Source organism: Aquila chrysaetos (assembly GCF_900496995.4).
Source record: "Aquila chrysaetos chrysaetos chromosome W unlocalized genomic scaffold, bAquChr1.4 W_unloc_1, whole genome shotgun sequence".
NCBI classification, from domain to species: domain Eukaryota; kingdom Metazoa; phylum Chordata; class Aves; order Accipitriformes; family Accipitridae; genus Aquila; species Aquila chrysaetos.
This window is the reverse complement of record NW_024470321.1, coordinates 22,595-83,676: the sequence shown is the minus strand read 5'-3', so window position 1 is coordinate 83,676 and position 61,082 is coordinate 22,595. Positions and strand designations below refer to the sequence as shown.

Below are 61,082 nucleotides of genomic sequence, written 5' to 3'. Positions count from 1 at the left end.
ACACCAAGCCATACATATTCTTAGGGTTACACAATACAAAATATACATATGTATAAGTTGGGGCGGGGTTAGTTCAAAAGCTTGTGTCAGCAGTTCTAAAATGTTTATGTCATCTTGCGCAGGCTCAGATCTGTCTCTGGTGGTCGTTTACTTCTTCAGGGGTCTTATCTTCTTCTTCTGTTCTCTAGATGAACTTTAGTCATTTACACATGCTCTCTTCTTACTTGATGATTTCAGCAGTTTTTAACAAGTCCTAGCCAGTTCTGTGATAAGACTAACATTGCAGTTCCTGTTATCACCCCTTTGTTTGGCATGTCAGTCCTTGTCCCTGATAAGCTTAACCCTTGACAGACGCCACAGGCGCCAGGCCCCGGCAAGCAAGCCTCGAAAGAACAAACAAAGCCAACAGAATTATTAAACAATATTTAAGTGGTCAAAAGGCAAATAGTTATTTCCCTGTATCAAGGCAAAGCAAAAGCCGCGCGCACAAGCAAAGCAAAACAAGGAATTCATTCACTACTTCCCATCGGCAGGCAGGTGTTCAGCCATCTCCAGGAAAGCAGGGCTCCATCACGCATAACGGTTACTTGGGAAGACAAATACCATCACTCCAAACATGGGCTTCCCACAGGGTCACAGCCTCCTTCGGGAACCCACCTGCTCTGGCGTGGGGTCCTCCACAGGCTGCAGGTGGATATATGCTCCATCATTAACTTCCATGGGCTGCAGGGGGACAGCCTGCCTCACCATGGTCTTCACCACGGGCTGCAGGGGAATCTCTGCTCCAGCGCCTGGAGCACCTCCTCCCCCTCCTTCTTCACTGACCTTGGTGTCTGCAGAGGTGGTTCTCTCATGTTCTCACTCCTCTGCGGCTGCAGTTTCTGTGCCCCAGCAACTTTTTTTTTTTCCCCTTCTTAAATATGTTATCCCAGAGGTGCTACCACTGTCACTGATTGGCTCAGCCTTGGCCAGCGGCGGGTCTGTCTTGGAGCCGGCTGGCATTGGCTCTGTCGGACATAGGGGAAGCTTCTAGCAGCTTCTCACAGAAGCCACCCCTGTAGCCCCCCTGCTACCAAAACTTTGCCACACAAACCCAATACAACAGACTAGGTATATAGACAGTGAGGTGGATTGAAAACTGGCTGAACTGCTGGGTTCAAGGGGTTGTGATCAGTGGCACAAAGTCTAGCTGGAGACCAGTCACTGGTGGTGTACTCTAGGGTTTGGTCCTGCCACCAGTGCTGTTGAATATCTTCATTAATGACTTGGACAGTGTGGCAGTGCTGCCTCAGAAAGTTCACAGATGACATAAAACCAGGAGGAGTGGCTGATGCACCAGATGGTTGTGGGACCTCTACAGGCTGGAGAAATGGGCCAACAGGAATCTCATTAAGTTCAACGAAGGGAAATGTGAAGTTATGCACCTGGGAAGGAATAACCTCATGCGCCAGTGTGGGCTGGGGCCAAGCATCTGGAAAGCAGCTTGGCAGAGAAGGACCTGGAAATCCTGGTGGACAAGTGGAACACGAGCCAGCCAAGTGCCCTTGCAGCAAAGGCCAACAACATCCTGGGATGCATTAGGAAGAGTGCTGCCAGCAGATGAAGGGAGGTGATCCTTCCCCTCCTCTCACCAGTTCAGCACTGGTGAGACACATCTGGAGTGCTGTGTCCACTTCTGGGCTCCACAATACAAGAAAGACATGGGCATACTGGAGAGAGTCCAGTGAAGGATCACAGAGATGATTAAGGGACTGAAGCATCTGACATATAGTACAGGCTGAGTGCTGGGATTGTTTAGCCTGGAGAAGAAAAGGCTCAGGGGGATCTTATCAGTCCCTTACCTCATGGCAGTGACTAAAGAAGATGAAGCCAGACTTCTCAGTGGTGCCCAGTGATGATCCACAAATTGAAAAACAGAAAATTCCATTTAAACATAAAACTTTTTTTACTGTGAGGGTGGTCAAACACTGGCACAGGTTGCCCAGAGATGTTGTGGAGTCTCTATCCTTGGAGATATTCAAAACCTGACTGGACACGGTCCTGGGCAGCCTGCTCTAGTTGACCCTGCTTGAGCAGGGGGTTGGACTAGCTGATCTCCAAAGGTCCCTTTCAACCTCAACTATTCTGTCATTCAGAGAGTACAGGCACCCAGCATTCAGGGATATGACTTGACCTCTCTGACTATTTCTTATTCCAAGAGTGTGTTAGTAAGTTGAGAAAGAAAGGTGACAGGGAAATCCATGTCATGAGCCAGACTTTTCTCTGTAGTCACTTTCTTTGCTCTGGATGTTTCCCTTCCCCTAAGCAAAGTGGAGCAGCCCAGAGCGCAGGACTAAAAGCTTTCCCCAAAACCAAATGCACTTGAAGTGCAACAGCAGCAGCCTACTGTATATGCACCAAGATAACAGGGAAAATATTTTTTTTGGAGTCAAATCCTGTTTATACAGGTAAAAAGTTAAAGTTGGCTTTCTGCAATTAACAGGAAAGAGATGCTCCTATAAATATACATGACAAGTCATCATTACTCCTAGAATTTCTTTCCTGGAAGAGAAGAAAGTCTCTATGAAGTGGTTTCATCAGAGAGCAAGATCAGAAGTTGTTATAGCTTAATAGCTCTCTACTGGCATCCTCGCTGGCCTGGCTGCTGCGTGGTATCCAGCAGCCCTCAGCAGCAGGAAGCAGTCTGCCACCACTGTGAGTGAGGAAATGGATCGTGCTTTCCCACGTGTTCTTATGAGTGCTGACCAACCATTCCTCACCCTCTTGTCTCTGAGACCTCTTCTAGGGCTCATATACATGGAGAAATTAGCCAGCATTGCTCCCTAGGTAAATACTTACCTAGAACACAGCAGCTATATGGGGAGTAGTTTTAGAGCAACAGTGCCAGTCTGTGTCTCCCCAAAGGCAATCTTAAATCTAGTCACATCCTTTCCAGTTGTCTAGAATCTCTGAAATTTCTGTTGTAGATGAGTCTGTATGCCTAATGTTCAACATGCACCAGGCACTGCAGTGGGTCTGTGGAGAGAGGAAACTCCTGGAACAGGGAAACTTGACAACACAGGAAAAAACACAGGCACCAATTACAAGGGCTGCAAATCTTTCTGCTGAGACTTCAGCATCCCTGGAACATGACCCACACTCTGTTTATGTCTTTGGCACAAACAGTCCAAGCAACTGTCAAGCTGACCTTCTGACCACAATTCTGCACTTAAGGCCTGTGGCTTCTCTCTTACCTCTCCCAGCTTGTGGTACACCTTAATGAAGAGGGAAAGGTAAGACTCTCCATGCAGGGTGGTACTTTGGAGAAGCTGAACAGTAGCTCCCAAATGCCATGTTGGCTGCACAGTCCCTTGAGCCTTGCAGGGGGCTGAAGGCATCATGACATTTGTTCTTCCAGATGAGGAGGCTTGGGGGGGACTGAGGAAGTTGGGAGACAAAGCACAAAGGTTCTTGTTTTCTAACACACTATGAACTTGTTCACTTTCAATCTCTGACAGAATGGGCTGCCCTTGCCTGAAGAACATTTCAAGCACTGTGTTCCTGGCATCTCTTAATTTATTAATCCATTTACCAGACCTTGAAAGCACCTTGCACTGGGAAAGACTATCCTGATTCTCCATTCAGAAGCAGACAGGATGAGTACAGCTATAGCTAGGAAGAACTAACAGAACCAGTATGAAACTATTCCCACAGTGCTGTCTTGGTTTGGCTTCCTTGTTCTGCAGCAGCAGTGCCACCAGCTGGCAAGAGCTGAGATCCCAAGTCACAAAGATCAGAAACAAAATACACCCAAGAAGGGAAGTGATGACAGTCAAGCAAACCTGCAGCAGCTGGGCTGGGAGTTGGAGGCAGGCAGCAGATTGAGTGCTGAAAGGGATAATGTGCACTGCCACCATGTTTGTAGTGTACAGTAAAGCACAGTCGATAGCAGCGTAGACCTGCTGCAGGTTCCAGGCCAAGGAATGACAATGGCCACACACGCACATGCCAAGCACAGTGAGAAAGCACTGAGAGAACCTGGACTGTTCAGTATAAGGAATGAAGACCATGGCCATGAAACAGTTAAAAAAATCCCTTCCAACAAAGAGAGATGAGCTGCCCCGCAGAAGGGAACAAACTGCTTCATCTGCACAAGGAATGGGAAAGCAAGGGGACCTGCAGGACAGATGATGGGACAAAATAGGTGAATGCTAGGATTAGCAGCTGGGGGAAGATTTGGACTCTCTATTGCTGAGACTTAAGCTGGACACACATCTAGGAGGAGCTCAATGAGTACTGACTGTCTTGGTACTTCCTGAGATCCTCAGCCATCCCCAATCCTTTTTGGTCCTGCAAGTCAGCTGACAGGTCCCACGCCATCTGAATGCTGTACTCAATGGAACATCTAATGCAGCTAGGGAGTTAGTAACCTTCATGGCCAGAGCACTTTCTATAGTTTAAAGTAACTGTCCCTTCACCCTCCTCTCACTTTCTTATGAGGCTTAGGGGTAGAAACAAAAGCATAAGCCTGGCAGGGGACCTGTTCTGTGTTGAGGAGGAGCAGCAGTAAGCATGATCATCTAGAAATAGAGCACAGCTCATAAGCAGTTCAGCTCCAGCTTCCACACTGAGGGGTTGGCACAAGCTTATCCAAAGCCATGGCTGTGACAGGAAGCAAGCCAGGAGCCACAGGTAGTACTGCTACTGATGCCTTCTAGCCCCATCCCACCACACATCTAGCCCATCATCTCCTGCATGTCTCCAGGGCCATGGAATTTTTTTTTTTTTTAATCTCTCTGCTCTCAAACAGTTTTGGTATAAGGCTCAGTAGGATGACAGTATGGTATTCACATGCCTTTTAGACTCTCCTCTTCCAGCATCCACAAGCATCAGTAATGCCTACTACAAGGGAGCAGAGATGGTGCAGCTGGATACACGATCTCCCATAGCTTGCATACAAAGCTGCAGTTTGTCCACGATCATGGAAACTAGCACCTCAGGGTGAGGCCAAGTATGAAGAAGATGGGGATGCAGGAGGTACTTTTAGGCACATGATTTTAATCTCCAACATAAAGCTTAGATCTCTTAAGGACATTCTTCCTCTTCAAAAAATAACCTTCCCAATTCTAGGCAAGGAAGAAGAGGCAGGGAAATAGGACAGCTGGACAGAGGCCTCACTCTCCTGTGCAACGGAAATATGGTGGAAGATCTAGTGCTACAAATGCAGTTTTGGTACATAAGGTCTGAAACCCTTAGTCCTATACCTAACTGTCTACCTATAGGTATCTGTGCTGTCCAACACTTCTAAGAGGTATTTCCTTAGAAAAATAAAGTGGTTAAAAGGAAACTCTTGCCTCAGAATAAATGAGGTACCAGAAGAAGAGAACAGGAAGGAGATGCTTTGAACAGCGTAACAGTCCCAACTCTTCCATTAGATACATTTCCTATGGAAGCAAGGAGTGTTACTGCAGCTGTACAAAACAGGACTGATGTTTAAGCTATGAAAAACAGGAATAAGCTGAGAACCTGCCCTTTGGGTATCAATCCACTCACTGGTGAAGGAAAAACAACAGTTCACTTTATTTCCTTTGAATCAGTCATGTCAACACAGAGGCTGTTACAGGGAGAAACCTAAGCCCACTTGCTCTCAAACTGCCCTGAACTTACTTGCAGTGGGATGATTAGCAAATAAAGGAAACCATCAGCCAAGCCAACACACTATACAAATACATTTTATTTAGAGATACCCATAGTAAGATGCACAAATACTTTTTGTTCACCAGTTTTCAGATCATACAACTTCAAGTAGTGGAAAAAACAAACTGCAGTTACTTACAATTATGTATATAACGGGGCAGTAGTAAAAGATCCATTTGTCAGACTACAGCATGGTTAACAATACTCAGGTGAGAATGTACAGATCTAGGTATTTAAAAAGTACATGGGTCATTGCTGCATACACTAACATGCTTTTTCAAAGAGCAACATCTTTCTGGCATGTGAACACAGTAACCCAGTTAATGCAAGATGGAAAATTAGGCTCTTAATTTGATCTGGAAATGTATCTATTAACAGTTTTCCTCTAAATGGCAAATTAAGAGTTATTTGTGACCAACACATGGAAAGCAATCTAAAAATCACTGTTACGTTGTCCATGTAGTCAAGCAACACACAGATGACCTAAAATGATCAGTTCCAGCCTACACCTTCACAGCTCTTCTACCACAGTCGTCTTCAGAAGAGTCCAGAGTACTTGACCATGCCACCTTCACATCTCATCTGAAGAGGGATGACCAGCAGTTTCACAAGCTCTGAGAGCAACTAATCTGCAGTTGCATAAGCATACAGCATGATGGAGTGTCCTGGTTTCAGTTGGGATAGAGATAATTGTCTTTCTAGTAGCTGGTATAGTGTTATGTCTTGGATTCAGTATGAGAAGAATGTTGATAACACACTGATGTTTTCAGTTGCTGCTAAGTAATGTTTAGTCTCAAGTCAAGGATTTTTCAGCTTCTCAAACCCAGCCAGCAAGAAGGCTGGAGGGGCACAAGAAGTTGGGAGGGGACACAGCCAGGACAGCTGACCCAAAGTGGCCAAAGGGGTATTCCATATCACGTGACATCACATCTAGTATATAACCTGGGGGGAGCTGGCCTGGGGGGCAGATTGCTGCTTGGGAACTAACTGGGCATCAGTCAGCGAGTGGTGAGCAATTGCATTGTGCATCACTTGTATATTCCAATCCTTTTATTATTACTATTGTCATTTTATTAGTGTTATCATTATCATTATTATTTTCTTCTTTTCTGTTCTACTAAAGTGTTCTTATCTCAACCCACGAGTTTTACTTTTTTTCCCCGATTCTCTTCCCCATCCCACTGGGTGGGGGGGAAGTGAGCAAGCAGCTGTGTGGTGCTTAGTTGCTGACTGGGGTTAAACCATGACATGGAGCAAACCCTCAAGGCTTCCATTGCTCAAGTGCTCCATTACCAGCTCATCTCTGAGCATAGCCAGCCTTTGGCATTACTGCTGGCCAAAGCTCATTGTAATAACTTTTGCCTTTTGAGCACAGGGTTAGAGTTTAGCTCATAGCCCTACTATAGCACAGTTTTTTCATAATCCACCAAATAATGAAAAAGACAAAAAAGTCTGTGGAGAAAGCCTTTAAATGGGATAAAGTCAGCAGAAAGTCAGTGATGCACCCTCCTGGCTTTGCCCTTAATGAAATCTTTAGTTATAACATTGAGTAGCAGCCAAAGATGCCAGTTCTCTGGTTGACTAAACCACCACTGATCAGTTTAACAAGCACACTGGGTGCAGATGCAGGGCACCTCCACTTCCTGATCTGCTGACATCCACTGTACAATACGCATGTGAGAGAATTTCACCATCTGTAGACTGCACAGGAGTGGAGTCTCCACTTCCAAGGCAGCCAGCCAGCCACTGAAGTTTATGGTAAAAGCACAGTGATCTTTCTACAGTGGGCTACAGGTTTTCTTTTTATTATGACTTGATATTTTTCAGACTAGGCAACCGGCTTTGAACTGATTGTTAAAGGTGAACTAGGAAGAAATGGGAGAAGAGGAAGGTGCTAAAGATTACAAAACAAAGTTAAACCCATCTGTTCTACTCTGAAAAGTGACTGTGATAAAAACAGGACCTTACTGAATTTGAAGAAACTCCAAAGTTAGCAAGAACTAAAAAGAGAACTCTAGATTAAGTCTGCACTGGGATACAGAGAGAACAGATACAGCTAGCACAGGAAATACACGTACATTTGAGCTCCTTGACCGCGTATTAATGTCAATACACTGATGACTAATCATGCTGATTCTAAAAACAAAGATAGCCTCATGGATCAACAGAATGCAGTACTGCAGTTAATTATGGATATGCATGCCCATTGAAGGCCACAGCAAGTGAAGAAGAGTTCCTGTTTCCATGCTCTTATGATCAAATTAACCTTACAGCTGGGAAGGGACATCTTGTATCAGTCACACCATCCTCTGCTATCTGCATAAGAGACAGAAACTCAGCCCAAATTCCAGATATCAGTTTAAGAACAAAGATATCCTTTGCTAATTCAGGAAACAAAGCCAAACATGTAATGTCTTTGTATTGGGGGGGAATCACTTTTCAGAGAGGAGAAACAATTTACAAGGTAACTCTGAACACTGAGCCCCATGTGCAGACAGGCTGGTTTTGCATACTATCTGCAATTTCCCACTGTTCCATTTACAAGCTACATCAATAATTTTGAACAGTTTTACCTTACAGTTAAAAATGTGCACTGTAACATTTAAAGAGAGCTGTTACTACTTCATTTGACAGCTTCTGTGATAGTTTGGGATCCAGTGCTGTTTCTGACACAGTTCACAACAGAAACAGCAAGCCGAGAAAGGCTCTGTTAAAATGGGTGGGATTGCAAGAGTTGTTAACAAACATCAGACCTTGGATTCAGAACAAAAGCCAGCAAGTATCAGCAAGTCCTGATTCCTCCCCCAGGCTTCGGATCTTATTAAATATATTTGGAAAAAAAATCATTAAAAACAGTTCACTGTAAGACATCCTACCCTCAGGCAACAAGTTGTGATCACCGCACATTTTAAAACACCTTGTGTAGTTTGTGCATCATATACATCATAGGCAGTGGGGAAGATCCAGCATTTGTGTACACATTAACATACAAGCAAGCACTGATAGATGTCACAGGTAAGATTAATCCCAAGACAAACCAGTGCATTGATTTGTGTCTACACCACATCCTAAAACAAATGGAACAAGTCACAAATAACAGCACAAACCTGTTGCAACTTCAACACATACATCTTGGAAAAAGACAACACATGTACCCAGCCCTAAGACACTGATGAGTTTGTGAGATAACTTTACAAAGATCAAGGTACCAGAAGAGGAAGGCACATTAACCTCTGGTTGGTCTGTTTCAGTATTATTTGGATGAGTCATAGTGATTTATATACCCTGAGACTGTGAGAGGCCTTGAAAAGAAAAGACCAGGTAGATGGGCAAATAAAAAGTACAAGTTTAATAAGATTTTAAGATTCAGCACCTGAATTTTCCCTTTTAATAAGGGAATCTAGAAAAGCAGTTCCTAAGAAAACAACATATTGATTCCTAGATTTTTGTTCTGAGGTCAAAGAATCAACATCTAGGATTATAGAGACATTGCACTATGTTGCAAAGGTGGGTTTTTTGGTTGGTGGTTTTTTTTTTTTTTTTTTTTTTTTTTTTTTTTTTACACACCCTCTCAGTTTCAGTCTAATGACCAGAATTTGTATACAATCAAGTGTTTTACTTGGTGGTTTTTTGGGGTACAGAAATGGTCAGGGAGCCCACATTTTCTCAACTCTGCCAACCCTGGCACTCTGTTTTAGATCCGTGTGCACTTTCTTAGACCATACCACTCCCAGCAGGAAGGAGAGGGAAAGGCTGTTAGAAAATGGCACTCAACTTCTAATTGGGAAGATTCCTTTCTGTCAAGAGCATTCTTCTAATTAGCCAAGTACCACATGGTTTTGATAAAGAAACCCAGCATCACAAGCAAAAAAGATACTTCCTATTTTAAATCCTTGAAAATTAACACGGAGAAAAAAGAATGACAGGGATATCTACTTGATCTCTCTGAAAATGTTTCTGATTAAGCCCTTTCACAAGTACCTCCCGAGCAATGAATAAGTATCTCCTCTATGTTTTTAAATTCCTCAGGAGTCCTGAGAGTAATACCAAACACTGTTAGGCTTTCACCTTTTCTCTTGTGCCCCCCTTGCCCATCCTCACCACACACCAAAGTGCCTGCTTGCAGAGGCAAGGGAGAGCATATGCAAGAGATCCCTTCAGACAAGATGTGGCTGTATTCTCCTTTCCACTCTCCCTTGTCTGCAACACAGACAAATTCCTGGTGTCTGTGCTTCAGAGACTTTCAGATAAGTTACTGAAGGTACTGCACCACTCAAAAATGCATTTTAAGTTGAGGTCACACCACAGGCTCTGGCTGTGGGGTGGCCAGTGGTGCACACGGGAATTTTCACTTGGCTTTAAGCTAGAAGGCGTGTGCCTGGCTAGCATAGGAGTCCAGGGCTCAGTACAGGCTGGCCAGAGGATCAGCTCTGCCTGCATCACACACAGCTCTGCAACAGTGTTCCTAGGAACAAGCTGTACCCTGGTTCAGTAATTTAGTCATAGCAACAATTGTGACAGAAGCTAATTAAGAACCTTGGAAAAGTGGGTTTATAGAAAATAAGGGTATCAGACCACCACAGAGCTCCCACCTGACTGCTGAAAGATGCTGCTGCTTTGTCGAGATGCAGCAACTGACAGTCCATCTGTTCTTGCTTTCTTGCAAACAAAACAGATGACCCCCATAAAGGGTCTAAGGCAAGCCTGCTTTATTTTACAGCTGCACCAGGTGAGGGACATTAATTCACAAGGTCAGTAAGTGCCTCTCAGCTGAGGGGCAGAAATTAAGACACCAAGCCACCACTCACATAGGTGGATCAACTTTACTCTGTTAACTCTGCAGCTGCAAGCTATATACAAAGCAAGTGCTCAGGTGAAGGAAGAGGATAAAATTCTGGAGAAGAACAACTGATACATAAGTATCTTAAGGATTAAGATACAAAAAGCTGCCAAAGACTTGAAATGGAGGCAGCAAATATATCCCCATAATGAAGTTCAGGAGTCCCCCTCGTTAAGGGAGTCACAAGAGTCACCCACAATGTGAATGTAACCTTTGTGGACAGACTAAGTCCAGTAAGATCACTGGGCGCTCTTACAGTGAATCTTAAAAATGGATTTATGTGGAAAATTAACAACTGAGACTACCAAAGAATAGTTAAAAGGTGTTTGTTCCTAATTTACTCATCTTGGACTAACACCAGCAGCACTGATGAAGGAACCAAACAAATGGACTCACTTCTTTACCACAATCCCAGAAAGTGCCCAAGGAGAGCACTAGCAATTCTCCCTGGCTGACTTGACTGTACAAGGGAGAAAGCTAGAGGAATTACCAGGAATAAGGTGTTTGGTGAAGAGGATGAGCACCACCCTCACTGCTATCTATACTCAAGCCAACACTGCAAAGTAGCTTCTGCTTCCTTAGGAATGTCCATCACATTAACATCCAATGGTTACTGAGGGGTTGCTGCCCAGTACTTACAAGCTGGGTATTACCGAACCCATAATTAAGTCACTAGTTTGATTACATGTGATTATGAATTGTCATGGTTTAACCCCAGCCAGCAACTAAGCACCATGCAGCCACTCACTCACTCCCCCCCCACCCAGTGGGATGGGGGAGAGAATCTGGGAAAAAAAAAAAGTAAAACTCGTGGGTTGAGATAAGAACAGTTTAATAGAACAGAAAAGAAGAAACTAATAATGATAATGATAACACTAATAAAATGACAACAGTAATAATGAAAGGATTGGAATATACAAGTGATGCACAATACAATTGCTCGCCACCCGCCGACTGATGCCCAGTTAGTCCCCGAGCGGTGATCCCCCCACCCCCACTCCCCCCAGTTTATATACTAGATGTGATGTCACATGATATGGAATACCCCTTTGGCCACTTTGGGTCAGCTGTCCTGGCTGTGTCCCCTCCCAACTTCTTGTGCCCCTCCAGCCTTCTTGCTGGCTGGGCATGAGAAGCTGAAAAATCCTTGACTTTAGTCTAAACACTACTTAGCAACAACTGAAAACATCAGTGTGTTATCAACATTCTTCTCATACTGAACCCAAAACATAACACTATACCAGCTACTAGGAAGACAATTAACCCTATCCCAGCTGAAACCAGGACAGAATACTGAAAATGTAATACCCAAAGATACCCAAATTAACATGCTAGTCTACTGAGAAGGGCTGAGCAGTAAAATTAACTGCTTCCTACACTCACCAGCAGCACAAAAGAACCCACATGATCGAAAAGTCAATAGCAGGAAGAAAAGTCTGAAGGTCTGTTATGATTAAAGTTCTTTTCTCCTTCAAGTGCCTAATGTGAGATAAACCAGAGTCTGTTCCCCCCCAGGAATAGACCATTACTGTGTAATCCCATCAGTCAAACATGTATGAGGGCAACTACCCAGTTCTACAGTCTGAGCCACCCTCAAAGGTCTACCCAGTTTCAAATAAAGCAAATTGAAGGTCTCAAGCATGGCTTGACAAAATGCCAGCAAGCCCATTTCTGCTCGACAGAGGTCACCTCTGCAAATACAGTATTGCTACAGTAAAGACTGGGATGATTTGGGGTGGAGGAGGCAACCCCAAACACACCATTCCGGAGGGCAGGAAAGAGCAAGGGAGGGAAATCATTAAGAAACATTGGAAAAGATAAGACAGCCTGAAAATGCGAATGCCACTGGGTCTCAGCAGAGCACAGTGAGCCGTTCAAGAAGCTACTGAAGTGCAGTCACTGGACTGAATTCCATCCATCGCAGGGATGTATCTGCCATTTGAACAACAGGGTGCCCCCAAATCACCTCCATGCAGAGCCTGGAGATTCCCTGCTGTACAGCCATTCCTGCACTTCAATGGGAAACCCCTGCTTTTCTCACCATGATCCTGGATTTCAATTCTGATATCTAAACCAGTAGGGCAACAAAATCAAGTAAGAAAACCTAGCTTTTTCTCCTATTTCTCCTATCACTTATCTTTGGACAGTTGGCATATCATCACCTTTCTCTGCCTCAATTTCTATCACTGACTGGACCAAAAGTGACATATGACTAACCACAAAATATTCTGAAACTTAACATCTGTATCGCTACAAGCATTTAAAACCACTGAAACAGGCTAGAAATTAAGTTCTCTCTGGCCCCATTTGTTTGCGTGCTTGCAGCACTGTCTAGTTTGTTTCCAGGTTTTTGGGGGGCTTTTCATACAGCAACAAGGATGGCTCCCTCCCCATGAGAAATTATCTTTGCAAGAAAGCACCCTGAAAGCAGAATACACAGAAGCATGTGAGACTTGAGGAATTTTACATCATTGTCCAGATTCTTCTGAATTGTCTGAAGCTTCCTATGCAGAAAAAAAAAGGAGGAAAAGGGCACTCACGCTACCAGGCTTTAGGACTGCACATTGAGGTACTTGTGGAGATCAGAGTCAGCAGAGAGGGACACTTTCCAGGGGTGCCAAGGTGACCTCTTCAGTAACCTAGAGACTCTGCTGACTCTGCAGAAAGATCAGCCTCCGTGTTTAGAGGCTGAAGCTCAGTCCATACAAATACCCTTTTTCCCCCTCACCCAGACCTGCAATATGCTTCAATTAATAGATCAACATCAGGGCTAGGATTTCCAGACCAGGAGTTTTCCTTTAGCACTGGTGACACTAAGTACCTAACTAGTAACTGTTGTTTCAGCAGAATTGGAGGACACTCAGACTCAAGTGTCTCATTTCTTTGGGGGGGGAAGGGCACCTCAAACCAAGCCCAAATAAAAGAAAAAACTAACCAGAACATGTTCCCTGTGACAGAGTGATCTTACACAGTAGCTGGAGGAGTAATCCTAGAAATACACATCCTGCACAGACTTCACCAAGATTTGTTTTATTCTGTATACTTCTACTTTTCAAAACCTCTAAAATAACCAAAGCAGTATGTTGCCATCACAGAACAACACAGGCACCATTATGACAACTTTAAAAAACAATGAATAACTAAATAAAATTTGAGAGCTCCTTTGCTACCCCATGGTATATAATTTGCCCCTTTTCTGAGAAAAGCCTAAATAGCCATGCGTGCAGCATCATGAACTGATTGGTTTAAGCAACTGTGGGGGGTTGACCCTGGCTGGATGCCAGGTGCCCACCAAAGCCATTCTATCACTCCCCCTCCTCAGCTGGACAGGGGAGAGAAAATATAACAAAGAGCTTGTGGGTCGAGATAAGGACAGGAGAGATCACTCACCAATTACTGTCACGGGCAAAACAGACTCAGCTTGGGGAAAATTAACTCAATTTATTGCCAATCAACCAGAGTAGGGTAATGAGAAATAAAACCAAATCTCAGAACACCTTCCCTCCACCCCTCCCTTCTTCCTGGGCACAACTTTGCTCCTGGATTCTCTACCAACCCCCCCAGCAGCACAGGGGGACGGGGATGGGGTTTACGGTCAGTTCATCACACGTTATTTTCTGCCGCTTCATCCTCCTCAGGGGGAGGACTCATCACACTCTTCCCCTGCTCCAGCATGGGGTCCCTCCCACAGGAGACAGTCCTCCACAAATTTCTCCAACATGGGTCCTTCCCACGGGCTGCAGTTCTTCACAAACTGCTCCAGCATGGGTCCTTTCCACGGTGTGCAGTCCTTCAGGAGCACACTGCTCCTGCCAGAAAACCTGCTCTGTGGGCTCCTCTCTCCACAGATCCGCAGGTCCTGCCAGGAGCCTGCTCCAGCGTGGGGTTCCCACGGGGGTCACAGCCTCCTTTGGGACCCCACCTGCTCCGGCGTGGGGTCCTCCATGGGCTGCAGGTGGATGTCTGCTCCACCGTGGACCTCCATGGGCTGCAGGGGGACAGCCTGCCTCACCATGGTCTTCACCACAGGCTGCAGGGGAATCTCTGCTCCAGCGCCTGGAGCATCTCCTCCCCCTCCTTCTTCACTGACCTTGGTGTCTGCAGGGTTGTTTCTCTTACATGTTCTCACTCCTCTCTCTGGCTGCCATTTTCCATCTGTCCCATCTTTTTTTTCCTTCTTAAAAATGTTATCACAGAGGCGTTACCACTATTGCTGATTGGCTCGGCCTTGGCCGGCAGTGGGTCTGTCTCAGAGCTGGCTGGTATTGGCTCTGTCGGACACAGGGGAAGCTTCCAGCAGCTTCTTACAGAAGCCACCCCTGTAACCCCCCCTGCTACCAAAACCTTGCCACACAAAGCCAATACAGCAACCAACCCACAAGGGAAGTAGAATTATGAAACACCACAAGAAGATCTGTTTGTGAAGCACCCGTGTCAGTGCTCAGTGTGAGTAAATTATACTTCTGGGACAGGTGCGCATCTGAGAGAGCTCTTCTCTGGCCAGGATTTCTACCCAGATGGGGGGGAACTGTATTCCTTGCAGGATTTCCATCCAAGTCTCCACTACCAACTGGAAATTAAGCCTGAGGCTCACTGCTTAGCATTACTGATGAAGATACTGAGTACAAAGACAAGAGGGACTACAAGGACACATGCGGACTAGCTCTAGGCAGTCTAGCAGGAACTGCATAAAGGACTAGAGCTACTCTGCAGTGGTGGCTGTGATCTCCAGCAGAGACAGAACAGAGCATGTCCCAGCCTTGTCTGTCTTCTCAGCTTCAACCAACTACCCATTTGGCACCAAAGCAGTGATGTACAGGCACACTCTGCTCCACCAGTGACAGGGGGCAGGGGAAAGGCATTCATCCCAGCACGACAGAGGCATCAGTAACAAGCCAAGAGTTTGGTGCCTGCCAAAAGGCTAGGAGGAGCGCCCTGGAGTTCTGCATTTTAGCTGAGTATTAGGTAAGACCATGTTTTGGGTTTGTGTGGCAGGGTTTTGGTAGCAGGGGAGGGAGCTGCAGGGGTGGCTCCTGTGAGAAGCTGCTGGAAGCTTCCCTGGCTCCAAGTCAGACCCGCCTCTGGCCAAGGCCGACCCAATCAGTGACAGTGGTAGCACCGCTGGGATAACAGATTTAAGAAGGGGAAACCTGCAGCGGTAAGGGGAGTGGAATGCAAGAGAAACACCTACGCAGACACCAAGGTCAGTGAAGGAGGAGGGGGAGGAGGTGCACCAGAGGAGGGGATGCCCCTGCGGCCCATGATGAGACAGCAGGCTGTCCCCCTGCAGCCCATGGAGGTGAACGGTGGAGCAGATGCCCATCTACAGCCCGTGGAGGACCCCACGCCGGAGCAGGTGGGTGCCCCCGAAGATGGCCGTGACTCCATGGGAAAGCCCATTGTCCTGGGTTCAGCTAGGATAGAGTTAATTTTTACAGGAACCTGGGAGGTGGGGGGGCATAGCCGGGGCAGCTGACCTGAACTAGCCAAGGAGCTATTCCATACTATGTGACATCATGCCCAGTATATAAATGGGGAGCGGGCTAGGGGGAGACCTCTCGACTGTGGGGGAAGTGGTGGAGCGTCGGGTTCTGGGTGGTGAGCAGTTGCACTGTGCATCACTCGTTTTGTATACTCTTTTATTAGTACCGTTGTTGCTGTTGTTGTAACTTCTCTTTTTTTTTTTTTGTGTTGTCCCAGTAAACTGCCCTTATCTCAGCCCTCGAGGTTCCGGTTTTTTTTCCTTTTCTCTCCTCCGTCTCCTCCCTATCCCACCGGAGGGGGGCGGGAGGAGTGAGGGAGCGCCTGCATGGTCCTTTGTTACCGGCTGGGCTGAAACCACGACAGTCCTTTTTGGCGCCCAACATGGGGCGACAAAGGGTTGAGATAACGACAGATCTGGCTAGAGCGTGTTGAAACAAATTTGTCATACGCATTCCTTATATTAGATAAATAGATGTTAGTCACAATGTTGGTTCATTTGTTTACATGGTGGCGTTTTGTAAGTTCTTATATACTCTATGTATTGCCTGTAGTTACGTTTCTCACCTCTGGAAGAGGGATCGGGATTATCATTTTGCTGTACTGGGCAATATCGACTTGTGAAATGATTACATCACTGGTCATGAGGTTAAGCTGGTATCTGTATGAGGCAGTGATATCATTTCCATACTTTGGGCACCTTCTATTGGATTTTATTGGGAATTACACCCAATCCATGGGGAAGTTGGGGGGGATACTTCCCCCCATCCATTCGCCTCCCTTCTCTCCTTCTGACTAATTACAACAGCTTTTGAGAATTTTGAATATCCTTGGGATGCACAAGCCAGCATGCTGTTAGTGCTATGCCTCCTGAATATGTTTCAGGTCTTGTTTAGGGCTACAAAAAGGCTCTTTAAGAGTACCACCCAGAGATCTGCCCCAAAGCTGGATATTCATGGGTGGCACGGCATGTGGGAGGATATGGGCAGGTATCTAGAGAACTTCTCACCTCCAGTGGCTTGGAAGTTCACTCCCAAACAACTACAGAACCCTCATGAAGTGGTAGAATATTTGAAAGGAAAATGCTGTGGCTATTCCAGAGAGGCACAACTCACTGCACTGTGCTGGGCCCTGGCCAGTATCTACCAAACACTGCTTGATATTATGCAGCACCCTCAGGGGGAAAAGACGGAAAACAGGGCAACAGGCACCGTGGCTACCCCTACCCTGGGAACAGGCAGCACGGCTATCCCAACCCCGGTGACAGATACTGCAGCTAAACCAGAGAACCAACCTGTGCCAGTATCAGTCGCCCCTGTACAGAAAAAGAAACACACAAAGAAATCAGTTCGCTTAGTGAGAGATGAAGATGAACCAGGGTCATCACGAGAACAGGAGGAAGAGGCAGAACCTGAAATAATCACCCGATCTCTATCCCTGAGTGAGTTGCGTGACATGCGAAAAGATTTTAGCCGCCACCCAGGTGAGCACATTGTTACCTGGCTGCTCTGATGCTGGGATAATGGGGCCAGTAGTTTGGAATTAGAGGGTAAGGAAGCCAAGCAGTTGGGATCTCTGTCTAGGGAAGGGGGCATCGACAAGGCGATTGGGAGAAAAACACAAGTCCTCAGCCTCTGGAGGTGACTTCTGTTAGGTGTGAAGGAAAGATACCCCTTCAAGGATGAAGTTATATGTCACCAAGGCAAGTGGACCACCATGGAGAGAGGTATCCAGTACCTGAGGGAATTAGCCGTGCTGGAGGTGATTTATAATGATCCAGAAAATGGGCAGTCACCCACAGATCTAGATGAAGTCCAATGCACACAACCCATGTGGCGGAAGTTTCTACGAAGTGCACCATGAACCTATGCCAACTCATTGGCAGTAATGTCCTGGAAAGAAGGCCATGGACAAACGGTGGATGAATTGGCTGTCCAACTCCGGCAATACGAAGGAAGTCTCTCTTCCTCCCTACGGGCCTGTGTCTCAGCTGTAGAGGAATTGTCCTGAGAGTTCCAGCAATTCAAAGTGGATATGTCTTCCTCCCCACCTGTACAGGCCCGCATCGCAGCTATTGGGAGTAAGCATTCCTCTGCCCAAGAGAGAGGAGAAAGAAAGTACACACGACGGGCTAACCTGTGGTTTTACCTGCGTGACCATGGAGAGGACATGAGGAAGTGGGATGGAAAACCTACCTCAGTCCTGGATGCACAGGTACGAGAGTTGCAAGAAAAAGCAACCAGAAAAGAGGATTCTTCTTGGAAAACTGCTGCTCCAGTTTCCCGTGAGCAGTCCCCCAGACACAGCAGAAGGGCTGATCTCATTTCTGATCCTCTTGAAGGGACTTCTGATTCACGTGTGCGAAAAGTGAGTAACAGATACTCTAACCAGGATTAGAGGGGCCCTGCCTCCAGCCAGGTGGAGGAAAGGGACAACCGGGTCTACTGGACAGTGTGGATTCGATGGCCTGGCACATCAGACCCACAGGAATATAAGGCTCTAGTAGACACTGGTGCACAATGCACCCTAATGCCATCAAGTTATAAAGGGGCAGAACCCATCTGTATTTCTGGTGTGACAGGGGGATCCCAAGAGCTAACTGTATTGGAAGCTGAAGTGAGTCTAACCGGGAATGAGTGGCATAAACACCCCATTGTGACTGGTCCGGAGGCTCCGTGCATCCTTGGCATAGACTATCTCAGGAGAGGGTATTTTAAGGACCCAAAGGGGTATCGATGGGCTTTTGGTATAGCTGCCTTGGAGATGGAGGGCACTGAACAGCTGTCTACCCTGCCTGGTCTCTCTCAAGACCCTTCGGTTGTGGGGTTGCTGAGGGTTGAAGAACAACAGGTGCCAATTGCTACCACGATGGTGCACCGGTGGCAATATTGCACCAACTGAGACTCCCTGATCCCCATCCATAAGCTGATTTGCCAATTGGAGAGCCAAGGAGTGATTAGCAAGACTCACTCACCCTTTAATAGTCCCATAAGGCAAATGCGGAAATCTAATGGGGAATGGAGACTAACAGTAGATTATCATGGGCTGAATGAAGTCATGCCACCGCTGAGCGCTGCTGTGCCAGATATGTTAGAGCTTCAGTATGAACTGGCATCAAAGGCAGCCAAGTGGTATGCCACAATTGACATTGCTAATGCATTTTTCTCCATTCCTTTGGCAGCGGAGTGCAGGCCACAGTTTGCTTTTACTTGGAGGGGCGTCCAGTACACCTGGAACCGACTGCCCCAGGGGTGGAAACACAGCCCCACTATTTGCCATGGACTGATCCAGGCTGCACTGGAAAAAGGTGAAGCTCCAGAACACCTGCAGTACATTGATGACATCATTGTATGGGGCAACACGGCAGAAGAAGTCTTTGAGAAAGGGAAGAAAATAATCCAAATCCTTCTGAAAGCCGGTTTTGCCATAAAAGAAAGTAAGGTCAAGGGACCTGCACAGGAGATCCAGTTCTTAGGAATAAAATGGCAAGACGGGCATCGTCAGATCCCTATGGACGGGATCAACAAAATAGCAGCTATGTCCCCACCGACTAATAAAAAGGAAACACAGGCCTTCTTAGGTGTTGTGGGCTTTTGGAGAATGCATATTCCAAATTACAGTCAAATTGTAAGTCCTCTCTACCAAGTTACCTGGAAGAAGAACGATTTTAAATGGGGCCCTGAGCAATGACAAGCCTTTGAACAAATTAAGCGGGAGATTGTTCATGCAGTAGCCCTTGGGCCAGTCTGGGCAGGACAAGATGTTAAAAATGTGCTCTACACTGCAGCCAGGGAGAATGGCCCTACCTGGAGCCTCTGGCAGAAAGCACCTGGGGAGACCTGAGGCCAACCCCTGGGGTTTTGGAGTCGGGGATATCGAGGATCCGAGGCTCGCTATACTCCAACTGAAAAAGAGATATTGGCAGCATATGAAGGAGTTCGAGCTGCCTCAGAAGTGGTTGGTACTGAAACACAGCTCCTCTTAGCACCCCGACTGCCAGTGCTGGGCTGGATGTTCAAAGGGAAACTCTCCTCTACACATCACGCGACTGATGCCACGTGGAGTAAGTGGATTGCACTGATCACACAATGGGCTCGCATAGGAATCCCCAGTCCCCCAGGAATTGTGGAAGTGATCGTGGACTAGCCAGAAGGCAAAGATTTTGGAATGTTGCCAGAGGAGGAGGGGACGAGTGCTGAAGAGGCCCTGCTGTATAATAAACTGCCAGAAAATGAGAGGCAATATGCCCTGTTCACTGATGGGTCCTGTCGCATTGTAGGAAAGCATCGGAGGTGGAAGGCTGCTGTATGGAGTCCTACACGACAAATTGCAGAAACTGCTGAAGGAGAAGGTGAATCGAGTCAGTTTGCAGAGGTGAAAGCCATCCAGCTAGCGTTAGACATTGCTGAAAGAGAGAAGTGGCCAGTGCTTTATCTCTATACTGACTCATGGATGGTGGCAAATGCCCTGTGGGGGTGGTTACAGCAATGGAAGCAGAGCAACTGGCAGCGCAGAGGTAAACCCATCTGGGCTGCCGCACTGTGGCAAGATATTGCTGTTCGGATAGAGAAGCTAGTGGTTGTAAAAGTACGTCATGTAGATGCTCACGTACCCAAGAGTCAGGCCACTGAAGAACATCAAAATAACCAACAGGTGGATCAGGCTGCCAAGATTGAAGTGGCTCAGGTGGACCTGGACTGGCAACATAAGGGTGAGCTATTTATGGCTCAGTGGGCCCATGATACCTCAGGCCATCAGGGAAGAGATGCAACATATAGATGGGCTCGTGATCGAGGGGTCGACTTGGCCATGGACACTATCGCACAGGTTATCCATGAATGTGAAACGTGCTGCAATTAAGCAAGCCAAGCGGCTGAAACCCCTGTCGTATGGAGGACGATGGCTGAAATATAAACAGTGGGAGGCCTGGCAGATTGACTATATCACACTCCCACGAACCCGCCAAGGCAAGCACCATGTGCTTACAATGGTGGAAGCAACCACTGGATGGCTGGAAACATACCATGTCCCATGCCACTGCCCAGAACACTATCCTGGGCCTTGAAGAGAAAGTTTTATGGCAACACAGCACCCCAGAAAGAATCAAGTCGGACAATGGGACTCACTTCCAAAACAACCTCATAGACACCTGGGCCAAAGAGCATGGCATTGAGTGGGTGTATCACATCCCTTATCACGCACCAGCCTCCGGAAAAATCGAACAATACAATGGACTGCTGAAAACTACATTGAGAGCAATGGGGGGTGGAACTTTCAAACATTGGGATACACATTTAACAAAAGCCACCTGGTTAGTTAATACTAGAGGATCTGCCAATCGGGCTGGCCCCGCCCAACCAAGACTTCCACATACTGTAGAAGGAGATAGAGTCCCTGTAGTGCGCATGAGGAGTATGTTAGGAAAGACAGTCTGGGTTAGTCCTCCCTCAAGCAGAGACAAACCCATCCAAGGGATTGTTTTTGCTCAGGGACCTGGGTACACCTGGTGGGTGATGCAGAAGGATGGGGAAGTTCGATGTGTACCTCAGGGAGATTTGGTTTTGGGAGAGAATAGCCAGTGAATTAGGCTGTATGATATTTAACTGCTAAATAACCTGCTGATGTATGTCATTGTATCTATAGTGTCTATATGCCATATCAAGGGTATTACTGTAAGAATTACCCAAATGACTGAAGGATGGACTTTGAAACTGAGCCAAGTACAACAGTGATAGAACTGGAACTGGCGCCCAGCAATTTCCTCAAGATCAACATCTTCGACCTGCAGACCAAGGGTGTGGGTTGCATCAAATGTACCAGCCAGAAGTTCCAGAGACAGCATACAACAACCCAACACCTCACACCATCTCTCTTATCCTGAAGGACTGTTACAACAGATGGAGCCCCAAAGTCACGGACTAAATAAAATTGATGGACACATTGGAGGGATAGCCCATCGACTAAGGGAATACTATTTGTGTGTGTGTGTGTCCATATACATATATATATATATATATAAGACAAGGAAAGTGGTAGTGGTTAATTGGAAAATGTAAGATCTGGGCATGATGTAGATGGTATAGAATAAGGGGTGGATAATGTCCTGGGTTCAGCTGGGATAGAGTTAATTTTTACGGCAACCTGGGAGGTGGGGGGGCATAGCCGGGGCAGCTGACCTGAACTAGCCAAGGAGCTATTCCATACTATGTGACATCATGCTCAGTATATAAATGGGGAGCGGGCTGGGGGGGGGGGGCTCTCGACTTTCGGTGGGGGAAGTGGCAGAGCATCAGGTTCCGGGTGGTGAGCAGTTGCACTGTGCATCGCTCCTTTTGTATACTCTTTCATTAGTACTGTTGTTATTGTTGTAACTTCTCTTTTTTTTTTGTGTTGTCCCAGTAAACTGCCCTTATCTCAACCCTCGAGGTTCTCGGGTTTTTCCTTTTCTCTCCTCCCATTCTTCTCCCACCGGAGGGGGGCGGGAGGAGTGAGCGAGTGGCTGCGTGGTCCTTTGTTACCGGTTGGGCTGAAACCACAACACCCATGCTGGAGCAGTCTGTGCCTGAAGGACTGCAGCCTGTGGAAGGGATCCACACTGGAACAGTTTGTGAAGAACTGGAGCCCATGGGAAGGACCCATGCTGGAGAAGTTTGTGAAGGACTGTCTCCCGTGGGAGGGACCCCACACTGGAGCAGGGGAAGAGTGAGGAATCCTCCCCCTGAGGTAGAAGGAGCAGCAGAGACAATGTGTGATGAACTAACCACAACCCCCATTTCCCATCCCTCTGTGCTGCTGGGGGGAGGAGGTAGAAAAAATTGGGAGTGGAGTTGAGCCAGGAAAGAGGGAGGGGTAGGGGGAAGGTGTTTCAAGATTTGGTTTTACTTCTCATTATCCTTGTTTTGATTTGATTGGTAGTAAATTAAATTGATTTTGTTTTTTTTCCCAAGTTGAGTCTGATGACCATAATTGGTGAGTGATCCCTCCCTGAACTTGTCTCAACCCAAGAGCTTTTCTTTATATTTTCTCCTCCCCATCCTACTGGGGGGAGGGAGTGAGCAAGTGGCCTTGTGGTGCTTTGTTGCTGGCTGGGCTTAAACCACAACAGACCATCACCCTGGAATGCACATGCTTCACAGCTGGACCTATTCTCCCCACCCAGTCCCACATGAAGTTTGAGGGAGTTTGAATGCAGAAGGCAGCAGGGGATCTGGGGAAAGACTGAGCATCTCCTATAGCAAGCAGGATGACAGCAGATGCTAGCACAATGTGAGCTAACAGCAAGTTATCTTGCTACATGGAAAGCTTCTAGCTTGCATTAGCCAAGTTCGAGATGCACTCTTTAACCTTGGAGAAAAAAACCCCAGTTTATTCCATTGGCTTATTAGAGGAGATGGCCAACCAGAACAGCTAAAATGGGAAGAGTTTCCACAACCTGGGACAAAAAAAGGTCCTGGGTTTTAGGCAGTTTATGAAGAACCTATGAGCTACCACAGCAGCATACTAAGGAACCTTGGCTCATCTGGAAAATACATAGATTTAGTTCATTTTGAATGACAAGAACACTCATGCCCCTAGCCCCCATTTCTTCTCAGTACCTCTGCAGGCCCTCAATGTAATGTCACCCTGCAATAGCCATGCTGCAGAACAGCCTACCCAAACTTCAGTTGTGCAAGCTGATACATGGGATAGGCAGAGAAGGAACAGAGATCCATTTTTGCTCCTGGCACTGCTGAAAACTACAATTCAAATACAAATGTACTTTTGAGAACTCCTGCACTTCTGCAGTTTGGGCTTGATGGGCAATACTCCTGGGGAATCTGCCCCTGGGCTCCAATGAGTACAGCTTAAAATTACCGTATTCCTCTATGTATAAACAGTGTCATTAGACTTGTACTTTTAAAAAATAAGATTAACCCAGGCCAGGGCCAGGCTCTGCAGATAAAGTAGTAGCTTATCTCTTATAAATATTTTTAATATTTTTTAATTACAAGTAGTCCTCTAGGTAATGTAATTGACAAAGTATCTGCAGACACACAGCCCCTAGACTTTCACAGAAAGCTCGGGAGCAACCACTCTATAAGAAAGGAATCCTACCTCACAGCAAAGTAGGGGAGGGGGCACGTGGCCAAGATAGCCTAAATGTGGGGGAAGAGTCATTTGGAGTAAATACAATAAAAAAGGGATTTCAAAAACCCTTCATATAAAAGGATCAAGGAGGTTAAAGCAAAAAACTGGTTCAAAAAGATGTACAAGACTGTTGGAGACCAACAGAAAACTCTACCAAAAAATAACTTGCATTTAAATCTGAAATCAATAGCATCGCAGAATTTTGTTGTTTAAAAAAGGGAAAGAAAAGTGGAAATCTGTGTAAAGATCAGCATTTATAAAGTTATCATTAGCTCCAGAGACCAGCATAATTCCCATGAAGTCCTGATGGAAGGGGGCCTCCTGCCACAAAGAGTTTCGTTCCAGACAAGTCGTAGCAGTGGGTGTAAACAGCATTTGGGAAGAAATTTATGTCAGAAAAATAATTCCTCCAGGTTTCATCATGATTCTGTTAAAGGAAAGTTTAGATTGTTATTGTTGCCAAACCAACCCAAAACCTTGTTTCACAAAAGCAGAAGGTAGCTTCCAGAGCCTAAAAAGGGATCTTTTCTGTTACTCCCTGAAGCTTCAGACAGATCAACCTGAAGATACCAGAGTTGTCCTGAAGCTTTTTCTGAGGACATGTGGGTCAAACATTGGAGGGGGGAAGGTAAAGGGTAGGGAAGATATCAAGTTTCATCAGTTTTTAAAGTTACATCATAATGATGCAAAAGATAATAGAGAGAAGTTAGACAAAGCCATTAACTGCTTTATGATAACATACAGGAAATTGAACTTGAGCGCCTGCCATGGCATTACCTCAGGAAGCCAGTTTCTAAAATCGCACACAATTAAGTTAAATCTCTCTTACTTTGAGTAACACGTTAGAGTAGCACATTTGTAAAGGAAGACAATGTATTTTGTGTTTGAGGTTCTGAAAACTAGAAGTTAGATTACATTAAAAAATGAAGATATAAAATCTAGTTTTTATGAATCAGTGCATAAGAACAGTAGTCAGTATGCCTTACACTCAAGCAGCCAACCATTCAATACCCTTTCATAAAGCTTTTGTAGAAAGCAATTCTGCAGCACTTCTTGCTTTTTGTGTTTACAATTATCAGTTACATGATGATCACTGTTTTACTGGGACGCATTTCATACAATAGCTCCCATAACTACAAAAAGAACCGGTTCTCGAGCCCTACGGCACTCCTGTGTAAAGGGTCTCCTACAGCTACAAGTTACTCACCAGCCAGCCTTTCCCAGTAGTCAACTTCAAAATTTCACTTCCTCCTAATTTCTGCTTCTGTCCATAGCAGACACGTGGGGGCTTTTCATCCAGGAACCTCTGGGCTCTGATATCGTAAAACAATAAGGAACCTTGCCCCGTTCCCACTGTGATGATGTGCTCATAGAAGCTCACTGATCGAATACCTGTCAAACAGAGAAGGGACATACAATGCAGTAAGGAAGATGGATGCTTTGGCTCTGCAGTGCTGCTGCTTGATGTTTAATATTTTCTTTAAGAGGAACTACCTACTAGTATTCTCCACAACACTTAAGTTTCCCCACTGCTATGGAGCAATGCAGATAAACCCCATTGATACTATTGAAACAGCAGCTTCAATTACATATACTACTTCCCTTCTCCTCTGAGGCTATCAGTTACACTGATGGTGCATAGTAAGAAGCTTCATTCTCAGCAGGCCCCAGCTCTGCCAGAGAAGCAAAGATCACAAGCCATTTAGGATCAAAAGCAGCTTTGTTCTGTCTGCAACGAGCCTCTAAGTGAACACACCATGAGCAAGTACATGGCAGCAAACAGAGGAAAGAACATCACGTTGGTTTCCTCCATGAGCTCACACTCTATCTAGCTACCAAGCTGCAATAAGTGACCATGTGAGAAAAATTACTGTCCCAGCTGCCACCAAGTACATTTTGCTGATCAACAGGCTAGCTGTAAGCAAGTATAACTATAATAATCACTAGTCACTTTGCTACTAAGATAGATCAGGCTCTTAAATAATTTTGAAGCTATCCCTGCTCAAATATTCTCACACAAGCACACCTTATTCTTTGTAGCTGGCACTTTAGCACCCAGCAATGAAAACAGACTAAGAATCCTACAACCAAAGCACCACCATGTTACACCAGCACATGGGAAGCTACAACAAGTTTCCAGTCCAAGCAAAACATTCTAGCACAATTCAGTTATGCCATTAGATTGAGTAAGAGTACATTTTGTTTTCACAAAATCTAAATCTGAAGCCTCAGCTAAACAAGGATCCCTTGGAAGTAGTCTTGGGGAGATTATGTAGGAACTTGCAAAGTGTCCTGTCATCTCATCTCTATTTATTGTGCAAAAGGTTTATTCTGTGTAAGCACTCTACCCCAGACAACTCTTCTACGCAGATTAAACCCCACCACATCTATGCTTTTCCTTCCTGCACAACATGACTCCAAGTTATAAACCCTAGGGCTTTTTAAGCCCTCTTTCAAGTACCACTGAATTACAGCCTAAACAAGCATTCAAACAGGAGGGGAAAAGAGCAAGTTATGCCAGCTACATCCACATGCCAACTGCTGTCACCATACCAAGTGGGACTGAACATCACAAAACTTGTAACATACTGGAATACACCCAGCGGTACACGTGACAGCAGACATGCGAGAGGTGTAGATGCAGCCAGGGAGTTTCCCCTTCCCCTTTTTACAGAGTCCTAACCAGAAACACATCCTCATCCTTCTGCCTCCACAACCTGATGTTACATCCACAGCCACCAGCATCTGTGACACACACTTTGAACAGGCAAGGCCACATTGTCATGCTCCAGATGTGAGGTGAAATCTTGGCTGCAGGCTTAATAGATGGGAAACCACTGTGCAAGTCTCATGCCTGCTGAAATAGATTTACCAGATTCATATAAGAATCTCCACTTTAATTCAGAGAACTACAAATGTATCTGAGCAAGTTGGAGACATCTCCCCCCCTCCCATTACAAGGGCCTGGCTCTGGCAAATACATGCAGAAAGCTTCAAGCCCTCTGCAATCAGCAAGAGCAGTCACTTGGATAAGAGGAGAAAGGCATAAGAGGGGACCTCCTCTTATTTTTGCTCCAAAAGTGCTCTTGACAAGCAACCCAGCAGAACACTTAACAGAAACAGGTGATGGAGTATGAAAGAAGATGGCATATACTTTTCAATGCAATTTATTAATAAAAAGCTATAAAATTCAGAATGACTGCGGATCTTTCTCTAATAAAAAAAAAAAATTAACTGAAGGAATCCATGATATACCCATGACTAAGAGGATGTTTAGAACAGGCTTTCAAGAACAGCACTTCAAATTGGCTCTTAAGGGGCTGAAGTACCTCAGATTATATCATTCCCATCAAACTAAAAGCACAACCTGTGCCTAGAACTGATCACAGTAAGCTCTCCTACATTCCCAGCCCTCTACCACCTGTGGACCTGGACTATTTGGGTCAGCAAATTGAGTCTTACTCCTGAGAGGCAGGGAGGCTCTACAAAATCCCAGAAGGAAATGAAGACGCAGTAGCGTGTCCTACACAAATAGTAGACACAGAGTCCATGCTGCGCAAGCTCTGTCCACTACATTAACATTGCTGCCTTCAGGATATAAAGTCAAGGGCACACAACATTGCACTGCATGCCAGTCAAGCAGAAAGCAGTTGCTTTTGCAGATCAAGAACTAGAGTCCGGGGCCTGCATTTCCCTGTACAGCTGTTAAGAAAAGCAACACTTACAAGATGCACTAAAAAGCATTAGCTACCATCTCATGTAGAGCAGACAGGGTTACACTAGGTAAAAAGCAGCCCCAGTTCCAGTCTAAGTGATAACCTTTCTCTGACCCGCTTTTGTATACAACACTAATGATCTGAAGTTAATGTGGACTTACCACATTCAGCAGGTGCATTTGGAAGCTGAAAGCACATTCAGGTAATGCTTCAAAGCGCTTAAAAGTCAACCCAGATTTTAGTCCGCAAATCAATAAACAGCCTACTTTCTAGAGGTGTTGCACTGCTCCAAGTCCCAGTGAGATCAATAGAAAGTTGAAACACTCGGTATCTTGGAAATTAATATTACTTAAGTGCCTCTACCACCATGCAAAAAAAAATAATCCACCTACTATGCAGAACAAAAAACAGCATTGAACAAAGGCTTTCTCCAGACATGAACTAGTGCCCCAGAGATACTACCTACACATAGATCATCCCACCAGCAGGGATAATCACATACTCAAGGCAGAAGCTTTCAGCCACCAGTCACCACTGGGCACCACACTCCAGTGACTTGGTATTTCTTCCCTATGATACTGAAGGGTGACAGTGTCAGGACCTCCACGGAGCCCTCGCTGACAGTGGGTCAGGACAAGGGCTGTTGCTGGTAAGATGTTCAGGTGACAAACACGAGCTGGTGAAGCACCTTTTCTCATATGACAGAAATTTCTCCCATATCTGAAAAAAAAGCGGACCCTGACATTTATCTAGACAGCACCGTTCAAACTCCAGTAACCACATCAATAAAACTTTCCTAATTCTTGCCTACATGCATTCTCTTTTGATAACTTGCCCAATGAAGAGATGGATGCCTAGAGCTAAATAAGGACTGCGACTTATTAGTCTGGGATTAATATGGTTTAAAATGGGCATCACAGCACAGTGCCTTCTCATGCTTGAAAACAAAGAGTCTGGGAAGAAGCTTATGGGACCATGCACCCTGCAAGCCCTCACGCTTGGCCCTGGTGTAAAGTTCAACTGGACATACTGCATCCACATCAGAAAAGGAAAACAGCACTCAAATCTGCAAACTTTTTTTTTTTTTAAAAGAGTGAGCTTTTGTATATTTAAAGCAAATAAATACACATTGAAAATTAAGAGTCTCACTTATGGCTTTAAAATTACAAAGCAAGCATTCACTCACAGCACAGACTCCCAATATGATAGCACAGAGCAGACAACATGCTTTTTTCTGTTTCCAGAGAAAAAAGCAAGAATAGACAGTATTAATAGTGGTACGAAGACTGGATTTGCTTTGAGATTAAGTAAACCAGAATAAGACACAGTAAAAAAATAAGTAGAAGTAAAATGCACACTTTTAAAAGTTCAGTAATATTTGGATAGTGTACAATTTAGTTGATCATAAAAGCACTAATGTTGTCTATCATTAGATTTCAGAGTTGCTTTTAAGTTTGGTTTGTTGGTTGCTCAAGGAATACTGTCATAAAAGCAAAACCTATATATACTATTAATGATTTAGTCTATCACGTGAAAAACCCTTCCTATTTATTAAAAGCTTATCTTACTGCAATCTTAATAGCTACTTCTGCAAGCAAACCATTTGAAGCACCCTTTGACAAGTTTCTTACCACTGCCTCGTTCTTTGGAACAGACGGATTTAACATTGTGAGAAGGCTGCCTGGGATCCAGAAAGGAGACATGTGCCTGTGATCCTACTGCATACACTGACCACTCCTGACCATAAGCCAAACACACATTCTCCCTGCAGTATGGCAACTTTGTGGAAAGTAACTGGAAACAAAGGAAAGACAAATCAACACATCACGAGAAAAGAGCAAAACATTAATAGAACAATTCTGTAAGCTATGTTCAAGGAAGTTGCAGTGAAAAAAACCCAAAATGCAGCTAAAAAAATAAGTTCATCACAACAATAGACATTTTGGTAAATTGTTTTACATCTTTCTAAGCTACTGTTATTTCTTCAGCAGATGTACAGAGACATCAGCTCTCAGCTGAAAAAGCTTACCTCATACACTAGCATAGATATGTCTGGGTTTGATCTGCAATTACACTTAAATAAGTGCAACTTCCTTTATGAACACTACTTATCAAGTATCCATCATACTCTATGGAACAGTTCACTTCAGCTCACTCAGAACCGGCAGAAAGTTAAGAGCACCTCCCACCCTCCAGAATAAGGGGAGTGGGAAGTTTCTCTCCCCAAGTTCTAATTTTTAGGGCATTTCATTTTACATAAAGCTTTTAAGTGTTTTACAAACACTGCTGCTCTTTCTTCAAGCATTTAAAGGAGATGAAGAACAGTGAACAGCCTTAACTGCTAGGCAATTTTTGAAATTTTATACCAACAAACAGAAAAGCACCTTTGATAACGTGTGCTCTGCTTTCCAAAGATGAAAATACCCATCTAGGGACACAGCTCCCAGTTCCTATTAAAAAAAAAAAAAAAAAAAAAAAAAAGTGAGTTAGTTTCTGTATTATAGATGTCCTTACAAACTCACACTCTTTACTAGGCAGGCTGCATACTCCAGATTGAACTCACCCATAATCCTGTACATGCTTATCAAGATAAATTTTCATTTTATATTGATCTCAATAGAATGCAATATAGCACAAAGGTGCCAGGTAGAATAAGAGTTAATAAAACAGTAAATAACCAAAAATAACTTTCAAAAGTATAGATCTTGTTAGACAATCAAATAATGAATTATTAGACAGTACAAGCTGGGGTTGGCAATTCTCTACAGCAGCTCCCACACTGATTCTGACCCTAAAGTAAACATTTCTTTCCAGGTACTACTCTACTGAAAAAAAGCTACATGAAGTCTCTATCACAGAGGAGTAATTAACAGCTATAGTGAAAAATAAAGCCCGCAGGAGCACTGTGCTTCTGATAGCACACCCACCTTTGCTTCAGACCTTCTCTGTTCTTTGAGGGCAGAAAGAAAAGTAGTGGGGGATGAATTGCTACTCCCACTTGTCCCAGTACAATTAATCTCTAGTAATAACAAGAGATCAGCGTGGGGGAGGTTAACATTTACTGTTTGTCAAACACCAACAAAATAACACCAAAGCAAGCACTGGTGCCTGCCCTGTGTGTCAGTCACTTCACTTGCTGAGCAATTCAGTAACAATTCAGCCATCAAAACAGCAACTGACTGAACATGAGCTGGTCTTCACAAAAGGAGAAGGAAAGCAACAAGAGCACTCAAGAGTGGGATTCAAGCTGCAAGAGGTGTTTTGGTGCTTTATCTGCTTCTTGTAAACATTCCCTGTCTGCCCCCCTTAGGGTGCAAGTCTAAAATCAAAAATCCACAAGAAAACTGTTCCTTCTGAAAACATACAATTTTTATTTTTTTTTTCTACTGGACTTCTCCAAGCACTTGGGGCAGAAGCAGACATAGCAAATAAAGATGACCGTCTCATATAAGAAAGATGCAAAAGTATCAGGGGAAAAAATATTAGGTTGCTTCTCCGGTATATTTGATTTAAATTAGTTTTTTCTTTTCTTAATACATATGGACAGTTTTAGGACTTCTCAACAGTCTTGCTTATCTTACTGACCTTGTTCTTATTGTTGAAAGCCAATGCTCGGACTTTGCAGTTGTCAGGATTGGTGTTCTCCTTGGGGATATCCTTCAGAGCCCTGTGTGTTATGTGGGCATAGACAGGAACTTGAGAGAGATTATGCCTGGTATCGCTTTTGGACAACACATCCTCTGTGACTTCCCAGAGACCCATCGAACCATCCCGGGAACCTGAAGAAATAGTCCATAACAGCATTTCACATATACATAATTCCCCTTTTTAAAAAAGGAACTGCAATAAACAATAGGGTCTGAAAGAAAGAAAGGATACTATCACTTTAACTGAACACACTGTTGGTGCCTATATATTAATTATTAACAAAATCATTATTTTACTGAGCTGTAAAGTACATAACATTGTGAACTCATTGTCAACTGGTTTGTCTACATGGTTTCCAAGCAGCTAGATCACCTCATCTGTTTTCAAACTGATTAGGATGCATCAAAAGCCACAATCCTGTACAACAATCACCATTAGAGATTCACACATAGAATAAACTCAGAGGCGACTGAATAGCCTACGTGTTCAGCCTGGTTTACCAAGGCTGAGATTGATGGAGTCTGTTAAGCCAATACAAAAACCTCCAAGAAAACTCAGTTGGGTTTACACCAATTTTGGATCATTTGATTTCTGCCAGTATGCTTATGGATATGTACACACACATTTGTGAACTGAACAGAAACAGCTATTTCAAAACACAATTTGTACTAATTTTTTTTAAACCCATGCAACCTCTTGTTTAAAGAATGTAACACAGGAACTGAGGCTGAACAAACAAGAGCTCATTTTGGTTTTCTACTGAATTTGAAGATATTAATCCAAAATATGAATCAATAAGACTAACAATACTGGATGAAGAAAGCTGAATGTCTTTGGTTCATAGATCAACACAGGCTTAATCCAAGGTCCTATACCCCTCCCTTCTGGTGTTTAGGCAACTCACTTCCATCTAAGTCAGCTCTGACAGATTTTACATGTACCTCAATTTCTTCCCTACACAATGTGACTTAATGGGTTTTTTAATGCAGATATTTGGGTTGGAAAGTTGCAAGGATCAACTTTTATATTAAATTCAAAATCAAACTCCAGGATTAACTTTTTGTGTTTTGAAAAAATATTACTGAACTAACAGTTCAAGTATTTGATTTTTATATGAGACTGTTACAATTTTCTGTCACCTGCAGTTTGACACCTCCCTGTACAGAATACTACACCCTGTCAGCACAGACAGTAAACTACTACATTTATGCAACAGCATGTTAGTATTGCTGCCTTTACCTAAGTTAAGTAATACTTTATGAAGTTACACTGATTATCCAGCTAGTTACTAAAAAGTCAGTAACTGACCTTTTCTATTACAGCCTTCTGTATTAACTGCCATAGTATGTGTGCATATATATATATACACATACACATGACTTCACTGATAGCTTGATAAAACAAACTGAGTTTTCATTAATCAGTCTTTCATAGGATTTCAGGAAACCGATACCGCTCTGCTGTATTCCAAAGTTATTAACTGATAACCAACATCCCTCTTGAAATTATTCTTCTTGTGTGGAATCCTTCCCTTTAACTCACTGTGTTTAGACACCCTCTCAAAGCAACACCTACTGGAAAGACAGTAGCATTCCTTCTAATACTAGGAAAAAAAAAAAATCAAATCTAGACCAGGGCCCTACAAATAAAACAAAGCAAAGCACTATACTAAGACCAAGAATGGTTTAAATAGGCAAAGTAGTTCCAAGTGGTTTCAAATGCCTTGATAAAGGTGCTTCCCTAAGACCTATCAAGTGCTGTACATCAGTATAAAACTCTGGGGGGGGAATTGACTTTACCAGAAACAGCCATAGTATCACTGATCCATGCAATTGAAAATATCCAGTCCTTATGTCCATCCTAAAAGAAAAACAGGAAAAAAAAAAGCAGATTTTCTGTGCCATTATATTCTGGAGTGGTCTCAAAGCAGACAAGCATTCTTCACTTTTTTTTTTTTTTTAGTACAAACTCAGAAGGACAGACCTACGTTAAAAACATACAGATAAGATTCCAGTATCAAGCTGGAGCAGTTTAAGTACCTAATAGTAATTTTAACTTTTTTTCATTTTGAAGTGTATAATTAATAGAGAGCAATTAGGTGATAGAAAAACAGGTCTCTGACCAAGGACAAATTGATCTCAATTCTAAGGACTTACACTTTCCATTTTGAAAGCAGTGTTCTTTACTTCTGTAAACTAGCTACATACTTCTATTTCCTCAAATGCACATTCCTACTATAAAAAGTAACCAAAACATTATGTTTACAATATATGACCTACAGATTAATTTTTCAAGACTATTACTTCAAGAATCTTTTCTTTAGCAGGTGAGAAACCCGTGAAGAAAAAAAGACCATAAGGCTCTAGTTCTGTTTGAAAAGCTGCAGAGTCACAGAAGCACACAAATGAATAACAAGTCATACAAATCTTCAGAGTCAAGCCTTTCTGCAGCTGGTTATCTGCTACTGCAGAAACTCTGACCTGACCTCTGCTGTTGTAGTTAACATCTATGTGAAGTCCTGAATCAAAACGAAGTGAGAGAGAAGTGCTTACAGGACACCACTATACTCATTTCAGCCTTTTTCTTTTTAAGACTGGCTATTTTAAAAAGGCCTCATGATGTTTCAGAAATATAAGCAGTACCAGAGTCTATCAAACTGCCATAAGCCACTGGGTTAGAACTAATCCTCAAAACCAAGTTCTGCCTCTAGAATAATACATACATAAGCTGCACTGGAAAAGAAGAAAATCTGAACAACTTGTATCATCTTTTCAATTTCTCAAAAGAGCCTTTTCACTAAAACTAGTTTCAGAGGTCATCACCACAATTAGACTTTAACAGTTAAGATTTTGTTATATTTTCAATGCTTAAAAGTAATCTGAAGTAGACCTGAATGAGGGTGAGGAAGAAGAAATCTGACTCAGAACCCTGAGAATCATCTCACCTGTTTATGTACTCACTCATATTTAAGATATCTTGTCGAAAAAGACAACTTAATCTGGAATGTATTCAAGCTTTCAGAAATTCACTCTCTACTACAAGACTCCCAAGTCTCAACCTTGCTCTGACCTTATGCATTCCAAAGTAGTAATTCTTGTAAGTGACAGAATAAACTTTCCCCAAATATTCCCACTTACATCTCCCACACAGACAGGATCAAGTGTAGGCAGACGATAAATTGCAAGACTGTTGGGGTTGTCTCCACCTGTGGCCAGAAGGGTCCTTGAGGGGTTGAGCTCAATGGCATGAATACCACATCCCTGCTGGTTCACCATGCTGGGTTCACGATCTTTCAGAATAGGAATCTTGGTAATTTGACCAGTCTGGACATCTACTACAAATAACTGGTGGAAAAAAAGCAGATGTAAGTCATTATCGAACAGATAAGAAAAACAAGATGGTCAAATATCCTCCCTATTTTGAGCTGACATTCTTTTAAAGTTGGAATTCGCAAATGCTGCAAGTATGGCTGAAAAATGCATAAATTCTTTCTTAAAACTAAACTAGCTTAATTACAGTTGGTTTTATTTTAAACATCCCATTTGGTTTTCACAGCAATGGAAAAAATAAGAGAAATTTGTCATGGGAGGTTTTTCCCATATAACAAAACCCTCAAATCTAAAACTTTTCCCTGTTCAATACCGTGACAAAAAAAAACCAAAAAACCCCACCTGTTTTCCAGTTCCCCTGAACAACAGTGAGAAAGGGACACACCTCAAAACAGCCAGTAAGCCCCAGGGGACTTCGCACAAGCCTCCTGCCTCCCAGATAAGATACTTACCATGAAGTTTTGGCTTTGACAAACTGACACTTTATAAATTTATATAATTGGAGTTTATTTTCTGGTGATACACAAAGAACAGTAACTAAATATAGTACTGCCAGTGCAAACATTAAAAAAGATATCTAGCTACATATCTCATCCTGCAAAAAGACTAGAAGTTGGAGCTCTGTCACTGTCCCCTTGGCAGAAAACTCAGTTATAAAGCCTTACAACTCTTCAGATATCATCATACCCAGAGTTATGTCAGTTCAAACATATATGACCATTACAAGCAAAATCAGAACAAAGGTTTAAATTGCCTGCCAAAGTGCACTTTCTTTTGTGAGGCTCTTGTGCTGGATCATTTCACAGATGTTGTTCAGAGCTGGGGTAGGTTGACCCTGGCTGGATGCCAGGTGCCCACCAAAGCTGCTCTATCACTCCCCCTCCCCAGCTGGACAGGGGGAAGAAAATATAACAAAAGGCTCGTGGGTCAAGATAAGGACAGTTTAATAAAGTGAAAGCAAAGGGCACGCATGCAAAAGCACAGGAAAACAAATGATATAATTCTTTACTTCCCATCGGCAGGCGACATCTAGCAACTTCCTGGGAAGCAGGGCTTCAGTACACATAGTGGTTGCTCCGGAAGACAAAAATGCCCCCCTTCCGTCTCCCTTTACTTAGCTTTTATAGCTGAGCTGATGTCATATGGTATGGAATATCTGTTTGGGTAGTTTAGGTCAGCTGTCCTGGTTATGTCCCCTCCCAAGATCTTGCCCTGCCCCAGCCTGCCAGTGAGGGGGGACAAAAATGTTGGAGAGACAGCCTTGATGCTGTGCCAGCGCTGCTCAGCAGCAGCCAAAACACTGGTGTGTTATCAACACCTTTCTAGCTACCAATGCAGAGCACAGCACTATGAGGGCTGCTGTGGGGAGAATTAACTCCATCCCAGCCAGACCCAATACAATCTCCACCCCTTATTCCATACCATTTGCGTCATGCTCAGGTCCCACATAATTTAATACACATATATCTTCTAACCACGCCATTGTATTTAATTCTCATTACTGAAATCCCTTCTTACCAACACTTACAACTGTAACTACATACTTAAACCACCTTTATACCCAACATACAGATTTATACATTCTTATTAATTACTATCCCCTGTCCTTTAAGAGATAGATATTCCATGGGCTTCTTCCACTCCTCCAGATGTTCACACACAGGTTATGACTTGGGCCCCATCCATCCAGATGAGTGGTCAGGGCAGGAGAAGCAGTATGTTCGATTGTTGGGCACCAACACCAGCTTGGTTTGGGTCACCGATGCACTTGTCTGGTTCCTTGCGAAGTTCACTCCTCTGCAGTTCAGGTCATTCCTGCTACATTACTTCCTACAACATACAACTCATCACAGATCATTTTTCCCCACAAGGTTAAATGTCCTTGAGGCACACATTGGGTCTCCCCATCCTTCCGCATTACCCACCAAGTACACCCAGGTCCCTGAGCAAAGACGATCCCACGAATGGGTTTGCCTTTTCCCATGGGAGGAGAAATCCACACTGCCTTCCCCAGCCACTTCCCCATGTGCACTACGGGGACCTTATCTCCTCCCACAGTATGTAGGGGTTTTGTTTGGGCAGGACCAGGACGGGTAGCAGATCCTCTGGTGTTAACTAGCCAAGTGGCTTCTGCTAAATTTGTATCCCAATGCTTCCATGTCCCATTGCCTAGCGCTCTCAACATAGTCTTCAACAGTCCATTATATCTCTCAGTTTTTCCAGATGCTTGCGGGTGATAGGGGATGTGGTACACCCACTCAATGCCATGTTTCTTTGCCCAGGAGCTTATGAGGTTATTTTGGAAATGAGTCCCATCGTCTGATTCAATTCTTTCTGGGGTACCATGTCGCCATAAAATTTGCCTTTCGAGGCCTAAGATGGTGTTTCGGGCAGTGGCATGGTTTACAGGATATGTTTCTAGCCAACCAGTAGTTGCTTCCACCATCGTGAGTACGTAGCGCTTGCCTTGGCGTGTTCGTGGCAGTGGTCCAATGTAGTCAATTTGCCAGGCCTCGCCATATCGAAAACCCAGCCACCGCCTTCTGTTCCAGGAAGACTTTACTCTGGTGGCTTGCTTGATTGCAGCACGTTTCACATTCATGAGTAACCTGTGTGATGGCCTCCATGGTCAGGTCCACCCCTCGATCACGAGCCCACCTATAGGTTGCATCTCTCCCTAGATGTCCCGATGGCTCATGGGCCCATCGAGCTACAAATAGCTCACCCTTACACTCCCAGTCCAGGTCCACCTGAGCTACTTCTATCTTGGCAGCCTTGTCTACCTGTTCATTGTTTCGATGTTCTTCAGCGGCACGGCTTTTGGGCATGTGAGCATCTACACGACGTACCTTTAGAGCCATGTGTTCTACACGGGCAGCAATGTCCTGCCACAATGCTGCTGCCCAGATGGGTTTACCCCTGCGCTGCCAATTGGTCTTCTTCCACTGCTGTAGCCACCCCCATAGGGCATTAGCCACCATCCAGGAGTCGGTATAGAGGTAGAGTACCGGCCACTTTTCTCATTCAGCAATGTCTAGGGCTAGTTGGATGGCTTCCACTTCTGCAAACTGACTTGACTCGCCTTCTCCTTCAGTGGCCTCAACGACTTGTCGTGTGGGACTCCACACAGCAGCTTTCCACTTTCGATGGTTCCCTACCACACGACAGGATCCATCAGTAAACAAAGCATAACGCCTTTCGTCTTCTGATAACTCATTATATGGTGGTGCCTCTTGGGCACGAGGCACCTCCTCAGGCGATGCTCCAAAATCTCTGCCTTCTGGCCAGTCCGTGATCTCTTCCAGAATTCCCGGGTGGTTGGATTTCCCCAGTCGAGCTCATTGCATGATCAATGCAATCCACTTACTCCATGTAGCGCTGGTTGCATGATGTGCAGAGGGGATGTTTCCTTTGAACATCCAGTGTAGCACGGGCAATCGTGGCGCCAAGAGGAGATACGCTTCTGTACCAACAACTTCGGAAGCGGCTCGAACCCCCTCGTATGCTGCTAGTATCTCTTTTTCAGTCGGGGTGTAGTGGGCTTCTGATCCTCAGTACCCCTGGCTCCAAAACCCTAATGGTTGACCTCGGGTTTCTCCTGGTGTTTTCTGCCAGAGGCTCCAGGTGAGACCATGCTCCCCAGCTGCAGTGTAGAGTACATTTTGTACATCTGGTCCTGTCCGGACAGGCCCAAGAGCTACCGCACGAGCTATTTCCTGTCTGATATGCTCAAAGGCTTGTTGTTGTTCAGGGCCCCATTCAAAATAGTTCTTTTTCCGCGTTACTCGATAGAGAGGGCTCACAAGCTGACTATAACCTGGAATATGCATTCTCCAGAACCCCACAAGGCCTAGGAAAGCTTGTGTTTCCTTCTTGTTAGCTGGTGGAAACATAGTTGCTATCTTGTTAACCACATCCATAGGCACATGACAGTGTCCATCCTGCCATTTTATTCCCAAGAACTGAATCTCCTGTGCAGGTCCCTTGACCTTGCTTTTCTTTATGGCGAAACCAGCTTTCAGAAGAATCTGAATTATTCTTTTTCCCTTCTCAAACACTTCTTCTGCCTCATTGCCCCACACGATGATGTCATCTATGTATTGTAAATGTTCAGGGGCATCGCCTTGTTCCAGTGCCGTTTGGATTAGTCCGTGACAAATGGTAGGGCTGTGCTTCCACCCCTGGGGCAGTCGATTCCAGGTGTATTGGACACCTCTCCACCTGAAAGCAAACTGTGGCCTGCACTCTGCTACCAAAGGAATGGAGAAAAACACATTGGCAATATCAATTGTAGCATACCACGTGGCTGCCTTTGATGCCAGTTCATATTGGAGCTCTAACATGTCTGGTACAGCAGCACTCAGTGGCGGTGTCACTTCATTCAGGCCGCGATAATCTACTGTTAACCTCCACCCTCCATCAGACTTTTGCACTGGTCATATGGGACTATTAAAAGGTGAATGAGTCTTGCTGATGACTCCTTGGCTCTCCAGTTGATGAATCAGCCCAAGGATGGGAGCCAGGGAGTCTCGGTTTGTGCGATATTGCCGCCGGTGCACCGTCCTGGTAGCGATTGGCACCTGCTGTTCTTCAACTCGCAGCAATCCCACAATGAAGGGATCTTCCGAGAGGCCAGGCAGGGTAGATAGCTGTTTGATCTTCTCTGCGTTTACAGTGGCTACACCAAAAGCCCATCAGTACCCCTTTGGGTCCTTGAAGTACCCTCTCTTGAGGTAGTCTATGCCAAGGATACAAGGGGCCTCTGGGCCGGTCACAATGGGGTGCTTTTCCCACTTGTCCCCTGTCAAGCTCACCTCAGCCTCCAATACAGTCAATTCTTGGCATCCCCCTGTCACTCCAGAGATCCAGATGGGTTCTGTGCCCCTGTACCCTGATGGCACCAGCGTACACTGTGCACCAGTATCTACCAAAGCCTTATACTTCTGTGGGTCTGATGTGCCAGGCCATCGAATCCACACAGTCCAGTATATCCGGTCATCCCTTTCCTCCTCCTGGCCGAAGGCAGGGACCCTCTATTGCTGTTCCTCATCAGAGTATTCACTGTCTGACCCTTGCGGTGCCAGACCAGAAGTCCCCTCACCAGAATCAAGGGAGGTGGTTTCAGTCCTTCTATGCCTGGAGGATCGCTGATTGCTTTCTTGGGCCTCTACAGCAATGACACTGACAGCCTTCTTCTTGGGTGACCCCTTCTTAACAGCTGTCTTCCCTCTCAGTTCACGTACGCGGGCTTCCAGCTTAAAGGTGGGTTCACCATCCCACTTCCTCATGTCCTCCCCTTGGTCACACAGGAAGAACCAGAGTGTACCACGCGGTGTATGCCTTGGGCTCCCTTTCCTTCTGACCGGAGCAGGAGAGGACTGATTTCTTGGAACATCCCTAACAGCCAAGGCACTGTCCTGTAGGGATGAGGAGACACAGAGATTTTCCTCAAAGTTTTGGAGCCAAGACGACACTTTCTCCACAGTTGGTGTTTCCATATCTGGGCAATACATTGCTGCCAAGCTGTTAGAATACGACGCTGGGGCACCTTGAATCACCTTCCTCCACATGGCCCGTGTGCACAGGACATCCTCTGGATCTTTGGAGACCTCCTCATCATCTAGCTCACTGTAGATGACTTCCACCACTGCTAACTCTCTCAGGTACTGGATGCCTTCATCTGCGGTAGTCCCCTTTCCTGAGGAATTCACAAGATCTTCCTTGAATGGATATCTTGCCCTCACACTTGAGAGGAGCCGGCTCCAGAGACTGCAAATTGCTGCCTCTTTTCCAATTCCTCTTTCAATTCCCCAGTTTCTAGCGAGGGATCCCAGCTGTTGGGCTTTCCTACCTTCCAGTTGCTGACCGTTGGCCCCACTATCCCAGCATCGGAGCAGCCAGGCAGCAATCCGCTCACCTGGCTGGCGGCTGCAGTCTTTCCGCATGTCCCGAAGTTCTGAGGAGGTCAGGGACCGGGTAGTTTCCACTTCCTGTTTAAGTTCTCTCACTCCTTCCTCCAATTTCTTTGTTGAAGGACCAGCTTCTCGATCAAACCTTTCCTCTTCTTCTTCTTCCCTCACTAATCGATGATATGGACCCGTTGATCTCCTTGTCCACTGTTTCTTTTTCACTACTGGGGCAATTACTGTAGTTGTTGTTTGGGTCCCTATCTTGAGCACGGTGTCCTCAAATGCAGACTGGGTCCCTGCCTCAACTGTAGTCCTCAGAGTGCTGAACTATGGCTCGGTAGGCCCCAATACAAGAGCACAGCTACACTAATAGTCAAATAGGTAAAACAGAGGGGACAAAGCCTCGTGAGGGAACACGAGTGAAGCGAGGAAATGGAGGATCTGAAGCTGACTTGGCGCTAAGGAAAGTGTGGAATGATTGCTGGAGGTGACTTATTGATATGTGTCATTCTCCCCCCCCCCCAAGGGAAGGTGAACCTCCAGGGTGGAATGCAGTGGATATGCAAGAAATCTGTTCCATAATAATTCCCTAAGCAACATAACCTGCAACCTTGGATGTTAGCAACACCAGCGGAGCTTGGTATGCTGACTCTAAGAGAAACAACACAGAGGGTGGAGCGGAATGGAGACACTGCGGCCAGGCTCTGTGATATCACCGCAGGGATAGGGAACTGGAACTACTGGAACAAGAACGGAAGGTCCCTGCACTGAATCCACTGAAGCAAGGAGGTGAAACAATGGGGGTTCTGTCAGTGCTATTGTCTTACTTCTGATTTATATCATAAGTGCCCAGTTCTGGAGTAGTGACACACTAAATCATGTTCTCTGGGTGAACTCTGCTCATTATAATACCAAAACACACCTCCATCCCAAAAGCTACCAGCCTCCAAGATGCGACCACCCCTCACTGAGCATGCGCTCTGAATTTTCTCTAGCATATACCTTTAAAAGTAAAGCAAGAGAACTTTATACCAATCAAAGTAAAGGTATGTATGACTAGAGTCACTCAAGCTCCACCTAAAAATAATATAAAAGGGCTTAAGAGAGGAGGAATGTTAGGGAAGACACCATCATAGACAAGTCGGGAGGACATCGCTGACTTCTGGGATCAGTCGACAGGCTGAACCTTTCTTCCCCCCCATAGGGATGCCTACTGGGTAAGATTTGAACCCTCGGTTATACTGAGTGCTTCCCCGGGAAACTTAGAAATCTCTACAGAGTTTTTCCATAATTTAGTGTGCTTATAGTCGACTATATTATTATTTGCACGTGCTTTGCAGACACTGTATTTATCACCGGCAATCCAAAAGAACCTGTACTGTTGCTTTAATAAACTGCGCTGTTCATTAATCTAGCCGTGATAGTTCGTTAACGCAACCAAACTCCCTAAGTCTGGAAATTCTTGTGTGTTAAACGTGGCTAAGCCAAGAGTGCAGTAAGCTATTGAGTGCATCTGTCATCGTGATAGTTCAACATATTGAACGTGACTGGACTTATAGCGTTGAATTGGACATCACTCAGAAATTAAACTTAGCCTCCCACAGCCCCTCTGACATCTGAGGATAAGCTGGAACACAAGGGGGTTTATTTTCTGCCAAACTTCTTTACCCTTTAACGCAACAGAAAGTGATGTAGAATCACAGCCCAGGATTATAATTAAATTCCATACTTCCCCCCACCCTCCCTTAATTTTGTTCCTTCTATAACCAAATAACATTGTCTCAAAGCCTCTGGAAGTGAACTGAAGATGGAGAAGACAACAACAACAAAACCCAAGAAAACTCAATGCAATTTAAAAAAATACACACCTCAAGGAAATTGTTCTGAAATCCTTTGCCAGACATTTCTAGAAGGACAGAATAGTGTCCTGGTTTCAGCTGGGATAGAGTTAATTTTCTTTGTAGTAGCTGGTATAGTGTTATGTTTTGGATTTAGTTTGAGAAGAATGTTGATAACACACAGATATTTTCAGTTGTTGCTAAGTAGTGTTTAGACCAAGTCAAGGATTTTTCAGCTTCTCATGCCCAGCCAGCAAGAAGGCTGGAGGGGCACTAGAAGTTGGGAGGGGACACAGCCAGGACAGCTGACCCAAACTGGCCAAAGGGGTATTCCATACCATGTGACATCATGTCCAGTATATAAACTGGGGGGAGTTGTCCTGGGGGCAGGGGGGAAATCGCTGCTCAGGAACTAACTGGGCATCGGTCGGGGAGCGGCGAGCAATTGCATTGTGCATCACTTGTTTTGTACATTCCAATTCTTTTATTATTAGTATTGTCATTTTATTATTGTTATCATCATTATTTTTTTCCTTTCTGTTCTATTAAACTGTTCTTAACTCAGGAGTTTTACTTCCCCCCCCCCGATTCTCTCTCCCATCAATATGTGTGTTGGGGGAGTGAGTGAGCAGCTGTGTGGTGCTTAGTTGCTGGCTGGGGTTAAACCATAACAAAGAGAAATCTAGAGGTTCTCAGAGAAGAGTTATACATACGAGTTGTTTTTGGTGAACTCTCACAGACTGCAGATCTGTTCTTTAATAAATGTCAAAAACCCAAGAAAATTTAGCAGCGTATCTATTATTCTTGATGTACTGAACTAGCAGAATATTAATGTCAAATCAAAACCTGATACAGTATGGTATGTTAAACTCATTCTGCAGAGAAAGCTGAAATACATTCATCACTAATTGTGTGTTGCATCTAGAATTATGCACCATCTTCAACCCATAACTGATCTTCCTCTGTAGGCAGCAGTCTTGTACAAACAGATGACTGTTCCTACAGGGACTGAGTTCTCATGTTTAGTTCTTTATTTTGCATGCAGGTGTGTGGTCAGGCAACAGCTGAAGTGCAGCTGAGTAGGAGGGAGGTACTCCTCACTTCTCCCAAGCCTTACAATGCAGTTCACTGCCTGAGTTTCATGGTTTAACCCCAGCCAGCAACTAAGCACCACACAGCTGCTCACTCACTTCCCCCCACCCAGTGGGATGGGGGAGAGAATCAGGAAAAGAAGTAAAACTTGTGGCTTGAGATAAGAATGGTTTAATAGAACAGAAAAGAAGAAACTAATAATGATAATAATAACACTAATAAAATGACAACAGTAATAATAAAAGGATTGGAATATACAAATGATGCGCAGTACAATTGCTCACCACCTGCCAATCGACGCCCAGTTAGTCCCCAAGCGGCAATTCCCCCACTCCCCCCAGTTTATATACTAGATGTTATGTCACATGGTATGGAATACCCTGTTGGCCACTTTGGGTCAGCTGCCCTGGCTGTGTCCTGTGCCAACTTCTTGTGTCCCTCCAGCCTTCTTGTTGGCTGGGCATGATAATCTGAAAAATCCTTGACTTTAGACCAAACATTACTTAGCAACAACTGAAAACATCAGTGTTATCAACATTCTTCTCATACCTAACTCAAAAACATAGCACTATACCAGCTACTAGGAAGACAATTAACTCTATCCCAGCTGAAACCAGGACACTGAGACAGCTGGTAAAAGCATGATGCACACAGCAGCCCCTCTGCCCTAACCACATCCCTGAAAATTAACACCTGCACTGTAGGATCAGAACCAGTAATTCCCTCTCCTCTCATTCTCCCTTGTCCTTCCCCTATGAGTGCATATCCTCTTTTCCTCCTCAGTATTTCCTTGCAGCATAAATGCCCAATTCCCTCCCCTATCCTCCTTCAACTACTGAAAAAAACCCAAATCGACAGTTAAGTACTTAATCTTAAGGCTTGCAAGTGTCATCTGCAGGTCCTAAGGCTGGCACCAGAAGTGCTAATTAGGAAAACACATCCACAGCTCAGGATGTCCACGGACTCAGGAAAATTGTGCTTCAGCTGTAACAGATTCACACTTTGAAGAGCATCTCAACAGGTATGAGTACTGAAATTAAAAACCCTTCACATTCTCCAGTCTGACACCACTGTCATACATCCGTGTTTGATACTAGGTTAATAAAGACTTACTCTAATGCAAAATTCTTTTAGCTAAACTCTAAACTAATTGGGCTGAAAAGGTAAAGAACTTGGAAACACACATTGCTGAAGCATCAGACCCTCACACTTCTGCCCTGGATCTTCAACCTCAACATCATTTTCCTATAAAAAGTTTCCAAATAAAGATATTCTCAGAAGCAGCCACAGGACATATTTCTTGCAGTGCTTTCACCTGCTCATACCCCACTCTAATCCATTGTCAGCCCTTGAATTGCTTTGTCATTTCCTCACTTTTCTCCTCCAGTTGCACAGTATTACTGTAACCAGAACAGCAACTGCTCTTAGGGCAAGAAATTTCATACAGTTAAGGGACTGGCTTTGTAGTTTCAGCTGTAAAGTTTTAAGAAGTAACTTCTCCCCTTTCTTGGTAAGGAACTTGGCATGCTGTGGGTAGTTTAAAAACAACCACCACCTCCCTAGAATAAAATAAGCAAGCACTTCTGCATACGCTAGGACTCTTGCATCACCTGGGGCAGGACAGGAAGCCAGAAGCTCACACTTGCAAGCTGCACCACTGATTGCCAAGAAATCTCCCCTGTAAATCCAGCAAACAGAAGCCAAGAGAAGCCAAACAGTTGTTAGACACTTCTAAAGCCAAAAAGGGAGAAATGTTAAGAAACAAGATAGACACCCAGCTAAGAATGCAGAAAATTTGAATACTGTTTTAAGAGTTTTAAAGACACTACAGTAAAAGTACAAAATATCTGACTGCTTTTAAATAAGTGCAGCCAAAACCGCAGCATACAATGACATAAATCTGAAGAAAAAACAGAAATTGGCCTACTTCCAAGCAAACTGGTACCTTCGCTACTCTTGAAATAAGTACATCTGCAAATAACTCCAAAGCAGCCTGGCCTCTCTAAGAGTCTTGACAAAGTCCTGATAGCTGAACTATACATTTATTTTTCTTTATCTCAAGCAGGAATAAGAACTTCTTTTCCAGCTACTCATTCTACAGAAACTAAAAACCAGCAACAAAATCTTTTCCTGGATGCAGTAAACCCCCACCAACCTCCAAACAGTGAACTGTGCATATTTGTCCCTTGATTTTAAGCTTTGCACATAATTCTGTTCTTCCTGCTAGTAAAACGTATGCATGTCAGCCATTAGCAAGCCAAATAACTTGACATCCAGGATTTACAAAGCCAGGACTGCTTTTGGCCATCTGCCAGAAGTCCAAAGACCACACTTCATCTGTGAGATACAGAGCAGACTCAGCTATCACATTCTCTGCAGGACAACCTTGTTCTAACAAGGAAACAGGCTGGACGATGTGACAGAGAAATCCATCACCCCCCCCCCCCCCCCTTTTTTTTTTTTAAAGCAATTCAGATGTACAGCTTGCAACAGTGCTATCACCCAAGGATCAAGGCAGACAGGCGTGGCTAAGTATTACAGTTGTCATAGCCATGAATCTATGATCTGGCCCTACTTTTCACACCCCATGAGATTACTAGCTGTATGCTTATTTTTCTTTTGATTTGCAGAAGTGGTGAGAAGTCATTTTGGCAAATGACTCCCATACAATTACTATGTGGCTGTCCCCCTTTTCAAACTGCTTATGATCAAGTTAAGAAACTGCCCCACTTCATTAACTAAGGAACTTCATTAATCAATTTGCCAAAAGTAAAGATTGTGACAGGGAATCGAGTATCTGAGGACTAGAGTCTGAACTGCAAAATCCATCCTTCTCTTGTATACAATACTGATAGCAGAATGGTTTGCCAGGCTCTTCCATCAAGTCTACTTCCATTTTTTGACCTGCCTTTCAGAGACAACAGTTTGGGGGGAGAACACCAACAAAGTTACCAATTCATTAAACATAAGTGCCCTTTCTATGCATCTTTAACTGAAAGCACTGACTTTATACAGCAAGATTAAAAAACAGGCCTATGAAATGCCATTTCAAGCCAGCATATAGACTCTCTCATGTCCTCCACTGCTGCCCCTACACACAGAACAGCAGATGAACAGGCAGCCCTATCTTTTAGTTGATCGTACAAATCCATCAGAACAAAGGGTGTCACCCTGAGCTACAGCATGTTTTTATTACACAAACAGGACGGATGTAGATTTACAAGGCACAAAGAACATGCATGGAAGAGACTGCTTATTTTTCATGCAAGTGCTCACAATACGCTCTGCACCCCAGCTCTTCACATACTGCTCTCAGAAATCACAGGCACATCTTGTCATTCATACTAACATTTGAAAGAAACCCAAGATAAACACATTGTCTTGCTAAAAATAGTCACTAAGAAAGAATCAATTGCAATGAAGTTTCACAACTGGCTTAAGCCAATCTTTGAGAATCCATGTGCTTCTTCCTCACCCACCCAAACAGTCTCACCCACCACCCTTGTGACAGCAACTAGTGCTCAGGTAGGCTGTGAGGTCAGCTTGATCATATCTCTGCCTTTGGTGAAAACTAACCCTACAAGAAAACTTGTCTGAACACAAAGCAGCAAGCTGATCCAGCTGACTCCCCAGCCACGCACACATTAGTGCCAGCAAGAATGAGCAGGTGGGAGCATCCCATTCTGCAACAGCACAACTCCAGACCAGCTGAAGCTGGTCACAAAAATTTCACCCTCAGCCAAGCTGGAAAATGACATCATTGTTCTCCTTCAAATTTATTTTTTGCTAACAACAAAAGCAAGACAATGCTTACAGTGTCATTACACCAATACCATTGCTGGTCACACTGAGTAGCACTGTTTGATTTTTCCCACTTCTCAGTCTTGCCTTTTATTCAGATTGTAAACATCTCTCTTCCATGTTCATAGAACGCTTGGCATAAGGTTCTTCCATTCTACAGCAATACAGATTTACTAATATATGCCAAGCCCCAAAGAAACATGGGCTCTTTAAAGACTAAGCTATCAAACTGGTATGTCTCCTTTCCAGTGGAGATCAGAACATGCACTAATCTTAGCACAAAACCTACTCACAGGTTGTGCAGTACAGGTGACGCAAGTGGGTAATGGCCTCACACATCCTCCTTGAAAGGGTCCAAAGAAAAACAATCCAGGATATAAAGAAACATCTGAGAAGTGAGCAGTGGTAAAAGCCAGTGAGTTAACTGACTCTGAACTCACATTTCCAGAGACAAGACCACACAATCAGGCACTCCACCTTGCTGTGAAACTCTGAAGCACTACTAGCTAATGGGCACACACTTTTGATATCACTGAATTTGTTCACTGCCAAAATCACATTTGTCAGTTTTTATTTGTGTCTTGTGCTCTGTATTTAATTTCAGGAGGCTGGCAGACAGTTAACACATGTTGACAGATGGCAAAGGATGGAGAAGTGAGAGACTTCACCTGCTAAAGGGCATCTCTACCACCCACACCATACCTGGCACAGAAACTACCAGACTCTGAAGACAGACATGGGTATCACATGCAGTTGACAGAAAACCAAATACTCTTGAGACAAGAAACAACACCTGGCTATTTACTCACAAGCCACTGAAAGAAAGGTGAATGGAGGTGTCATCAGAGGTTTATTTACACTGAGTTTCAGTCACTGTTTAGTGGACATTGAGTAGAGTTACAAACTGCAGGAGCATGACTTCTCATTCCCTCCCTGGGATCAGAAACGAGCAGTCTTCTTGATTCTTCATTACATGTGCAAAGCCAGAAGATACATTAACTTGCAAAGCAAGTGGAAATAATTTCCCCCATATTCCATAATCACAGATGGAAGAGTAACTGTGCATTGTATTCTCACCACTACAACCCCAGGAGTACAAGACTAGGTTATAATTGTATGAGATGCACAGAACAGACATGGAATCTCTTGAACAAATTAAAAGTCTCTAAGAAGAAACAAGAGCTGGTGATTTACAGCAGAGCATCAAAAGCAACATATGAATCTATATAAAGAGAGAAAAGATATCAGCTAGCATTCAGAAAGCAACCCATTCATGCCTTGGAAAAGCCACCTGAGAAACCAGAAGAGAGCATTCGGTAAGGAAGTTTTTAAACACAAATATACCTATCAGGCCTACCTGGAAAAAAAAAGCAAACAAAAATATTAGATTCCAGGCAATTATATTCTCAAGCAACTAGAAACTAACAAGCTTCATGTATTTAGGGAATGATTTACAGCTCTTGTATTTTTTCATCCTTAACTTCACAATTAGCAAAAGAATTGTCCTGAACACATATACAGAACTAAAGGAACAAAAGAAGCTGCAAAATGATTATCAGAACTTTTTAGAAGCTGCTTTATTCTTCGCCATTTCCTGAAATAGTAAAAAAAAACCAAACCCACAAAACACCAAAACAAACAAAACACTTCAGCAATCTCACGTTCAGTGTTTCCATTTGCCATAAGCTTGTCTCCTATGTAAGTCTCAAAGTTACTCTAGGAAGCTTGAACAGAAGACACTGATTACAGACAGTATCTTCTTCTGAGACTTCATGGTATCAGCCTTTGGTAATGTAGATGCTGTGGTGACACACCCTAAATTTCTGCACCTCTCAGAGGTTTGCCTGCTCATTCATTTGAATTTGAAAAACATTAAGAAGCCCATTGCATACAAGATTCAAGGAGATTCTTGCAAACATAAATCCTGCCTCAGAAAAGCTCAGGTGATTGTGTTTGAATTTTTAGACACTTGAATGCTTGTATAGGTTCCATAATTCTAAATCTATTAGAAAAAGCATAAACCTTTAAGAAACCCAAATATTTGATTTACAGCTGGCCAACTGTGAGCACCAGGATCCACTGGAGAACAATAAAGTTATTTCATATACACAATTGTGGTCGGTTGACCCTGGCTGGATGCCAGGTGTCACAACCCAGACTGGACAGACCAGGGAGTTGTGTTTAATTCGAAATTCCCTTGGGCTAAATTAAGGTGAAACGACACCAAATGATCAGTTAAAGATTTTATTTATGACAGAAGCAAACTGAACTGGGGAGGCGTGGTAGTAGGTGGCAGGGTTTTCTCACAACAGGAATTGGCATAAGACTACTTCTGTAAACCATGTAACCCAGGGTAACCATATACATCAATTCAGGGAATAAGGAGATCCCTCCTGTTGAGTCACGAGGTTCAGAGCAGACCCCCTTGCTTTCCAGACTCCTCCTCAGAGAAGGGCCCGGGGTGGCTGGATCTACTCTTAGTCTCAGACTTGGTCAACGGTTTATATCTTGAAATGGATGAGGTGTAGGGATTGTGGAAAAGGAAAGAGAGAAGAAGACAGAGAGAGAAAAAGGAAGAGAGAAAGATTTCACCGGTCCTGGGTCCAGCGTTGGTTCAGTCAGCTGAGGGGTCCAGTTCCAGTGGGCTTGCACACCTGGGGCTTCAGTTTGTGTCCTTTTATCATCCTTGCCCCTCCTTCAGGCAGGCACCCAAACTCATCAGGTTAATGAGCAGTTTATGAGCCTTTGGGCTTGGGGCTAGTTTGTGGAGTAACTTCTCCTTCCCTGCAGACATGGCCATTGTTTGATCTTTGTATCAGAACAGCTTATCAGAACAGGGAGCTGGGCACCCTCCAGCACGCCCTCCCCCTCCTGTTGCTGATGTCTGAGCTGATGGGCTTTTCACCTTGTTTCCTTGCTGTGCAGGGTTTGTCTTTAAGCAGAACTTGCCCCACCACAATGTTTGAGACATTAACTCTTTCAGTCTCTCACACCAGGTGCCCACCAAAGCCACTCTATCACTCCCCCTCCTCAACTGGACATGGGAGAGAAAATATAACAAAAGGCTTGTGGGTCGAGATAATGACAGGGAGAGATCACTCAACCAATTACTGTCACAGGCAAAACAGACTCTACTTGGGGAAAATTAACTCAATTTATTGCCAATCAAATCAGAGTAGGGTAATGAGAAATAAAACCAAATCTCAAAACACTCCCCCCACCCCTCCCTTCTTCCTGGGCACAGCTTCACTCCTAGATTTTCTACCTACACCCCCCAGCAGCACAGGGGGATGGGGAAGAGGGGTTACGGTCAGTTCATCACACATTGTCTCTGCCGCTCCTTCCTCCTCAGGGGCAGGACTTCTCACACTCGTCCCCTGCTCCAGCGTGGGGTCCCTCCCACGGGAGACAGTCCTCCACAAACTTCTCCAACATGGGTCCCTTCCCATGGCGTGCAGTCCTTCAGAAACAGACTCCTCCAGCATGGGTCCCCCATGGGGTCACAAGTCCTGCCAGAAAACCTGCTCCAACATGGGCTCCTCTCTCCACGGGGCCGCAGGTCCTTCCAGGAGCCTGCTCCAGCATGGGCTTCCCATGAGGTCACAGCCTCCTTTGGGCATCCACCTGCTCCGGCGTGTGGTGCTCCATGGGCTGCAGGTGGATATCTGCTCCATCGTTAACTTCCATGGGCTGCAGGGGGACAGCCTGCCTCACCATGGTCTTCACCACGGGCTGCAGGGGAATCTCTGCTCCAGCGCCTGGAGCATCTCCTCCCCCTCCTTCTTCACTGACCTTGGTGTCTGCAGGGTTGTTTCTCTTACATGTTCTCACTCCTCTGCAGCTGCAGTTTCTGTGCCCCAGCAACTTCCCCCCCCGCCCCTTCTTAAATATGTTATCACAGATGCACTACCACTGTCACTGATTGGCTCAGCCTTGGCCAGCAGCAGGTCTGTCTTGGAGCCAGCTGGCATTGGCTCTGTCAGACATAGGGGAACCTTCTAGTATCTTCTCACAGAAGCCACCCCTGTAGCATGCCGTGCCCCCCCCCCCCCGTTACCAAAACCTTACCACGCAGACCCAATACAACAATCATACCCAGGGATATTTTTAAGGATAAAAAAAAAGTTACCCCAAATAATTAAACAAGTTATAATCCTCATTAAAAATGAGGAATTGACAGAGCTCCATATTCTCTTCAGTGTTTATAGTGACTAGCACTGTCAAGTGACTAAAAGCAAACCTACTCCTCTATGACAAGAGTGTATTTTTGTTTTGTTATTAAAAATAGTGAATCCTTCTGGCACAGGATAGCCAAGGGCAATTTATAAATTAAATGCTAAAAGCTCTCAGTACCATATTCAAGCTTTGATTAAAATAACTGCTATGGTTTATATTTTTCTGTTGCATTAACTTCAATTACGTGCAATTCCAATGCGGCAAACCCCACTAAAGTCAACCAAGTTGTTTTAGATTTACTCCCAACTTAAATGCCACAACTTCAGCATACGAGAATCAGCAAAGAAATTTTTTTTTATTAGGTCGCTTACTCAGGAGATGAGAGAGAAAAATCTTATAATTAGAGTGTAGAGTTTAATGCTCTACTTGTGTTCACATTTGAACACAAAGCAATCAAGCTAAAGCTATTACAGTACTCATAATTCATACACAATCTTTCACAATGAAGTGACTTCTTTTATAATCATTGTATTTTGCTTAATAAAAGACGAGGTCCATCTGTAACGTTAAGTCTAGCTGTGGAAGCATACACTTCGTTGCAGTGTATGCAGTGGGAACAACAATATGGTCGAATCCCTCTTCAGTTCTGCAATTGTTTGGTCCCAAACAATTTTCTGCTAGGTTGCATTAACAACGCACTTGCCCATTTATCTTCACTGTAGCAGCGCTGGAACTACAGAAGTTACAGAAGACAGCAAAATCATTGCAGCTCTATAAAACATGCAGTCATCTTGCTAGAGTAAGCAAGATTTTGGAGAGCTTGTGTTTCAGCAGGAGTTTGTCTCCTGTAAGCTATTCCACAAACAGTGCTGGCTGCTGACCGGCCAAGACAATAAACGCACGTGGAGAAAGAAGGCAGAGAGATTTTATTTCAGGCTTATTCCTGTTAAAAGACTGTTTTGTTTATACAGCTAGGCCTTGCTTCTTAACAGCTACTGCATGAAAGCCTCCCGCTGTGTAACTATGAATAACAGAACATCTGAAATGAAAAAAAATACTACTGTCCCTTGCAAGTCAGATCACCGAGCACGGCTTCTGCACAAAAAATCTTAAGGCAAAGAATCACACCAACTGATATACTTTGAGGTTTAAGAGCTGCTTGATCTATACATTCCTTACAATGCTTGATTCATTTCTGTGGCACTAACCAACTTGCAAAGAACAAATTTAGGATTTTGCACTAATTCAATCAGAACTTCATACATGAAATTGCAACCTCAGCCAACGAAGTTGGGCTATTAACTCCGGCAGAGAGAACATTACCCAAGAAATATGATCTCTTCCATTTATTAATCGCATAGGACATTATTTTAATATTCCCCTATAAAGTGATGCTTTGGATCTGAAACGTTAAGAGTCTGAAGAGGTTTCAATTTTTGCTAAAGCATATAAAGGTACATAAGCAAGAAAAGTTATTTGAACACTGAAAACAGATTTAGAGTGAAAAAAAAAAATCACAAAGTGAAAAAGCAAAGGATAGAAAAAGCAAAGGATAGAAAAAGCAAAGGATAGAAAAAGCAAAGGATAGAAAAAGCAAAGGATAGAAAAAGCAAAGGATAGAAAAAGCAAAGGATAGAAAAAGCAAAGGATAGAAAAAGCAAAGGATAGAAAAAGCAAAGGATAGAAAAAGCAAAGGAAAGAAAAAGCAAAGGATAGAAAAAGCAAAGGATAGAAAAAGCAAAGGATAGAAAAAGCAAAGGATAGAAAAAGCAAAGGATAGAAAAAGCAAAGGATAGAAAAAGCAAAGGATAGAAAAAGCAAAGGATAGAAAAAGCAAAGCAAAGGATAGAAAAAGCAAAGGATAGAAAAAGCAAAGGATAGAAAAAGCAAAGGATAGAAAAAGCAAAGGATAGAAAAGCAAAGGATAGAAAAAGCAAAGGATAGAAAAAGCAAAGGATAGAAAAGCAAAGGATAGAAAAAGCAAAGGATAGAAAAAGCAAAGGATAGAAAAAGCAAAGGATAGAAAAAGCAAAGGATAGAAAAAGCAAAGGATAGAAAAAGCAAAGGATAGAAAAAGCAAAGGATAGAAAAAGCAAAGGATAGAAAAAGCAAAGGATAGAAAAAGCAAAGGATAATCCTGAAGATCTGAAATTTAAGCTTGGAACATTTCTAGCTACTCTGAAGAATATCTGGAGTTTAACCATAGTTTTTAGTTTTGTAGCAACTTTTCAAAGTCAGCAGCACAGAACCATACATAAAAACCAAACCTTATAAGACTAAGCATAACTTCTGCCAGGCATGTTAGCTACCATTTACCAAAGCTAGCACTGTTCATTAACTTTGCATTTGCAGGACAAGAAGAAAGATCCAACCCCACTGTTACTTTCCATCCTGCACAGATGTAAATTGCTCTGTGCAGATTAGACAGATGCTGCATCAAGGTACAGGCCTTATGTTCAGGTTTCCAACCATCTGCACAGTGACATATTTTCAGATGAGAACGGGTGATCGTTAAGCATTACCTTCATTCAAAATTAATTGTGCATTATTTGGACTCTGCTCCTAATTACTTCCTAATATTTTCCTTGGCGGTCTACATACTTCAATTATGGTAAGCATCATTCAGGGGTGGGGGGGGAATAATTAACAAAAGGAAGAGAAAGAGAGGTGGCACTTACTGTATTGCATTTTGTCCCACACACCACTTGTCGGTGGTTCAGCCACTGGGAGGCAAACACTTTATTAAGGGTTCCGAGGTGAAATTCTCTCTCCTTCAGGAGGCTGGGAAGTTGCTGGGCTGCATATCCGTGCAACAAGCGGTGATAGCTGGACTCATTCTGCATCCTGACCTCTCTACCTTTCAGGTAGTACACCAGAGACCTTTTCACCAGGGGGAGTCTTTTCCTTTTGTGAACTGAGTGATCCCACCCATACTGTGGAAAATAAAACCGGAAATTAGATAAAGCAACTAGAACAAACTTAAGACACAACCCTTCTAAATTCAAAGACATTCTTAGCAAAATACTGAAGTCTTCCAAACTACCCATGGAATACCATACACGAAGATTAACTCGGAAATACTGACACAGCCTTCAGCAACATAAAATTAAACATAAATATTTGCTAAAGTAACACTGCAATGATATTGAAAACAGTCCACACCGGTTCGGAACCGTTGAGACACCAGATACTTATAGAAACAAGAGGAAACCGAGAAGTACTTTAAATAGAAGAGGGCAGACCCGACAGCACCCCGCCGTGAGCTCGGCAGGTTTGGGGGAGACACCGCAGGGGCCGCCCGATACCGACCGCACCATTCATCGGCCTCCTCCGGCTCGGCAGCATCGCTCAGCCCGGGGGCGGTGGGGACCCGGCGGTTACAGGCCGAACGTCTGAACCCAACGGGGACAGCGCCGGGCGGGGCGGGGGGAGCGACAGGGACCCGGGAGAGCCCCCGACGCCAGCGGGGCAGGGAGCGGAGGCTGCCTGCTGTATCGCACCGAGACACCCCCCCCGCCACTGGGGCCGAGACACCCCGGACACCTTCCCCACCCCAACCGGGCATTGGGACACGGCAACCCCCAATCAGGGTGACCCCCCCCCCCTGGGCACCGACACGTACACCCCCCCCCCCCCCCCCCACCTACCTACCTACCTGCTCCCCCTGGAGCCCCCCGGCGGCAGCAGCCGCCGCCGCTTTCCGCTTCCTGCTAACTGTTTTCCGGGCCATAATAGGAGAAGGAAGAGAAAGAGGAAGAAAAGAAGCCGAGAGCCCGGCCCAGGCCCCACATGGAGCAGGAGGGGGAGACGGCTATTGGGGAACGGAGCATATAAGTGCAAGGAGCCAGACCCGGTCACTGTCTCCACCACAGTCCCCACTGAATGCACTTCACGACATTTTCCCCGGGATTTTTTTACGACAGTCGTGTCGCGCCTTTGCGGCGGCTTCCCCGCCCTGCCCGAGAGCCTCGTTTCCTAGCAACCGGAGGAGGCAGGGCGGTGAGCTGGCCCGCCCCATTTGCACTTGCCAGGCAGCATGGCCCCGTCGGGGGTGGGGCGGTGGGGCTCGGGGTGAAGCTTTTCAGCCTCGCCCCGTGTTCGTTCCCCGCTGCCCTGCTCTGATCGGTGGGACTGGCTGGCGGCCTCCCCGGGCCCCGTCAGTTTAAGCATAGGAGAGGCGCAGGCTAGCTGTTTTCTTTCTTCATTTATTTTTGAGCAACCGAAGCTTGCTGGGTAATGCCTGGAGGCAGGGACGGGCATTATTTTGATAGCCTGTGCTGCTCATGTGAGACAAAAAGCAGCTATATCACTAGTCCCGAGAGTGAGGAAGAGTGGGCTGATGCCATAGCACTGGGGAGACATGGGAAGGGTACTCTGGCAGCTTGAAGCAGCAGAATACACAGGTTTGGTATCATCCACTGAGCGCTAGCCTGTGAGAGTATTCCTGTTGATTGTAACATGCACAATTTATACTGAAGTTCCCTATCTCTCCTGTGGGAAAATCTGACTGCAAGCATAAAACATCTACTCCTCCCCTTCCACTGCCAGCCCAGAGGGGCTAATGCCTGGCACCAGCTTCACTTTGCAAAACTTCATCCCAGGTTTCCCTTAGAGAGACCCTTTTAACTAGCACACAGCTTGGCTTTATCACCTGGCTTCTCTGAGTGAATACAAGGGTCTGGTGCACATTGCTTGGTGTATGATGAGGTGCTTAGTCAAAATTTGAGGTGCTTTATTCCGCCAGGAAACTCCCTTACTGCAGAGGAATTAGACATATGTGATTCAAAGAAACTAACACAATAGTTTGATTAACTATTGAGTAGGTATTCTTTATTGGCAGCGCTGGATGCACGGGGGATCGTTCCACCTACGTTCCACCTATCGTGCATACTGTCGGGTCTAATTGTGCAGGTTAAGTACAGGTTCTACATACATATTCACTAGATTTCTGAGAAATGTTATACATATTCATTAGTTTTCTGGGAAACTATTTGCATATGCAAATGTCCTTTACGAAGGCGCATTGAAGGTCTCTGGTGGCCTTCAGGAGTCCTCTGGTGGTCTTCCATAGTCTTCCTCACTTGTCCGCTACTTGACCCTCCTCAGGTGATTCTGCGCAGTATGGTCCTTTACATGTTTTGATACATCGGTGCTTGTTAGTGCTAAGCTAAATTATCTACAAGGACGGGAACAAAGGCAGGAGTTCTTTTCCGGCCCTATCTATTCAAGCAAGGCCTCTACTTGTGCCTTCTTAACAAGATCGTAAATTCATCAAACATTTAATTAAGTTTTGTGATCACTCATGGTTCCTTCTTGCTCATCATTCCCAAGTACCAGTCTGACAGGCTTAATCCTTGACAAACACCAGTCCTTGGTATGTAAAGTTACAGAGAGACAATCATTAAGCAATAAGCAGTTCGTTCTCTATATCATATTGAACATTTGTATTTAATTATGCTGCTTTAAAACTGATGTGGATGGATGTGTGCTTTTCCTTATGTCCACATGGCTCATATGCACTTTTCCCTATGCTTATAGAGGCAAGAATTAGAGTAACCCAAACACAACGATTGCCGTTTTGCAAGTGACATTGCAGAGAAAAGAAAAAGGAATAGAGAGAAATGTGTGACATGCAGGCAGACAGCAAAAAAAGCCAACTCCTGACCACTTGAAACTCTCTGATGCCTCAAGTCACATGAAATCAGTAAACATACTATTTTCCTGATAAAGAAGGCATTTCTTTTATGCCATTTTTTGGTGTTTTCATCTAACAAACCTCAAAGACAAGGGTACTGTGAAAAGCCAAATTGAAAAAAAAAACTATAAAAGAACCTCACAGGCTTTCCAGCTTCCCCTGAGGATAAAAAGCCCAAGGGATAATTCTAGTTTGGCTGTTTTCAGCCGTGATTTACCATGATTAATCCCCCTTTCCACGTCCTCCCTCACACACACACAACCGCTGCCTGCATTTTGGACAAAACCCCTCCATTTCGGATCAAGGCCCTCTCAAAAGGCTGAAAACCCGCTGCTAAAGCTGCTCTTGGGGGTAAGCGCCGTGCTCCAGTGCATCCTGGCGGGATTGCCCCCTCAGCCATGCCGCCCGCCCCTCGTAAGGGGATAACGGCAGGCGTCGAGGCGGTCATGGCTGCTGAGGGAAGGGGCTGAGGCGTATGGGACGAAATGCCCCCTCTGGGCCCGGCTCGCCGCCTTCATTCAGCCCCTGGGGAAGTCTGTTGCTGTGCTCTGCTGGGAGAGGAGCATGAGGTGCTGGAGGAGCCCCCGGGCAGGGCCGGAGCCGGGGACAAACCCAGGTGCCACCACCCCTGCCCCGCCCCTCGCGAAAAGAGGGGGGGCTCTCCTCGCCCCGCCCCTCTCCCCGCTGATGTGGCGTCACCGTGAGTATCTCCCGATTGGGCCGGCGGGGGCAGGTGATCTTGTAGCGTGACGTTAGTGTGTAGTCGGGGAGGCGAGGTGGAGGGCAGGTAGACAAGATGGCGTCGCCCGGTTGTGGGGCTGGAGGTGGCGACACGGTGAGGGTTTTGTAGGGGCGGGCGGTGGACAGTGACCGCGGGGATAGCCGGAGCCGCCAGGCGCCGCGCAGGTAACGAGCGGGCCGGTAGAGGGTGGGGGTGTTGGTCTCTTTTATAGCGGGGCCTGGGCGGGGGGATGCAGCTGGCTGCTCCCCGGGCCCTCCGCCCCGCCGCTGGGCTAAACTTCGCCGCCGCTTCTCCTCGTCCTGGGTGAGGGACGCTTCGCGCCCGCGTCGTGATTCAGCAGATGTGAAGTACTGGTGGGGCAGCTGCGGGGCCACTGGCCTCTCGGGGGGGGGGGGGGCTCGCAGGTTGGGGAGCTGCTCCCCTAGCCGCGGAGGGGAGCGAGCCCGTGGGTGCTGCGTTAGCGTGTAGCCTTGCTCCGCCTTCACGGCGCCTCGATACTGCTTTTGAAGGTACTGTTTAATGGAGGTAAGAACCTGCACGGTCAGCTCAGAGGGATGGAGTCCTGGCATTCTGCCGTCCTGGGTTAGACCTGGGGAATAGAGGGAGGTCAGGCCAAGTAGGGTGACACTCCTTTCCCTACACTCTTCTGTTTTCTGGCAGTTTTGGGGATTGCCTGAGTCAAGGGAATACCTTTCTGCTTAATAACCCTTGATGAATTTGCCTTCTAAGATCTGATTGCTGTTGAAATCTGAGTAAACGGTTAGCGTCCATGATATTTGGAAGTAAGTTCCTTTTCACGGTAATTAAATCTTCTATGAAGAACCAAAATATCTGCTTTTGTTTGGGGGGGTGTATGTGTGGTTTTTGTCAAGCCTGCCTTCAGGTAATCTGTTAATTTCTGGCTCTTGTGTTGTGAAAACCATAGTATTCATCTTCCCTATGCCACTTGTGACTTTAGGTTTCTACTGTATTCACTCTTTAGTTGTGTTTTCTTGTAGGCTGAAGAGCCAAAGTCTTGTTTACTTCATGGGTCATAGCCCTCCACATCTATGCTTATTACCTATTTCTGGATCTCTTCCAGTTAGCTGTTCTGCTTTTGAATGGGGAAGAGGATCATATATTTCTCTGCATTTGAGATGCAGACATACCATGGATGTATACACTGGTGTAAGAATACTTCAGTTTTGTAGTTTCTAACTTCCTGATAATGCCTTGTGTTCTGTTTAGCTCAGTGCTTACTAGAAGTAAAACATTTAACACTTTTATGAAGCTATTTAGTATAATTCAAGAACTGTCTTCCTGAGTTTTGATAGCTCAAAATCTATCATTTTAAAGGGAAAGTTAGGATTTATTCTTTTAATTAGTAAAAAAATTACGATAGATGGAAATGAGTAATCACCTTATCAAGTGTTTTTATTCCCCATGTGACTTAAAAATTCCAAACAAGCCAAAAAAAAAAAGGCAGTCTTACAGAAATCTTATGATGTTGATGCTGTCTCATTAGAATAGAGATAAGCAGGTGGACTCTGGCACTTGGCTGTGCAACTAATATAGCTGCCATCCTGGACTCGGTAAAAATGTATTCATATTGAATTTAAGCACTTTGAGGTGGATATTCCTAAATGACAAATGAGTATTGCCAAATTAAGGAACAACTGAGTTGTGACTGATGATGTAACTTCAGTGGCTGTGCTACTGATAGAAGGCATACTGCATCTCACAGCCTGTTATGGGGTTAAGAGGCTAGTGGGAGCTTGGTGAGGGGAATCTTATTCCAACTGTGATCTAGAGTGTTAAGGAAAAAGAGGAAGAGGTGGTATTGCAATTAGCCAGACCTCTTCCTTGCCTTCCTTCCCTTATCGTCCTTGGAGCATGGGACTTTCTGCCCCTGTGCAGACACTCCTGCAACTGCTGGCTTCCTAGGGCTGACCCTGCATACCTGGGATCTCTGCTCTGCCACAACATTTTTCAGGGAAGAGGGGGAAAAAAACCCCTGTTTTGGCCTCCTCCTTTCCTTTTCTCCATACAGAACAGAGCTATGTGTATAGCACTGTACTAGCTATGGGGAAGAGAATGGGGCTGAGATGGTATGTATGGTAGCAGCATAGCAGAGCTGGACCAATTTATTCAAGGCCATGTGCTGGATGGTGTTAGGTTGCAGTACCACGGTAGTACTGCTACTTAATGACTTCAGTTTTTCTGTATAAGCAGAGCTGTGATTCAAAAGTGGCAGTGGTGCTTTAGATCACCATTGCAATTGGGTGACAAACCTTTTGGGCAAAACCTTAATTCTAAGGATAGTGGGGGAGAAAACATGTAGTCTTTAAACTTAGCTTTTGCAAGCTTGTGGTTTTAGTCTCAGAAACAAAACTGAAAGTGATTGCACCTTTCTTGTCTCACTGGCTGGGTCTGGCCTGCAAGTTTGATACTTCTTTTTTTTTCCCCCTGTGAGTGCACTGTGGAACAAAGGAGTCAGGGAAGAAGTTGCTTCTACTAAGATCAGACACCGCATAAGTCAAGTGTAAGCTGAAACAAAGGTACCTGAAACTTCTAAGGGAAAACCAAGGAAATATCAGGTGTAAGATATGTGAATTAATAAATGTTAGTTTCTCTTTAATGAATTTAACTTCAATTTTCAGAATATTTTAAGAGTATACTGATCAGTATAGAGAATATACTGATCAGCTGGGAGACTGTTGTGGTTTAACCCCAGCCAGCAACTAAGCACCATGCAGCCACTCACTCGCTCCCCCCCACCCAGTGGGATGGGGGAGAAAATCAGGAAAAGAAGTAAAACTTGTGGGTTGAGATAAGAACAGTTTAATAGAACAGAAAAGAAGAAACTAATAGTGATAATGATAACACTAATAAAATGACAACAGTAATAATAAAAGGATTGGAATATACAAATGATGCACAGTGCAATTGCTCACCACCCGCCAATCGACACCCAGTTAGTCCCTGAGCGGCGATTCCCCCCCTGCTCCCGCTCCCCCCAGTTTATATACTAGA

The 61,082-nt window shown here is 44.7% G+C and overlaps 1 protein-coding gene across 5 annotated transcripts; it reads right to left on the bottom strand.

Moving 5' to 3' along the window:
- Positions 1–2,058: 2,058 nt before the first annotated feature.
- LOC121232876 (DDB1- and CUL4-associated factor 12) lies at positions 2,059–55,548 on the bottom strand. Of its 5 annotated transcripts, XR_005931737.1 has the most exons (10): positions 55,289–55,546; positions 54,312–54,566; positions 34,626–34,832; positions 33,288–33,348; positions 31,426–31,619; positions 30,225–30,290; positions 29,472–29,634; positions 25,332–25,516; positions 2,839–3,048; positions 2,059–2,541 (listed from the first exon to the last, which is right to left on the bottom strand). XR_005931737.1 is itself a non-coding variant. In XM_041121375.1 (9 exons), exons 1-9 carry the CDS (start codon positions 55,361–55,363, stop codon positions 2,917–2,919), a joined length of 1,338 nt encoding a protein of 445 aa, XP_040977309.1. In that variant the 5' UTR covers positions 55,364–55,546; the 3' UTR covers positions 2,059–2,916. The 5 variants fall into 5 exon arrangements, 4 of the variants coding, with proteins under 4 accessions (XP_040977309.1, XP_040977310.1, XP_040977311.1 ...); XM_041121375.1 differs by having other exon boundaries at positions 2,059–3,048; XM_041121376.1 differs by having other exon boundaries at positions 2,059–3,015.
- Positions 55,549–61,082: the final 5,534 nt, after the last annotated feature.

Excerpts from the sequence above, each read along its gene's own strand:
- LOC121232876 (XM_041121374.1), bottom strand. The coding sequence starts at position 55,363 with ATGGCCCGGAAAACAGTTAGCAGGAAGCGGAAAGCGGCGGCGGCTGCT. Across the intron at positions 30,291-31,425 it reads CTTTCAACAATAAGAACAAG|GAACTGGGAGCTGTGTCCCT; the intron begins GTCAGTAAGATA and ends TTTTTTTAATAG. Across the intron at positions 24,552-25,331 it reads CTACTGGGAAAGGCTGGCTG|AATCATGATGAAACCTGGAG; the intron begins GTGAGTAACTTG and ends TTCCTTTAACAG.